The 72,089-nt window shown below is 34.0% G+C and overlaps 4 protein-coding genes across 5 annotated transcripts; 2 read left to right on the forward strand and 2 right to left on the reverse strand.

Moving 5' to 3' along the window:
• The first annotated feature begins 1,389 nt into the window (after positions 1-1,389).
• Positions 1,390-3,479, forward strand: LOC110665922 (uncharacterized). The gene is made up of 4 exons (XM_058141189.1): positions 1,390-2,391; positions 2,503-2,727; positions 2,832-3,068; positions 3,150-3,479. Exons 1-4 carry the CDS (start codon positions 1,390-1,392, stop codon positions 3,477-3,479), a joined length of 1,794 nt encoding a protein of 597 aa, XP_057997172.1.
• A 596-nt stretch (positions 3,480-4,075) lies between these two features.
• LOC110665923 (uncharacterized) lies at positions 4,076-38,476 on the reverse strand. Its single transcript, XM_058141223.1, has 10 exons — positions 38,255-38,476; positions 38,043-38,167; positions 36,877-36,935; positions 36,623-36,646; positions 32,504-32,586; positions 32,316-32,380; positions 32,158-32,207; positions 7,348-7,449; positions 6,489-6,548; positions 4,076-4,366 (listed from the first exon to the last, which is right to left on the reverse strand). Exons 1-10 carry the CDS (start codon positions 38,347-38,349, stop codon positions 4,229-4,231), a joined length of 801 nt encoding a protein of 266 aa, XP_057997206.1. The 5' UTR covers positions 38,350-38,476; the 3' UTR covers positions 4,076-4,228.
• LOC131176091 (uncharacterized) lies at positions 22,146-23,580 on the forward strand. Its single transcript, XM_058141224.1, has 3 exons — positions 22,146-22,257; positions 22,367-22,675; positions 23,259-23,580. Exons 1-3 carry the CDS (start codon positions 22,164-22,166, stop codon positions 23,444-23,446), a joined length of 591 nt encoding a protein of 196 aa, XP_057997207.1. The 5' UTR covers positions 22,146-22,163; the 3' UTR covers positions 23,447-23,580.
• Positions 38,477-41,774: 3,298 nt separating the features above from the next.
• On the reverse strand, positions 41,775-49,328 carry LOC110665924 (rop guanine nucleotide exchange factor 14). Of its 2 annotated transcripts, XM_021826229.2 has the most exons (8): positions 49,110-49,328; positions 47,420-47,631; positions 44,576-44,965; positions 43,972-44,126; positions 43,809-43,883; positions 43,451-43,720; positions 42,997-43,344; positions 41,775-42,313 (listed from the first exon to the last, which is right to left on the reverse strand). In XM_021826229.2, the coding sequence occupies exons 2-8, from the start codon at positions 47,496-47,498 to the stop codon at positions 41,927-41,929; spliced, it is 1,704 nt and encodes a 567-aa protein (XP_021681921.1). In that variant the 5' UTR covers positions 47,499-47,631; positions 49,110-49,328; the 3' UTR covers positions 41,775-41,926. The 2 variants fall into 2 exon arrangements, with proteins under 2 accessions (XP_021681921.1, XP_021681922.1); XM_021826230.2 differs by lacking the exons at positions 47,420-47,631; positions 49,110-49,328 and adding an exon at positions 45,091-45,267.
• Positions 49,329-72,089: the final 22,761 nt, after the last annotated feature.

The raw sequence follows: 72,089 nt of genomic DNA on the forward strand, positions 1-72,089 counted from the left end.
AAAACAAAATTACCATAGAATTTCCTAAAGAACAAATATATAACTTTGAGATTTGTTTCATTTCAATATATTCACTTTAAAATGTTTCAAAAAAATCCCTAAATTTAAATTTTATTGCAAGAAAAGCCCATCGCTTGTAATAACCTATTTACAGGTAAAAAAAAAAAAGGATAATTTTTATCCCTTGTTACTTTTACCTTTTTTTTTTCCCCTCAACTTTATTTTGTTCAATTCGCTCATCTCTCACTCCTCTTTCTCTCTGCTTCACATCCTTAATGGTAAAATTAATTAATATATTTTTGTAAAAATAAATAGCAATAAATATAAAAATATAACTTAATAAATAATTTTATTAATAAAATTTAATAAAAAAATGTTTATGAAAAATAAAATAATTTTATTAATAATTAATTATTAATTAATTTAACCTTTAATAACGCGAAAGATAGGAAAAGGTAGACACTAGAGAGAGTAAAATATAATAAAATAAAATAAAATTGAAAATAAAACAAAACTCAAAGTTAGGAGCCTCTTAGGTAGAAATTACTTTTTTTTCCCCTAGAAACGGGCTATTGCAATAAAAGGAACTTTTTAAGGATTTTAATGAAATTTTTAAAAGTTAAGGGATGAAAATAAAATAAATTTTAAATTTAAAAGAATGATGAATAAAAATTACTCCAAATATATAAAAACCTCCAAGTTCCAAGAATGTTAGGTAGACGTGGTCAAGGACTGGTTCAAAATTTTGAATCATTTTTTGTTATTCAACTCTATTAGATATCAAATCCGCATCAATATCTGTTTATACATCTGTTAGCATAATTACAGTAAGTAGTATGATTATAAGAGATTTGTATAGTATAATTATAGCAATTAGCATGATTATAGGAGATTTATGTAGCATAATTACAGCAATTATTATTATTGTCTAAATTAACTCATATTTTCATGTATAAATAGATGTAATATCTCTGTAAATCAGAGACACAGGCAAATACACAATCCTTTCCTTCATTACTTGTATTCTTTCTTCTAACAACATCAATTCCAAAAATTATTTTTTCCACTTTTTCTTTAGTGATTCATATACAAAGGTAAGCCAGTAGCATATGCAAGTACACGTGTTTTCAAGTGGAATGGCTGTTCCTCAGGAAATCTCTTCTTCAATATGGCTTTGCAGAGGAATGAGTGAACCTAGTAATGCAATGTATAACTAAAGCAAGCTTCTCAATAGTAGTTAATGGAGTTCCCAACCCCCCCACCTTTAATCCATCTAGAGGGCTTCGGCTAGGGGATCCATTATCCTCATACATGTTCTTATTTGTTTCTCAAGCTCTTTCATGCCTCATCTCAAAAGCAAAATCATTTCAGAGGATTCAAGGGCTTAAAATGTCGAGACATACTCCAACTATAACTAATGTGCTATTCGCAGATGATACTCTTTTGTTTGGAAGAGCTTCACGGCAAGAGGCTGCCCATGTTCAATCAATTATTCATGACTATGCAGCGGCAACAGGTCAACGAGTCAATTTTCATAAATCTCACATCTTATTCAGCAAGTACACGCCTCCACGTCTCAATGAGCATATCCTTAATCTTTTTGGGATGAACGAGATGACTCAATCAGATAAGTACCTTGGTCTTCCGGCAATGTGGGGCAGGTCGAAGTCTCAAGCTCTAAATTGTGTGAAGGAAAAGATCCTAGCCAGGACCCAAGCATGGAAGCAGAAGTTGTTATCCCAAGCGGTTCGGGAAGTCTTAATAACAGCCGTTCTCAGTGCCATTCCCACATATTCAATGGCAATTTTTCATTATCCTAAGTGTTTCTGTGAACAAATGAATAGTATTATATCCAGATTTTGGTGGGGTCAAAAAGATAATGAAAGGAAGTTGGCTTGGCTTAGTTGGAACAAGGCTTGCCGATCAAAATTCAGAGGTGGCATGGGATTCAAGGATTTGGAGAAATTCAATTTGTCTTGCTTGGCGGAACAAAGCTGGAGACTCATTACAGATCCTAATAGTTTGTGGAGCAGAATCATTAAAGGTTTATATTTCCCAAATTCTTCATTCCGGAATGCATCACATGGTCGTCGGAGCTCTTGGATTTGGCAGGGTCTGTTGGCTGGTCGAGAGGTTCTGAGGCATGGAGTGAGAGTGAATATTGGAGATGGTTCATCTACATTAATTTGGTCAGACCCATGGATTCCTTGTCATAATTTTAAAGTAACAAGACCTTCTCAGTGTCCCCCTCATATCAACATTGTCTCTGATTTGATGCACCAGGATAGTTTGGCTTGGAATGTCGGGCTAGTGTGCCAATTATTCAATCCCTCAACTGCAAAGACTATCTTGTCCATTCCCATTGCTCCCCGTGGCAATGAGGATTATCTGGTATGGCACTATGAGAATTCTGGGAGGTATACTGTTCGATCGGGTTACAAAGTACTAGTTAACTAAGAGATTCAATTGTCTAATTTTGTAGAACCATCTCATTCTCGCCAGATATCTCCAAACCTGCGGCACAAGACCTGGAAGTTACCAATTCAACCAAAGTTACAAAATTTCTTATGGAAAGCAATTCACAATATTTTGCCAGTTAAGGAGAACTTAGCCAGAAGGGGCATCAAAGTTAATGCCACCTGTTCAATATGTAATCAATGCTTTGGTGTGGACATGCTAGAGCGGTCTGGTTTGCAAGTCCTTGTTCTTACAAACCTAACCCAACAGGTTTTTGGTCTTTTGCTGCTTGGTGGGATTCCTTATGGTCTGAATTCGGGGAGGAACCAGGCTTTCAAGACTTAATGATCTCTATTGTTGTGGTATTATGGCAGGTGTGGAAGGAGAGGAACAGAGCTGTTTTTGAAGGAGTGGAGCCTAATCCACTGGCCACATCTCATCATCTTCATAGGAGTATAACGGAATCTTTACAGGTGCAATCAATTTCTTCTCAGTATCTCTCGCCTCACAGAGCTTTAGTTTCAAATAGATGGACTCCACCTCCTGTTGGAAAACTCAAAATTAACGGTGATGCAGCTTGGAAGGAAAATTCCTATTTGTCAGCAATTGCTGTAGTCGTTCGGGATTCTTGAGGTAAGTTGATAGATGGAATATCTGGGAAGTTTTGTTGTGCCTCTCCCCTGTCAAGTGAGGCTCAAGCATTGACGACTGCTATTCATTTTGCTTTGTCGAGAGGCTTTATTTCAATTATAGTTGAAACTGATTGCGCAAACCTCTATACTGCCATCCGAAATCCACAGAAGGTTGTGTTTTGGGAGATCCATGCAATTGTTAAAACTATTCAGACTCTCCTATCTTCCTTTGAGAATATTGACTTCTCTTTAGTGAGCAGAAGTGTAAATTCGGTGGCTCATACTGTATCTGGATTAAAGTTTCGAGATTCTCTCCCAAGTGACTGGTTATGTAACACGCCAAATGAGATCTCGAGTATGTTGTTATTTGATGCCGCTTTGGCCTTGTAATGCAATATTATTGCAGTTCATAAAAAAAACAAAGTACACGTGTTTCCATCATTAGTAGTTAATTTAATAAATCAAGATGCACAAGTGAAACATTTGCTGTTCTGCGTCATTCTCTTCATTCTTGTCAAGAAGACTACATATTATAGACTATGTTCTGAGAAATAATGGTAAAAAGTGACTTCCCATGATAAATTAGGCTGAATTTCTTCAAACTCACCTTAAAGTAATGCTATGATCAAAATCATACAAAAGAAACTTGTTATCTGAAGCAGTCGATGGTCTAGCCTATCACTAGCTTCTTGTGAGTTCATGTGGTTTAAACCAAACCAAAACCAATCAAACTTGTCCTTGACTCGAACCATAAATGAACCGAACGATTCTAGGCCGACCCACCTTTTTTTCATTTAAAAAATTAAAAAAAAATCTAAAAAAAGAATGACTGTTCAATTAGGATCTAAATCAAACTCGACCAAAACCAAGACCTAAACCAAAATTGTGAGGGCTTCATGGTACCAGTTCCGGGTCGGTTCTAACGGGAACTGGCTCGGTGGCCTGGTCTAACTTCATGTAGGTTCTCATCAATTTTGTCACAAGAATGAAGAAAATGTCAAGCCATATCAACAATCTCATTAGCTAAAAAAGTTGTGCACCAATTGCCAAACACAGTTTAAATTTATAAATATATCCATTTTTGGGTCTATTTTTTTTCCTTTTAGGAAAAATAGAGTTAAAAGCACTCCCACAGTCTACTATCGTTTTAGGCTCCAATCTTTGGACTGATAACCCTTTTGAATGAAGCCATTCTCATTCATGTATTCAACAAATTCATCTATAAGATGAGGCCAAGCTCCATCAACATCATAATTTGATAATGTGAAGTCCACTGTCTGCACAAGAGAGAAAAAAAAAAAAAAAAGAAGTTAACAGTTATGAAAGATGAGCACGCAGGACACATATACCTTTGAACACTCATGAGAACAATATTCCATGCTCCCTTTGCTGATTAAATCTAATTAGAAAACAATTCTATTAACACATTGTAATTGTATTAGACAATTAATTTTGTAAACCACTAAAAAAAATGAGTAATGATTATAATGGTCAAAGTGTGGTGATGGTGGTGGGAGGCGGCAATGTTATGGACCAATTCCAGAAATCAAGAAGACAGAGGAAGAATCACAGAAACATTAACTTAGAGAGAGAAGAAACACATTTAATTCATAGCATTCAAGAATGAGGGTTTTTGGTTACATTCGCAGCTCATATCACCTGCCTACTGAAACTAACATATTTATAATTCTCTTCCCTAAAACATGCTAAGCCTTACACGTGCCTCTCTCACATAACTTCCTAACAACTCAGCTGGAGATCACATTCCCACAAGCTCATCGTACCAATTCCTTAAATTGCTGCACACCTGGTTCATATCAGGCAATGAGGTGGCTGTCAAAATAAAGCTTGGGGGAGGTGCTGGTGGTAGTGATGAAATTGGATCCTCATAGGTGGATGTGGACTATATTAACGTGATAATGAAGCCAAAAATGATGGTAGTGATATAGGTGATCAAGTGATTGCAGTTGTGATAATGGTGGTTGGCGATCATTGTTGTAGTGGTGGCGTTATGTGGTACTGCCAAGTGAATCGTGAAGGAAGAGGCTGTGGTAAAAGTTGTTACAGAATAAGAAGTTGTTGCACAATAGGAATCAAATTGATAGAGATAGACGTTGTATATCTTCCTAATTAGTTAGCATGAATTTAGGAAGAACTGTGTAATATATCTGTAATCATTATTTATGAAAAACTTCAATTTTTCTGCTCCAATAACATGGTATCAGAGCAATAATTTCAAAGGGGCAAAAAAAAAAAAAACATATTTTGTTTCTCTGTTATGGTACCTAACACTGCTGCCTTTTCTAGGTCACCCATCTAGGGTACAGATCAGAGTGCTACTGTTGAATCAGAGTATAGAGCCATGGCACAATCTATGTGTGAAGTAATATGGATATCTCTTAGTAACTAGATGAGGTTGGTCTTAAGACCTCCTACCAGCTAAATTATAGTGTGATAATCAAGCTCCTCTTCATATTACTTCTAGTCGTGTTTCTCCAGCGAACTAAACATATTAAGATTGACTGTCACTTCATTCATGAAACAATTCAATAGAAAATTATCTAAACAAGACACACCAAGATTAGAGAACAGTTGAGAGATACCTTCACAAAAGCTCTGAGCAGAGCTCAGGTTGATTAAATTTGTAACAAACTAGGCGTAATTAATATCTATGCTCCAGCTTGAGGGGGAGCATTACAAAATAGGAAGTTGTTGTATGATAGGAATCAAATGGATAGAGATAAACTTTGTACATCTTCCTGATTAGTTAGCATAAATTTAGGAAGAATTGTGTCTATAATCATTATTTATGGAAAACATCAATTTTTCTGCTCTACTAACAAAAATAATAAATGTGCATATATTTTTCAATTGGGAAAGCAGTAGAAACTAGTCAAGTTTTATGCAGAAAAATAATAGAAAATATTTTCTCAACATCAGCATAAATTTGGAAACTAAAAAACATATTTTCTAAAAACTGTTTTCTGGAAATTAGGAAAACTATTCCATTAGATTAAAAAAAATAAACTGAAAAATTTTAGATAAAAATTTTCCACAAATAAACAAGTTGAAAGTTCCCAATTTTCATTTAGGATGTCATATTTAAAATTAAAACTTTGATTTCCACTATTCCCAGAAAAACTTTCAGGAAAACAGCTCAAATCCTTCACAATTGATGCCTCCTTCCTTCTCCCTGGAAAAGAATTTTTACATTCATACGGAAGAGTACTTTCACCTTGTATCCCTCTTAACATCTTTTGCAGAGGGAAGAACAAATGAGTTTTTGAAGATGAGGAAAGTTCTCTATGCACGATTGCAACCCCTTGGCACCCATTAATCATCTTTTTATATTATGAGAGAAAAAAGGAAAAAGTTCTAATTTGATGGTTTGCATCATACCTTGGTAAATTCCAATAATTGAGACCAAGTATCCCTAGAGATCGCTTTATTATGCCGAGCCTGAAATGAATGGCATTAAAAAAAAAAAAAAAAAAAGAAAAAGAATATAAATTCAAAAAGAAATGTAAAAAATATAAATAGACAATAGAAGCATGCTTATTGAGTTCACAGAATCAATCCAACCAGACTTGTTTAATATATGAAGTGCATATTCATTTGTGTTCTCCTCCTCGACAGAGTATATTACAAATCCTTAACTAATTAGTATCGTTATGTATTACTGCATCATTTCAAGTCAAAGAGCAAATGCAATCCCTTGCTTGGAATGGTCACATATAAAGTGGATTCCAAATTGTTGTCACACTTTTCCCTTTCTAAAGCCCCTTGCATGTTGGTAACACAATAAAATAAGATTTAAGAGCAAAGGCATAAAATTTACTATAAAAATGAGATTTTTTTTTCACTGGGAAATTCTCTCATCATTTTTTTGTGCCATTAGCCCCCTCTGATAGTCTTATTATTGTTGAGGCTAACACCAGATTATGTTAATGCCACCTAGTCCTCTTAAGGTGGAGCCCAAAAAATTATGGCATAATGGCAAATAAACTATTTAGTACAAGAATACATCTGGCTTGGACATGTTAAATGTGATGATATTTGCCAATTTGATATGCATATTCCAACAGGTAACATAATCAATGGGGATTATTCATAGAAAGGCATTTATGACAGTTCAGAGTATAAGAATTACATTTGCAGAATTCAAACAGAACTTAAGATCTATATAACCCAAATCATAATTCATAAAAATTTTGAATAACTCATTAACAATATATAAAATATGGATTCAAAAAATTACCTGCAAAAACTGGCACCAGTGATCAACTAATGGCCATTGTTTTTCAGCAAACAGCAGTTGCCACATTCCAATAGCTGTATCCAATGCCAGAGATTTTTGACCCTGCAATCAAACAGAAAACCTCAGTACCACAAGAACATGGGGATACCTGAAGCACTGACAAATCATTCAACAATACATTGCATGGTCTAACTGGACAAGCACACAGATGGCTATACTTTCGCCCTCTAAGCTTTGTGGATGTTTAGAAATACAATTACAAAGATAAAAGAATAGATATTTACCAATGATAAATATTGATAAAAAAACTCAAGTGTGAAAACAAGTGGCTGCATGGAAATGCAGACCACTAATAGATTTTATTGAATGTCTGCATTTATTGCATCCATTCATAAGTGGCAAAGAGTACTTAGCACTCTCTATCACTCAATACTTGTATGCGCACAGCATTCACCATTTGAAAGACGTTTCCCATAGATAGGGTAGAGAAGGACTGCAATAGGTTGATGGTCAATGTAAAACTAATTGCATGTTGTTAGAGAATCCTCACGGCTACAATGATGTTTCCTAGATTGCTCTGGCACGTGGAATGAAAACGGGAACATAGAATGTTAGCAATCCTTGAAATGAGTATGGTTGGGTAGGCTTCTTTGGAGTTTTCTTTTTCTTAACAAGGCTTCTTTGGTATGATCAGTACTTAATATGAATGAAATATGCTTATGCAGATGTAGAGGGATTTTTTGGATCAAAATAACATAATATACATATAAATGCAAATTACTAACAATAATAGAAAAATGCCAATCACTTTTTTAAGAAAAGAAAAAGGATGTTCAAAGCACACAGAGTATAGCTATTAACAGTGTGTTTGGATAGGTGGAAAAAGGAGAGGAAGGAAAATATCCAAGGGAAAATAAGGTTGACAAGACAGTTTCCTTTATTTGGATAAGAGAAGGAAAATAAGGATGGAAGGGAAAATAAGCCTTCTTTTCTCCTGAATATTTCTCTCCAAATTGGAGAGAAAATAAGGAATCAGAGGTGAAAAGTGGCATTCCACTTGTAAAATTACGTAATTACCCTGCTGATTTTGTTACCATTTTTTGCATCGGTGTTTAGGGAGTTTTTCCTTTCTCACAAACTCTAGGGTTCATGATAGAAGAGTGTCCAAATCTAATCATCTACCAAAAATTCCTTCCCATCTACCATTGCAAAAACGATTGAAGATCCTTCCTCAAGCATGGATTTGCCTTCCTTAGGTTGTTCCTTCACCAAAAAGGAAGACTTTGAAAGATCGGACAACAAAGAGTAGTTGCCAAAGCTTCCCACCTCTATTATGGGTGATTACCACGCCATTGCTTTCAAACCAATACTTTGCGTCCCTTGTGATCACTCAAGAAACCTCTAATACAGAAGAGCACTACATTCCCTGCAAAGTGTTATGGAAAGTCAATCACTATGTTATGGAAAGTCAACCACTATATTATTTCTCTGTATATTCTGTATTCTGTATTCCTATTTAGGATTTCTTCCTAATTAGTAGAACACAATTATAGGAATCAATTATATATATATACCCATGTACAGATTAATTGAAATCAATGAGAATTATTTCTTTCTACATGGTATCAGAGCAGGTCATCAATCTAGGGTGACTATTTGTTCTCACTACCCAGCTCAGGGCCGTTCCCTCATTCCACCACTGTGTGTTGTTGCCTGATCCAGTATACCATTAAAGGGCTTCTGAGCGCTTCGGTTAGTTTTCTTTGTCTCAACAAATGGCAGACAATAAGAATGTTATTTCTGATGTGATTCCGGTGATGACTAAGATCAAGGAACACAAACTTAATGGTTCGAATTACCTGGAGTGGAGTAAGACTGTTAGGGTCTATTTGCGTAGCATTGATAAGGATGATCACCTTACTAACGATCCACCCACTGATGATACACGATAAACTTGGCTAAGGGAGGATGCTCGGTTGTTTTTGCAGCTTCGGAACTCGATTCATAGTGAGGTAATTAGTTTAATTAATCACTGTGAATTTGTTAAGGAATTGATGGATTACTTAGATTTTCTGTATTCTGGTAAAGGGAATATCTCCCGTGTTTGTAAGGCATTCTACCGTGTTGAGAAAGAGGATAAGTCTCTCACGGCTTATTTTATGGATTTTAAACGGGTATATGAGGAACTTAATGTATTGTTGCCTTTTAGTCCTAATGTGAAAGTTCAGCAGGCCCAACGGGAGCAACTGGCTGTTATGAGTTTTCTTGCAGGCCTTCCTTCAGAGTATGAGACTGCTAAATCTCAGATTCTCTCCAGTTCTGAAATTTCCTCTTTGCATGAAACGTTCACACGGGTCCTTCGTAAAGAGAGTACTCAATCTTCACAGCCTGCCAGTAGTGCTCTTATTAGCCGTAATCCAAATGAACAACAAGGTAATAGAAGAGGAAGTAGAGGAGGAATTACAGGCAATAAAAGTAATCAGCGTAATGGAGAGGCTAGTTCTAATCAGGACTCAAGAGGAGTCATTTGTTATTATTGCCATGAGCCTGGCCATACAAAATATAATTGTCCGCAACTTCAGAGGAAAAATCAGCGTTCACAGATGGCAAATATGGCAGCAGAGAATTCTACAGTATCTTCCTCTGAGAAAACTATTTTGGTATCTGCAGAGGATTTTGCACAATTTTTCCAGTATCAGGCATCTCTAAAGCCTACCAGTTCCCCTGTCACTACGATCGCTGAGTCATGTAAATCCACTACATGCCTTGTGTCTTCTTCATCCAAATGGGTTATTGATTCTGGTGCGACAGATCACATGACAAGTAATTCTAGTCTTCTATCTGCTTTTCAGTCTAATCTCACTTCCTCTACTGTTACTTTAGCTGATGGTTCTACTTCTTGTGTCATGGGTTCTGGAACTGCGAACCCGACTTCGTCAATTTCTTTGTCTTCTGTTTTGTGTCTACCAAAATTCTCTTTTAATCTACTTTCTGTTAGTAAACTTACTCGTACCTTAAATTGTTCTGTTTCCTTTTTTTTTTACCAGTGTTTGTTTCAGGATCTTACGACGAAGCAGATTATTGGTAGAGGACGCGAGTCAGGTGGTCTTTACATTCTGGAAAATCATGTACCGTAGTCGCTTGTTTGCTCCAGTACCTTAACACCTCTTGAAACTCATTGTAGATTGGGTCATCCTTCTTTGTCTACCATGAAGAAGCTGTATCCTCAATTTCAGTCTTATCAGTACTAGAATGTGAGTCGTGTCAGTTTGCAAAACATCATTGTTTGCCTTCTGTGTCTAGAGTCAATAAACGGGCTTCATCCCCTTTTGAGTTAGTTCATTCTGATGTTTGGGGTCCTTTTTCTGTTACATCTAAAACTGGATTTCGTTATTTTGTTACTTTTGTTGATGATTACTCTCGTGTTACCTGGTTATATTTAATGAAGAATCGTTCTGAGTTGTTTTCTATCTTTTGTGCCTTTTGTAATGAAATCAAAACTCAATTTAATATTTCTGTGCGCATATTAAGAAGTGACAATGCCAAAGAATACTTTTCAGCACAATTTCAGCCTTATATGACACAAAATGGCATTCTTCATCAGTCTTCCTGTGTGGATACCCCATCCCAAAATGGCGTGGCCGAAAGAAAAAATCGTCATCTTCTTGAGATAACTCGTGCTCTTCTTTTTCAGATGAAAGTACCTAAACACTTTTGGGCGGATGCAGTTCCTACGGCATGTTTTTTAATCAATCGTATGCCGTCTTCTGTCCTTAATGGGGATATTCCTTATACTACTTTGTTTCCTACAAAATCTTTGTTCCCTATTGAACCCCGTATTTTTTGTTGTACCTGTTTTGTGCGTGATGTTCGTCTACAGGTTACTAAATTGGATCCAAAATCTCTCAAATGTGTCTTCCTTGGGTACTCCCGGCTCCAAAAAGGGTACCGTTGTTTCTCTCCTACTATTAATCGTTATCTTGTTTCTGCAGATGTCACATTTTTTGAGTCCACTCCATTTTTTCCTCCATCATCTGTGTATGAGAGTCAGGGGGAGGAGGATGATCTCTTAATATATACTGTTCAACCAATGTCTAATCCTCTCCCACAGCCTGTTCCTTCTGTCTCTAGATCTACTCGACCTCCCGTTGTTCATGTTTATTCCAGGAGATTGGAGATTCCTGACTCAGATCCTCCACCAGCTACTTCGTTGGGAGATCCTGTACCTCATGTTAATCATTATTCTGATCTAGACTTACCCATTGCTCTTCGTAAAGGTAAACGTTCATGTACTTACCCTATCTCTTCTTTTGTTTCTTATAATCAATTGTCTTCTTGTTCTCGGTGTTTTGTTACTTCGTTAGACTCTGTTCCTATCCCTAATACTATTAATGAGGCACTGTCTCATCCTGGCTGGTGTGATGCTATGAAAGAGGAAATGGAGGCTTTAGATGCTAATGGTACATGGGAACTATTGACTTTACCCACTGGTAAGAAAGTTATTGGTTGCAAATGGGTATTTACAGTAAAGGTAAATCCTGATGGTTCTGTGGCTAGGTTAAAAGCACGCCTTGTCGCAAAAGGATATGCTCAGACATATGGGGTTGATTACTCTGATACTTTTTCTCCTGTAGCTAAACTTACTTCTATTCGCTTGTTTATCTCTTTAGCAGCTACATATGATTGGCCCCTGCATCAATTGGATATCAAGAATGCTTTCCTTCATGGTGATCTTCAGGAGGAGGTGTATATGGAGCAACCACCTGGGTTTGTTGCTCAGGGGGAGTTGGGTAAAGTTTGTAGGCTTCGGAAGTCTCTTTATGGCTTAAAACAAAGTCCTAGGGCATGGTTTGGGAGATTCAGTAAAGCAGTACAGGAATTTGGTATGCAAAAGAGTAAGTGTGATCACTCAGTATTTTATAGGCAATCTGAGGCTGGTCTAATTTTCTTGGTAGTCTATGTGGATGACATTGTCATCACTGGGAGTGACTCTGCAGGTATTTCATCTCTTAAAACCTTCCTCCAAACTCAGTTTCAGACCAAAGACTTGGGATTGTTAAAGTATTTCTTGGGTATCGAAGTTATAAGAAGTAAGAAGGGTATTTTCTTGTCTCAAAGAAAATATGTCATCGATCTATTGACAGAGACAGGAAAATTAGGTGCTAAGCCTTGTAGCGCACCAATGACTCCAACTTTACAACTGTTAGCAGGGGATAGTGAGTTGTTTGAAGATCCAGATAGATACAGGAGATTGGTAGGAAAATTGAACTACCTTACAGTTACTCGTCCTGACATTGCTTATGCCGTTAGTGTGGTAAGTCAGTTTATGTCTTCCCCAACTGTTGCTCATTGGGAAACCTTGGAACAAATCTTGTGTTATCTGAAGGGCGCTCCAGGAAGAGGTTTGCTATATGGTAATCATGGGCATTTGAATGTTGAATGTTTTTCAGATGCCGACTGGGCTGGATCTAAGGTTGACAGGAGGTCAACTACTGGATATTGCGTTTTTATTGGAGGAAATTTGGTGTCTTGGAGAAGCAAGAAGCATAATGTAGTTTTTCGATCTAGTGCTGAATCCGAATACAGAGCCATGGCACAATCAGTATGTGAGGTAATGTGGATACTTCAATTACTAGATGAGACAGGTTTTAAGACCTCCCTGCCTGCAAAATTGTGGTGTGATAATCAAGCTGCTCTTCATATTGCTTCTAATCCGGTGTTTCATGAGCGGACCAAACATATTGAGATTGATTGTCACTTTATTCGTGAAAAAATTCAACAACAGATCATCTCAACAGGACACATCAAAACTAGAGAGCAGTTAGGAGATATTTTCACAAAAGCTCTGAATGGAACTAGGATTGACTACATTTGTAACAAGTTGGGCATGATTAACATCTATGCTCCAACTTGAGGGGGAGTGTTATGGAAAGTCAATCACTATGTTATGGAAAGTCAATCACTATATTATTTCTCTGTATATTCTGTATTCTGTATTCCTATTTAGGATTTCTTCCTAATTAGTAGAACACAATTATAGGAATCAATTGTATATATATACCCATGTACAGATTAATTGAAATCAATGAGAATTATTTCTTTCTACACAAAGAATCAAACTACGGCTAACACAAATTGGTGAGCAGATTAACATTACCTTTGCTTAACTTTGATTCTAAACTTGTCATTTGTTTTTTGTTTAGGTTCTGCACATTAGACATTGAATTAATTTGTTCATTCTCTTTAATTAAGCAGAAATTACTGATTTAATTTATTTGTTCACCGAATTGTGGGTGTAAACAATTAACACCATATCGTGAGCTCTTCCTATTGGAATATCCACCAGCCTTACCTTCTTTTTTTCACTATTTTCCTTTTGATTTTCACTATTCAAATATTGACAATTGAAATTATGGTGGTTGAGATATTGCATATTTTGTCCAGGAAAGATTTATTATTATATTACTTATTTTAGTCTTGGCTCTCTCATAAAAAAGGTTCTGATCAAGAGAAAGGGCTGGTATAGGTAGTAGCTAGTGTGGGATCAAGAGACAAAGTAGTTTTTGGTTTGCCAAAACTCAAACAAATTTGTATTTTCTTCTCTTTTTGTCAATAAATTATTCTTTTCTTGTTTGCTATATTAAAATGTTTACAGATTTCTAAGCTTCTAAAGAGGTGGAGAGTGGAAATATACAACTTACCATATCAATCAATCAGCTAATCTTGGTTGCAGTTTTTTTGTAACAAGCTTTATTACTAGACATGACATCAAGGACTAAAAAGCCATTGGAGCATTGCCTGAGGCTTACTGACATTTGATTCTTAATAATTTTAAAACCAAGGTGTTCATTTCTCAAGTACTGAATATTTATATATAAGTTGTAGTACTTGGATTCCCTGTGGACAATTAGCAGTCATTTGAATTTGTTTAACTTAAGCAGCAAGAGAACTATACAATAACGATTCTCGAAGTAAATTTACAATTTGATATTACTGATGGACAATTAGCAGTCATTCAAGGAGTTTATTATTTTCATTAAAGAAAAAAAGTTGATGCAAAAGCAATAAGTACATGCAATCTAAGGTTGCAGCATTATTGCAGATGGCATTTGCGCTTTATGTATTGATGACTTTGTAAATCTAAAAGTTTTGAGATTATTGGCATCAGCCAAACCTATTCATTAAGTGTTTTTCCTTTCATTGCTTTTTGCTTGTTTTAAAATTTGTGAAAACAGATCCACCTGTGTTTTGTGCTGCTTGAGATGGCCTTGTAGCTCAGTGTTGAGGCTTTAGTTCATGGCAATTCAGGTTGTGTTCAGTGTTAGCCGAATAGGGCAAATTTGTGGAGTTGGGGCTTAAAGTCACCTCATTAGCTTGGCAAAAGGCAAAAGAGAGAGCCGAGGCCAAGTTGAGGAATACAACTTCAAATCTGTATTTCTCAAGTTGATTTAGCATTAAGAATTTCTTGGTTCTTGAGATCTGTCATCTCTCTTACTATAAATTGAGGAACATTTAATCATACATGTGCTTTTCTCTAATACTTGTGATGCTTGCAATATACAGACATCATACCTATAAAAAGCATGGAGCTCCTCAGTGTACCGAGCTTTGAAATTCTGCTTTATCATATAAAGTTGAGAATAATGGATTAGAGTGAAACCCAGATTGAGTTGGTGAATTGACCATGCATGAAAACATCTTAGAAACAGAAGTTTGGGACTGATAGAAACAACCTCAAAACCTTTAACCTTTTATCTTTGTTTCTTTCTGTATTTTAGAAAATTGAGCCAACTATTATTTAAAATCTTGTTGCTCTTTAGTCCTTATTATCCTCCTTTTATGCAAATGTGTAACAAATGACTTGGTTTTTACTCTTTACGTCGATGCTGTAATATTTACTTGAAGAAACGTTGGTTCATGCTTTTGATGAAGACATGGTGCTTGGTTTTGGTATATATTCTTCCTTGTTTTGTTCCGTGCTTTTATTTGTGGAATGCCATTGTGGCGTTGGCTTGGCTTTTGAATTGTCAAGAGTAGTAGGGACACTACTTAAAGGGGTTTTGGATATATTAAATGTTGATAAAAAAAAAAGTTCTAATAATAAAATTTTATATAAAAAAAATATATTATAATGCAGTATGCTTATTAAAATATATTCTTTACTTATTTCACTGTCAAATAAACATTGGTTGATGATATGAGTGAATATTATAATTATTTAATAAGTTTGGTTTTATTATTATTTATAAATTTTTAGTCATATATTAAAAATAATATATTCTTAAAATAAGGGTAAAATGGTAATTTCAATTATTTATTTTCCACTTCTCCTCCCAAACAGGGGAAAATAAATTTATTTTCCTTTTATTATTTTTTATTTTCTATTCATCCAAACATAAGAAGGGAAAATAAAAAAAGGAAAATAATTTTTATTTTCTCTTCTTTATTTTCCTTCCCCTCTCTTAATTTATCCAAGCAGAGTGTAAAGGTACAATACACAATGAGGTGGAAAACGGTCTTGGAGACTAGGTGAGAGGTGCAAGCACATGCTTGATTGAGGTGAGGCCAACAAAAATAAAATTTAAGACCAAACATTCATTATAGAAGAAAACTATCTTTTATAAGACTACTCATGTTCATAACCTAAATAGAACCAATGCTTTTGAAATCCAAAATAAAAATAAAACTTTTGATGTTACAAAGACCAAAACCACAATCCTAATAAAACTTTTGATGTTACCAATACTTAAACCATAGTCTTAAATTCCTAAGTAATAGTCTTCATCAAGCACAATATAGTATGCTTTAACATCATGCAATTCATATGGAATTGCCCCATGAAATTGGCAACCAAGGACAATTAAATCCAAATTTGTAAAGTTGGGTCAATGAAACCCAAAACTTAGCAAACTACGGCAATTAAGCTCAAATTTGCCCTAACTGTAAAGAACGCGCTAAGAAGCCAATGAGACAACTAAATTATAAATAAAAAGATGAATTGTGCGAGAGAAATTAATGTTTTAATCCCTACAGAGAGAAAATATCATTTTACTTATTCCACCCATTCATCCTCCTCCCTTCCTTTGTCTCACCACCTACAGATCTCCCTAGCCATCCTCCCTTTCTCCATTTTCATGAAAAATTTCTTGTGCTAAGAAGAATTGGATTGATTAGATTACAAATCTAGAAGGGTCGAATCTGGTCTGTGGAGGAGCAAAGCAATAGGGTTATTGAACGGTGGATGAGAGATTAAGGCAGAAAAGGCTCATACAAAAACCAACTATGAAATAAGTATTATTGCTTAAGGACATAAAAGAGAAGGTCGAGCTAACGCAATCTCTACCACTAGTTCTTCTGTCATCACTGCCTCTTCTTCTTCCTCTGCTCTTTTATCCAATTGCAATACTAATGCTTCTCGTACCACTCTTCTTGACTTCACTACATCTTTTTCCTTTGCTCTTTTGTCAAAATCTCTACTTCAGGTTAAAAAAAAAAAAGGTTCTTTCTACAAATCCCATTTTCATTTCTTTCTATAACAATTTTTTTTTCCCCATTTACATTGAGTAATCGAAAGGATGTTTGTCTTAATTTATAAGATTGTCAAACCAACTTATATAAGCTCTAAAATAAGCTCATCTTTTTGTTTATAATATTTTTTGGGCCTATAAGTTGAGCTTCTACATATATATATATATATATATATATATATATATATATATATATATATATATATATATATATATATATATATGTATATAGAAAGCGCTAAGTGGGACTAGCTTTTCATTTTGATGCTTATAAACACTCTACTATAAACTATTTTGACAAAATATTTTACTATATTACTCTCATTTAATTTTTAAAATTTCACCATATATCTCGTTTAATATCCTTTTTAATAATTTTACAATAAATATGCTTATAAATTATTTTTTACCAAACATGATAGCTTCGTATTAATCATTTATAAGCACCTTAAACAAATACATAATTGTTTAAAATTTTAAATGCTTATAAACTTAAATTAGCTTATAAACTAATTTTCATAAGCTAAACCAAACATCCTTTAAGTTGAATGTATATGCTACAATATTTGTCTAGCTATTTGATTGTGTTTATGCCAGTTGTGCTCAATTTAGAAATGATAATTGTTTTAAGCTTCTCCTTTTGGTGTAGAGAGGTAATGATGCTAAAAATGTAGTGTTGTTGGGTTATTTGTGAAATTTTTTGGTGTTTAATGGGTTTTGGAAACTTTGATTTTAAGGATTTGTTTGGTGATATTTCAGAGTTTTTAATTTTGAAACTAATATGATTTTTTGATTTTGGATTTTTTGATTTAAGGTTGGTTAATTTTGAAATTATCATGCTTTATTAATTTTGATATGAGATTAGAATTTATTGATTTTTGTGGTGGTGGCAGTGATGGATTCATTTGAGCATTATGCCATTGTTGTAGTTCTTTAAGAGGGAGAGAGGGATAGAATAAGAGCAGAGAGAAAGGGAACCGCCTGTTTTTGACAAACTTAGAAATCAAATTGTAAAATATCCAACATTTCCTATTCTTTTATTTAATTTTTATTCCTTTAAGGGCACATGTTTTACACTACCACAAATTTTGGTTCAATTGATATGATTTGTCAATTTGAGGGGGGAAATTAACTCAAATTTACAAATTTGGATTCAATTGTCCCTTACCCCAGTTTCAAGGGACCATAGTTATCAAAGGCTCAAGGCACCAAGGGGTCCTGGAGGCTAGGCACAAGGCACAGGCGCGCGCTTGAATGAGGTGAGGTGAAAAAAAAATTAAATAAACGAAAATTCAAGACCTTATATGGAATTAACCACATCATATTAATATAAATATTTAGTTTCACTAAATATAAATGCATAAACTTGCATCTGTTATCAGTATACTTACATAAAATTACTACATGAAAGATATATTTTACATAAAATTATATTATAATTTGATGAAATTATTACATTTGCTTAAACTTATTTATATTTCTATTATAATATGTTAAAGGTATGTGAAATCATTACATGTTCATTTGATGAAAATGAGATGCTTAAAAAATTGTATTGGAAATTATCTGAACAAAAAATAAAAAAATTATATCAACAGAAAATTAATAAATATTTTGCATAATTAATTATTAATTTTTCCTTCTAATTTATTATTCAAACACTTAGTCTCAAATATGAACCATCCACTTGTTGAATTTAGCAATTAATTTTTCCTTCTAATTTATTACTCAAACACTTAGTCTCAAATATGAACCATCCACCTGTTGAATTTAGCACAATAAGCAAAAACGTGAGACTCAAAATGGGAAACATAATAGCAAAAATGAGTCATAGTGGGTTGGAGAAAAAAAAAACACAGCTGAAAAGAGAGAAGCGAGAAGAGTAGAAAAAAAAATCTAACACCAAGCCATTGACAATTTTAAAGAACGAGAGCTAGAGCAACAGAGTAGAATGAAGGAACGAAAAAGCATGAACAGGGTTAGAGAGAGATGAGGCATGAAGGAAGAGATGAGGCATGAAGGAAGAGGAGGAAAAAAAGCATAAATGGGGCTATAGAGAGATGAGGCGTGACAGAAGAGAAGAGGGAAAGAAAGAAGCTTAAACAAGGCTGGAGAAAGATGAGGCGAGAAGGAAGAGAAAAGGAAAAGAAAAAAAAAAAAGACAAATCTAGAGAGCAGATCTTTGAAATGGAGAGGCATGCAGCAACAAGTAAGGATCCTCCTCTTCTTTCCTCTTCTTCTTCTTCTTCTTCTTCTTCTATCAAAGGTTTTGGGTTGGCTTAGCTCTATGTTGGACAACTCAAAAAAAAAAAAAGGATGTGGGCCGATTTTTAAAAGCCTTGGCCTGACGTCTCTCGAGGATACCTAGGTGCATTTGGTTCCTCCCTACGCTTGGGTGAGGTCGCTCGCCTTTCCCTGGATGAGGCGCTACACCTGGAGGCCCGTGTGCCTTGTGCTTGAGGCGCACCTGATAACAAAGCAAGAGGCAAATTGACCTTTATTCCTAATTCATATTAATTATTTAAATTGGTGCATTCTTCTTAATCTTCTCTACATTTTTCTTAAAAAGATCTAGAAAACAAAAGCATCCAAAAGAAGATGCCAGAAATGGCATACAGAAATGGTAGGAAAAAATAATTGGAAAAAGGGGAAAAAAGGGACCAAAAGACAGGTAGAGACTACCTTTGCACGATAAAGAGAAGAGGGCCTTGGCCATTATTTTTAGATTGAGTAAATATATGAGAAAAATAGATGAGGAAAAAAAAAACGAAAGGTGCTTGAACAAGAAGAAAGGAAAATTGAAACAGTAAAGATGAATAGAGAACTAGCAGGTTTTTTATAGAGAAACACCAACCTTCAACAACTTGTTTTCTTCCCCTTATGTATAATAGCTTTGATTTCTCATCTAATGATGGCTTATGTTAAAACTCACTCACATGGCAAATCGGCACTAGAAATCTCTAGATTAAACAACATTTTTTAAATAGTGGTGCAATACACATACACTTAATGAACTGTTGGAATCTCAATCCCTACATTAAAGAAAATATTATTTCTTTCTCCTTATATATATCTTATTTCCTATTTGTATTAGTTTCTATTAAATTAGGTTTCCTTGTAAAGTTAGGAATCTTATATATAAATAGGCATATGCACTGTTATCAAAGGCGCGCCTCAGGCGCAAGGCGCAGCCCCAGGGGCCTCGGGGCAGCTGAGGCGCAAGACCTCACCGAGGCGCGAGGCGCACCGAGGCGCGCCCCAATGAGGCAAGGCGCATTATAAAAGGATGGGCTGCTAGGGTTTTTTTTTTAAACTTGTCCAGCAGCCAGCAGCCAGCAAAAAGAAAAAAAGAAAAAGAAGAAGAAAAAGAAGAACAAGAAGAAAAAGAGGAAGAAGAAGAAGAAGAAGAAGAAGAAGAAGAAGAGGAGTGAAGGGAGAGATCAAACAAACCTGGTACGTATTTTTTCTTATTCTTTTCTTATTCTTCTTCTTCTTCTCTCTCTCTCTCTCTCTCCCTTTCCTGTGCTGGGTATTCTTTTTCTGCTTCTCCTTTTTTTTTTTTTTTGACTGCCATGCTCTCTCTCTCTCCCCCTGTAGTGTTTCTGCACTGCACTTTCTGTTTCTGCTTCCTTTTTTTTTTTTTTTGGACTGCCATGCTCCCTCTTCTGCACTGCACTTTCTGTTTCTGCTTCCTTTTTTTTTTTTTTTGGACTGCCATGCTCTCTCTTCTGCACTGCACTTTCTGTTTCTGCTTCCTTTTTTTTTTTTTTTAGACTGCCATGCTCTCTCTCTCTCTCCCTCCTGTAGTGTCTGCACTGCACTTTCTGTTTCTGCTTCTCTTTTTTTTTTTTTTGGACTGCTATGCTCTCTCTCTCTCTCTCTCTCTCCTGCAGTGTTTCTGCACTGCACTTTGTTTTCTGCAATTTTTTTTTTTTTGCTGCCATGCTCTCTCTCTCTCTCTTTCCTGCACTGATTCTGCACTACATTCTTCTTCTGCATCTTTTTTTTTTTTTTTGGCTGCCAATGCCATGCTCTCTCCTTAGTCCTTACCCTGCAATGTTTTTCTTTTCCTTTTCTTTTTAGTATAAATTTGTGATTTTGACATATTATTTATTGTGAATATATGAAAATATGTTGAGAGTTGAGACTTGACAACTTGAGATGCTAATAATATGCTAATTCAATTACTCTTATTAGCTTTTAGTTTTATTATTGCATTAAAAATGTTTTATGACTATTTTTTTTTTGCTAATTGTTATTAGGTCTTCTTAGAAATTATTAGAAATATTGTAATTGAGCTTGTGTTATCATAAATTGTTAATTTCTATTATTATAATTGAATTATGGTTCTATAAATTGGTATGCATATTATTGTTGGCTTGTTGTTACTTGTTAAATTATTAATTTTGTTATCTTTTTATTTTATTTTTGCAAAGATGGAATCGGAAGCATCTACCGCTGCTAAAACTGACAATAGCAACAAAGATCCCGCATGGAAATATGTCCACTTGGTGAATCCAAACAATAGAAATGATGTTGCTTGTAACTTTTGTAGCAAAGTTACAAAAGGAGGGATATTTCGAGCTAAACAGCATTTGGTTGGAGGATTTCGAAATGCTACAATGTGTAAGAAGTGTCCAACACATGTGCGTGAAGAGCTACAAGAGTATATGCAGCAAAAGGCTTCAGCAAAGACCTTAGATAAATTGCCTGATTATGAGGATGTTGAAATTCTTGGAGATGACGAAGATGAAGATGATGTTGGGACAATTCTTAGAGGCTCAAAAGGAAATAGTAAGGTTCAAAAGAAGGCAAGGACAAAGGGTCCAATAGATTTATTTTTTGCCAAAAGTGCTGCAAAGGCGGTACAGGATAGAAAAAATTCAAAGCTGAAGCAAACCACTATTAATGAGGCATGTAAAAAGGAATTGAGAAAAAAAGCATGTAAGGATATAGCTCGATGGATGTATAATGCGGCAATTCCTTTTAATGCTGTCAATTATCCAAGTTTTCAAGTTATGGTGGAGTCTATTGGACAATTTGGGATTGGTATGAAAGCACCTAGTTTTCATGAGGTGCGGGTTCTCGTATGGAATGAAGAAGTTCTTTGAGGTGAAGAATTCATTAAAGTCCTATGAAGAAGAATGGGCAAAGTATGGTTGTTCTATAATGGCGGATGGTTGGGTGATAAGAAACAAAGGACTTTGATTAATTTCTTGGTGAATTCTCCAAAGGAACTGTTTTCATGGAATCTGTTGATGCTTCGAGTACTCAAAATCTGGTGATAAGATGTATGACCTGCTTAATAGATTTGTAGAGCGTGTTGGAGAGGCTAATGTGGTTCAAGTTGTGACAGATAATGCTAGCAATTGTGTGCTTGCAGGTAATTAAGAGTTTTTATTCTTACTATTATTAGATAGTTTAATTTAATTGCAAGTAAATAATGTATTTAATATTTATGCTACTTGCTACCATGTTTGTTTTGTTTTTAGGGAAGTTGTTAGAAACAAAGTGCCCTCATTTGTATTGGACTCCTTGTGCTGCTCATTGCCTAGATTTGATGCTAGAAGATATTGGAAAAATTCCCAAAATTCATAACACAATTAAAAGGGCAGTGACATTGAATGGATATATTTACATTCGTCCGGGTGTGGTGAACATGTTGCGGCACTTTACTGGTGAAAGAGAGCTAATTAGGCCAGTTGTCACAAGATTTGCAACTGCTTTTCTCACCCTTCAACGTATACGTAAGCACAAGGCGAATTTGAGAAAGATGTTTACCTCAGAGGAATGGACCAAAAGTAAGTGGGCAAAAGAAGCATGCAGTAAAAAATATCTGATATTGTCATGATGCCTACTTTTTGGACTAATATTGTTTATATCTTAAAGATATTTGGTCCATTAGTTCGTGTGCTTAGATTAGTTGATGGTGAGAAAATGCCTGCAATGGGATATATTTATGAGGCGATGGATAGGGCTAAAGAAGCAATTGCAAAGTCATTTGATGAAAATGAAGAAAAATACAGGACAATTTTTGAGATTATTGATAAACGATGGGAAAGCCAACTCCATCGACCTTTGCACGCAGCTGGATAATATTTGAATCCTAAATTTTTTTATTCAAATGAGAAAATTAATGAAGATGTTGAGGTTGTTACCGGTTTATTCCAAGTTGTAGCAAGGTTGATTCCAAGCAAAGAAGAGCAAGACAAAATAATGGCACAATTGCCTTTTTATCAAAATGCTGAAGGTATCTTTGGGATGGATATGGCAATTAGGAATCGAAAGAAAGTATCTCCAGGTAATATAATTTTATCCATAAGCATGTAATCTCATATTGCAATATTTTTTAATAATAATTAATATGCATTATTTTTTCATTAGCTACATGGTGGCAAACTTATGGAGCAACAACTCCAAATTTGAGAAATTTTGCTGTTAAAGTGCTTAGCCTCACTTGTAGTGCATCTGGTTGTGAGCGTAATTGGAGCATCTTTGAGCATGTAAGTGACAAAACATCTCCCTTTAGAATTATACCTTTCATTTGTTCTTTCAAAAATTATACTTATTAAAATTGTTATATTTTGCAGATTCACAGTAAAAAAAGAAATAGACTAGCTCAAAATCGCTTGAATGATTTGGTGTTTGTCAAGTACAATCGGTCATTAAAGCGTAGATATGATGCACGTGACTGCATTGACCCCATCTCATTGAAAGACATTGATGATAGTAATGAATGGTTGATGGGTCAAATGGAGGAAGAGATTGATAGAGATGAACTTGTTTTTGAAGATGATGATTTGACATGGAATGTGGTTGCTGCAGCTACTGGAGTTGAAGAGAATACATACAACACTAGATTAAGCAAAGGGAAAAATGTTGCATCTACATCACAGCAAAAAAGAAAAGTATCATCCACTCGTACTTCTTCACTTCTTGAAGACGAGGAAGAAAATGATGACGAAGAAGATGTTAATTTGGAAGATGAGTATGAGGAGGATAATGAAGATGATGAAGAAGATGAAGAAGATGAAGAGGATTTTGATATTTCTATTGATGGGGATTGAACATTTAGTAGTTTACTAGTTTATTAAACTTTAATTTTTAGTAGTTTATTTTTATCTCTTTTGGATTATAAACTAATTATTACTTGCATATTTGTTAGTTATTATTATATAGTTTTATGTTACTTGAGGTGTGATAGCATAATTATAATTTTTTTTATTTTTAATATATATTTTTTATTTTTGCGCCTCGGCTCTCTCGGGCGCGCGCCTGCGCCTTGCGCCTTGCTCCTAGGCTCCAAGACACCTTGGCGCCTCAGTGCGCCTTGAGCCTTTGATAACTATGGGCATATGTACAAAGTCATTGATACATATAAAAAATACAGAAATTTCTCTCAAATACATTAGTTTCATCATGGCATCAGAGCTTTCGATTCATTAGGGTAGGCTTTTTAATACTGTTGATCAGTACTATTTATGGATACTGTTCACGCGCACTATTCACAGTACTGTTAACGCGCAGTTCACAAGTATTGTTCACATGCACTATTCATGGGTATTGTTTATCGACAGTGTTCACAACACATGGACATCCGACTTTTCAACTGTTCCTCATGTGTTGCGCTTCTACCCAGCCATTGTCCTTGATCTGACTATAAGGAAATATATCTGAAACAGTGGATTACTCTGAAAGAATAAATGATATTGGCATTTTTCCAGTGAAGAAGTTCAATCCCTAAGGCGTTTATTGTCTCGGCTTGAATCTCAATCTTCCACAGTTAGCTTTTCCAATTTTGTCAAATCAAGTAATGTTTTTCTTGCCAATCTTGACAATTCTTGTTGGGTTATAGATTCTGGAGCAAACAAACATATGACAGACTCTTCAAACAAACATATGACAGACTCTTCAAACAAACATATGACAGACTCTTCAAATAAATTTTCTACTTATTCTCCATGCTCAGAAAAAGCAAAAATCTGTATAACGGACGGTTCCTTAACAATAATTTCTAGTATAGGTTCTGTTACATGCACTCTCACTTCAATTCTTCATGTTTTCAGCTTTCCTATTAATCTTTTATCTGTCAGTTCTGCAACTCAATCTCTTAATTGCAAAATTGAATTTTTTCCTACTCATTGCATATTTCAGGATTTAGAAATAAGGAAAATGATTGGCAGTAATAGATTGCGAGATAGTCTTTATTTTCTAGATGACGGTTGTAGTTCCTCAAATCTAGAAGCAAACCAAACTTTGTTAGGACAAACTGAGTGCTAATGAGGAGATTATCCAGTGACATAGGAGATTAGGATATCTATTTTTTCCTGCTTTAAAAAAGTTATATCCTAATTTGTTTAGAAATTACAACTCAAAATTACTAGTTTGTGATATTTGTGAATTTGCTAAACACACAAGACCATCTTATCCTTCAACAGATAATAGAAGTTTGGTCAATTTACCCAAATTACTTCTTTGTCTGGATACAGATGGTTTGTTACTTTTATTGATTGTTGTACTAGATTGACATAGGTTTATTTGATGAGAGAAAAAAATAAAGTGTTTTCTTGCTTTCAACAGTTTCACAAAATGATTTGCACACAGTTTAATACTAAGGTTAAAATCTTAAGAACTGATAATAGCACAAAATATGTTAATGGTGTTTTTTGTGCTTATTTGGATTCAAATGGTATAGCGCATCAAACTAGTTATGTCAAGACTAGTGAACAAAATGGAGTGTTTGAAAGAAAAAAGAGACATTTATTGGAGGTGACTCAATCTCTTATGTTTACTATGAATCTACTTGCACCTTATTGGAGGATGCAGTTTTTGTTGCAACATATTTTATCAATAGAATGCCTCTACGAAACTTTAAGAGCTCTTTAGAGGTCTTACAAGGCCATAATTCTTATACTGTTCCTCCAAAAAATTTTGGATGTCTATTTTGTGCACAAAACAAATATTGGGAAGGTAGAACCTAGAGCTCTTAAATGTGTGTTTATAGATTATTCTGGTACTCAAAAGGGCTATAAATGTTATCATCCTCCTACTAGGAAATATTTTATTAGTAAGGATGTTACCTTTAGAGAATCTAAGCCTTATTTCCCTGTCAAGTCACGCCTTTAGGGGGAGTAGAAGGAGGAAAAGGAAGAAGTATTTTTCCCTAACTAGATTATCAGACTTGGGTCACATCTTGGTAATGAGCCATCTAACCAAGACCAACCACCTCAGGGGGAGACTATTAGACCTGGGTCACACCTTACTAATGAGTCATCTAATCAGGACCAACCAACTCCTCAAACCTCAAAGGGATTGAATAGATTGGATTTGAGAATCTACATGCGTCAGAATAAGACAGATATAACCATTGAGCTAGATACACCTGATCAACTAGCATCCCTAGAATCAATTCCTAAAGAATGTGGTAAGTCTCATTTACTTCCTGATGATCCTAATTCTATTTCTGAGTTGAATTCTACTATTGATGATTTTAATGTTCCTATTGCTTTTAGAAAAGGAGTCAGGACTTGTACTAGGCATCTTATTTCTAATTTTATTTCCTATGACTCCTTGTCTCCTTTCTATAAAGCCTTTGTCTTGTCTATTTCTTCTGTTTCTATGCCACAGAGTTAGAAGAAAGCATGTCTTGATCTAAAATGGAAGATTGCTATGGTTGAGGAGATGAAGGCTTCGGCAAAGAATGGGATATGTGATTTTGTTACTCTCTCCGATGGAAAAAACCAGTTGGATGCAAGTAGGTGTTTACTGTGAAGCACAAAGCGGGTGGCTCAATTAAGAGATATAAAGCCAAATTGTTAGCAAAGGGATTCACACAGACATATGGGATAGATTATCAGGAGACTTTTGCCCCTGTTGCAAATATGAACACTATCAAGATTTTATTGTCTTATGCAACAAATCTTGATTGGAATTTACAGTAGTTTAATATCAAGAATGCCTTTTTACATGGAGACTTAGAGGAAGAAGTGTAATGGAAATACCTTCAGGATTTGATGATGAAAAGACCAAAGGGAAGGTTTACATATTGAAAAAGGCTTTTATGGCCTAAAGCAGTCTCCTAGGGCATGGTTTGACAAATTCAGCAAGGTTGTGATCTCTTTTGGCTTCTGTTAGAGTAATGCTTATCACACTTTAATTGTAAAACATTATAGAGGTAATATCACATTACTTATTGTTTATGTGGATGATACAGTAGTGATAGGAGATGATGAGAAAGAAATTGCAAATATGAAGCAACATCTAGCACAGGAGTTTAAGATTAAGGACTTGGAAAAGTTGAGGTGCTTTCTTGGAATAGAGATTGCCAGATCAATCAAAAAAATCTTTATTTCTCAAAGGAAGTATATATTAGATTTTTTGGAAGAAATAGATATGCTAGGCTGTAAACCAACAGAGTCTCCCATTGAAGCAAATCATATATTGCAAGCTGGAGTTGGGGAGTTAATGGATTTAGGGAGATATCAGAGATTAGTTTGCAGATTGATCTATCTTTCACACACTAGACTAGATATAACCTTTGCAGTAAGTCTGATGAGTCAATATATGCATGATCCTCATGAATCTCATTTAGAAACTGTTTTTCGAATTCTAAGATATTTGAAATCTACCCCTGGGAGAGGACTTCTTTTCTCAAAGCATAGACATCTTCAAATAAAGGCCTTAACAGATGCAGATTGAGCTGGATTTCTTGATGATAGAAAGTCAACAATGGGTTATTGTACTTTTATTGGTGGTAACTTGGTTACTTGGATAAGTAAGAAACAAAGTGTGACTACTAGATCCAGTGCAGAGAATGAATATAGAGCCATGGCTCAACGTGTCTATGAATTGTGGTGGTTACGAAAGTTAATGGAAGAACTGAAACTATCAGAAATAAATAGTTCATACTTGTTTTGTGATAACAAAGCTGTTATCAGCATTGTCCAAAATCCAGTACAACATAATCGAACCAGACATATAGAAATTGACCAACACTTTACAATGGAGAAAACTGTAGATGGATCGTTGAGTGTCTCTCATGTGACTTCTAAAGATCAGTTAGCCGATGTGTTCACCAAGAGCAACAAAATGTTTCATCCTCTAATTTGCAAGTTGAGCATGTGTAGTATACATGAACCAACTTAAGGGGGAGTATTAGAATCTCAATCCCTACATTAAAGGGATTATTATTTCTTTCTCCTTATGTATATCTTGCTTCTTATTTGTATTAGTTTCCATTAAATTAGGTTTCCTTGTAAAATTAGGAATCTTGTATATAAATATGCATACTTACAAAGTCATTGATACTTATGAAAAATACAGAAATTTTTCTCAAATACATTAGTTTCCACATTAGTGAATTAATTACTTACAAATGGTTGTACGCTAGGGTTTGAAGTAAGCAAGTCAATTTTCCAACAATCTTTAATTTCAACAATTTGTAATAATCATCAATCTAAGAGAGATTTCCGAATGAAAGAGGCGGAGAGAAGAGATTATTAGGAAGATGAAAGAGGCAAAGAAGGATATTTGGGAAGAGAAGTAAGAATTGGTAGTTGTTTATATCGTCATGAAATAAAGAACTTAGCCAGCTCAAAGTCTTGAAAAGTGGAACTCTATGGCACTTATCTAGAACATCTTCAAACAAGCCAACCAAGTTTCCCATGCAAATATCTGTGATATAAACAGAAGATGTGATTATTGGCCAGCAAGGTCCCAATTATGGTTTTAAATCGTAGTCGCAACCACGTTCGCGATCGTGATCGCAAGTAACAATAATGACCTATCGCTACGCAAATTTTTTTGAAAAATTTGTAAAGTTCATTAAATGCATACATATTCAAAGACATAATTAAAATTAAGTTATACAACTACATAATAAACATAAATATATCAAACAAAGACATTAAATTCATTATTTTTATACATCACTGATATTAATCAATTTTTTTTTTTTTTAAAATAACCAAGTAGATTGTCAATAACTATTTTTATTACCACCAAAATGAGTGTCTAGGAGATTCTTGATTATCTCGACCTTGATATTGAGACTAGGAGCTTTGATCATTAGCTTGTTGATATTGATAATATTGTGATGGATGCAATTATGCATTACTAAAAATGATTTATGCAGTATGTACTAATTTATACATAAATATATCCATTAAATTCTTTGATATTGTTTTCTAATTATCTATGTATTTACCTAAAAATAATTAAAAAAAGTTCTAAGAAATGGAAAAAATAAACAATAACTCACCTTTTGATGCTCTTGAACTCAAAACTTTGTAGAGGATTGAAGTTTAGGGCCTTAACTTCAGTAGATTTGATTATTGGTGTGAAGAAAAAAAAAATGAGAGAATGTAGTGTGTGAGAATTGAGAGAAAATGGCTTAAACTTGAGACTTGAGAGAGCTGTGAATTTGAGAGCAAATGGCTACTGAATGTGTTAGTAAAAAACTAAAAAAATAAGAGAGAGAAAAAGAGAATATATGTCTTTAACACAATAATTGAATAAGCCAAAGAAGAAAGAATATATCCTTGTAGTAGAATATATCCTTGTAGTAGCTCAGTCCCTTTTCACATGAATAGAACCAACAATTGAGGTGTAAGAGATGTGAAAAAGAAAGTTAGAAATGCAGATTGGTTAGTAACGGCGTTATTTAACGGCCAGTAACGGTTACGTAACAGTCATAACGGCCGTGCCAACTAAAAATTTTAAAACCCGTTATTTAACGGGTATAACGATCATAGTTGCCCAAAAAACCTGAGAATAACAACCGTTACATAACGCAATGGCCGTTTTTTGAAACCATGGTCCCAATAAACACTTTTTGTGCTTAAAACTTTATATCATAGGTATTCACATGAGAACCTTGGCTGACTTGTTAGAAAGTGTTCTGAATAAGTTCCACATAGTCCCCTTTATCTAGGCATAGAGCTAGGTCTGTGACATTTGATATTAGAGATTGCCTCATGTCCAAATTTGAGAACCTTGGCTAACTTGTTAGAAAGTGTTTTGAATAAGTTTCACATAGTCTCATTTATCTAGGCATGAAGCTAGGCCTGTGACATTTGGCATCAAAGATTGCCCCATGTCCAAATTTGACTTTTTTTTATGCACATGATTTCCAAAAACGGCTGTTACGTAATGTAACGGCCTTTATTTACAGGTTTTTTGGGTAACTATGACCGTTATACCCGTTAAATAACATGTATTAAAATTTGTAGATGCCACAGCTGTCACGGTCGTTACATAACCGTTACCGGCTGTTACATAACACCATTACTAATGAATCTATATTTCCAACTTTTTTCCCACATCTCCTACACTTCCATGGCTGGCTCTATTCACGTGAAAGGAGACTCAGCTGCTGCAAGGATATATTCTTTCTTCTTTGGCTTATTCAATTATTGTGTTAAAGGCATATATTCTCTTTCTCTCTCTCTCTCTCTCTCTCTCTCTCTCTCTCTCTCTCTCTTTTTAGTTTTATACTAATATATTCAGTAGTCATTTGCTCTCAAATTCTCAGCTCTCTCAGGTCTCAAGTTTTAGCTATTTTCTCTCAATTCTCACACTCCACTCTCTATCATTTTTTTTCTCCACACCCACGATCAAATCCACTTAAGTTAAGGCCCTAAACTTCAATCATTTACAAAGTTTTGAGTTCAAGAGCATCAAGTCGGAATCATTGTTTATTTTTTCTAATTCTTAGAACTTTTTTTAATCATTTTTAGATAAATACATAGATAATTAGAAAATAATATCAAAGAATTTAATGGATATATTTATGCATAAATTAGTACATACTATCTAAATCATTTTTAGTTAATGCATAATTACATCGATCACAATATTATCAACATCAATAAGCTAAAGATCAAAGCTCTCAGGCTCAAGATCAAGGTTAAGATAATAAAAAATCTCCTAAACACTCATTTTGGTGGTAATAAGGTTAGTATTTATTATCTACTTAGTTATTTTAAAAAAAATGATTATTATTAGTGATGTATAAAATTAAAAATAATGAATTTAATGTCTTTATTTAATATATTTATGCTTATTATGTAGTTGTATACCTTAGTTTTAATTATATCTTTGAGTATGCATGCATTTCATGAACTTTGCAAATTTTTCAAAAAAATTTATTTAGCGACAAGCCATTACTGTTACGTTACGTCCGTTACAGGCCTATTTTCGTTACTCACGATCACGAACTCGCGGTCGTGGATTTAAAACCATGCTTATGCACCCTCTTTTGATTGCTTAAGTAATGTGTAGGCACCTGTTTTACACCCTTGAGGAATGAAGACCCATTGATGATAGCAAATAATGACTGCTAATATGGTTGTTTTGGCTCAATTCTGAAAAAACAATGACTATGGAAGAGTTGGAAACTGAGAGAGACCTTAGGCACTATGTGAGCCTAAGAGAGTGGGCAACACCAGGTTGAATGAGAGAGAAAATGGGCTGAGAGGCCTATATCTTTGTAGGAGCCTGACAGACCTGCACAGTTGTGCCTGTGCAAAATTTGTTCCTTTGGAAGCTCATCCTGACTTTTAGGAAGGTTTTCCAGAATATTCTTTTGGCTCTACAAAAGAATCTCTAACTCATCCTAGCGGTGGATTCAGACCTAGCAACATACCATTTTCAAAGAAGGAAAGTAGTTTAGGGTGAAAGACCTGTAACAAGGATTTCAGAGGTTCTTGTATGTTGTTAAAGCAAGTACCAACTCTATCAGCATCTATTAATAAATCAAAATTGAATCAGGGCATCATTTTGAGTAGAAAACCAACATAAAGGCCTTGAGGTCTGACGAACTACCTCTTCTGTTGTTTCTTGTATATTTCTATTCAAGGCATGATGTAGACCTAGTTCTGAAGTAATTTGGTAAGAGGACAGCATGAGAAACATGTAATCTAGATAAACAAACAAACATAGATCATAAGATATAAAACAATTAAAGCATAGCATAGAAAATGGGTATAAAGTTGGAAATGGCACAGTGAAAAGCAAAGAAGGGTTGCAATCACTTCATAAAAGAATGGTCAATTAAGATAATACTTTCAAATGGCTCAATCTTCGTTAAAATATATTGATTTTAGATTTACTGACTCTTCCTCTTGAAACCAGACTTTTGAAAAAAAAAAAAAGCTAAAAAAAAAACACAAATTCAATATTATAGCAATCTCAAGGTATATCACTTTGCCTTTTACAAGCTAGATAAGCAAACTGAAAATTATCAGCAAGAAAATATAGCAGTCCTAATGCGTAAAATGTGTACCTTTTCTTTTGCCCAACCAAAAGCAAAGTTGTAGATCTCACAAAACTTTTCTGGACAATTAAAGAAGGAAAGATTATATCAACAACAAAAGCACAAAAATCTCTTTAAAAAGGTTTTTTTTTTTCAAAATATGCATGTAAGTGTCAATATTTACATACGTTCATCTTTAAGCTCAGATCGCATGAATGGCATCGTCTCATTAAACTTCTCCAAAGAATCTATCCTGCAATCAAAATATAGAGCTTAAACCTGGTTTGGATTAACATGGTATCTGATCTGATGATCACCGACCATTAATTAGGGACCAACAACAAAAATAAACAAAAAAAAAAACACAAGCACTAACCCTAATGCTCTTAATCCACCGATGAATTCCTGCTTGGAGAATTCACACATGGTGGCAGCCTTCATGTGCCATGAAACAACTAGCTGCAACAAGTAACTGCATCTGTAAGCAAGATGTCCAACTAGGCCACCAGTATACATACTTACAATATGTTGAACTGATAATTGCAAACTAGACAATTTGCTTGTGAATGCATACTTTTGATAATCACAAAATAAACAATATGTTTTGCTGTATGAGGTACACCAAAATTTGTACAAAACAAGACAATTTGAAAATATAAGGGGCAGTAAGTCCATCAAGATGTACAAAGCAACTCCAACTTATGTGAGAATCAAGAGATACTAAAGGCTAGATTTCATTTTCTTCCTTATCTTGCGGATGTTCTCAGACCAACAGCTTACTATATGTTTACTGCTTCCAAGCAAGAACCAGCCATCTGCTAGTGGTCCCACCATCATCCAGGTACATTTTTGTCCTCTCTCTATCTAGCCAATCCTTTTTCTTTCTTTATTTCTACACTTTCTTTCTGTTTTTTTTTTTTTTTTTGGTTTTTTCCTATGTCTCATTTCTCTTTCTCTCAACACAAATCTCCCACTTTGAGATGAGCTCATTCAGAAAAGACCAACTTTAAACTCCAGAAATTTGAACATTATTAGTCATGAAGTTGTAACAGATATAATTTTTCACATCCTGCTATATTATCAAAATGTAAAACATTCGAATTTAGTGTTTCCTTCACTCAAGAAAGATCTTTATATGCACTTTGCACCTTAGGTGATAAAATAACCCATCGCCTTGAGTGCTCCATTTGCTTTTGACTATCTTGATCATTTAATGCTGGATATAAACTAGAAAAGCAAATTTGAAGAGCCAAGGCCAACTATGGTTTTATGGTTAAATAAACTCTTTCCGTAGTATTACACCACTCAAAAGGCTGTTTACTGGAGATACCACACCAGTCCAATTGCCTATTCAGTATCCAACAACAACAAGAATCTCTGCAAGTGTGCTTTCCTTCCTCGTATTCCACTCATATCACTAGCTCAAGTAATTGATATAATCCATGATACACTTCCCAGAGCAAGTTCCTCAGTAAAGCCAGAATAAACTTATTAGCATTGAGACTGCCAAACCTCCAATATGAATGGGAGTGTGGTGTTATGACTAATAAATAGAATAGTGGATAGGAGAATGTATAAGATAATATTTGATATAAATAGGAAATAACATTGTAATTGATAATCAGCCAAGAATTGAATAATACAAAGCATTTCTCTCTCTACTTCCTCTATCCTTCCTCTTCCCTTCTTTCTCGATATCCTTCCTCTGTTGTTCTTCCCTTCTCTTTATCCTTATTCTGCAGGTTTGAGTCTTGGAAAATCTGCCACGTAACAAATTGGTATCAGAGCTATGATCGAGGATGGGCTTTGCTTCCAAATAAAACTGTTGGAGTCGCATAAAAGTTTAGATCAAAGGCTACCTTCCCAAATTCCAGGTTTCTTCTTCAGTTCTTCTTCTTCTTCTTCTTCTTCTTCTTCTTCTTCTTCTGTCCTTCTTGAAACTCTCTCTTCCATTCATTCTTCTTTTTTTTGTTTCCTTCTTCTTCCTTTCCTCTCTCTCATTCTTTCTTCTTCTTCTCATTCTCCCTCTTTCTTGAAATTTTTTTCTTCTTCCTTTCTTTCTTTCTTTCTTAAATCCATATTACTGTCTCTCTAAATTTCTTTCTTCCTTCTTTAATACTCTGCAATATCTTCTTCATCTTTTCCTTAATTTCTCTCTTTTCCCAAGAACCCTGAAATTAGGGTTCTTTTTCTTGAATCTTTACTCTGTTTCAGGTTTGTTTTAGGTCTATTTCAGATCTGATTCTGAGGTTTTGATCCTTTCCTTTTTCAACCCTTTTACCTAATTTTCTTGGAAATAAAATTTTCCCTTTTATCTCTATCGTACCCCATACCATAGCCCTTCTGCCATTAGATCATGGAAATACAACCTTCGCAACAAGTGATTCTTCTGGATATATTTGAATGTTTGAAGAAAAATCAAGACGAGTTGCTGGAAGGGATTCAGAAAATGAAAAGCTCTAGCAGCTTGGTTCTAGAGCAAACGGGTAAAATGCTAGAGTCGATTCAAACTTTAAAAACCAGCATCCATATATATATATAAAGATTCGTGGAGTAATATTGGTGAATTGGGATTATCAATACAAGATGTAGAAACTGAAATTCATCGAACTGAGATTTCTTGGAGTAATGGCGGGGAATTGAGAAAGACTGAGGATAATGAAGCTAGGAAGGAGATTGTCTCTCTTGATGATAAGGTTCATGGAGGTGGAGATAAATGTATGAAAGAACATCAGAATTTTGAGAATGATCTAATAATAGTTTAAGAATTGGAGCAAGATTTGGAGCTTAGGAACAATTCAAAAGCTGATCATGTAAATTCAAGCAATATGGTTCTGTGTGACCCTTCAAGCAATTTGGTATCTTTGATTGGGTCTAGGATTCAAGACAAGATGGGTATCAATAGTACTATTCAGAATCTTGAAGTCTTTAGCAATAAAGGTAATGTTGAAGTCTTTAGCAATAAAGGTATTTTTCTTGGCCACAGATTTATCAAAATTTTTGGAAGCAAAAATGTTCTCATTGTTGAGAATGTTTTGATGAAAGTAGAAGACTTGAAATTTTATAAGAAAGAAAAGTGTGAAGAAGATTATTGGGATTTTGGTAGTAGTATATTTAGGTTGAGTTCGTTTAGTCTTTCTAAAGAGGATTCTTTCATTGTTATCCATGATTGTGAGTTCTATTTTTTGTGATCCCATAATTCTCATGAAAGATGAGAAGGAAATATCAAGAAGACAAAGAAAGAAATTAATTCCCTATTTTGCAAAAAGTTGTAGTCATATACTTAAGGAGAATAAATTTGAAATTTGGAGGAGACAAAGGAAGAGAGCTCAATTTCTGTTCCATTCTTGCAATTTTGTGGCTGTTGGTGTAACTATGATGGATTTGTATGCTGGACTTAATAGGGCAGCAAATGTGGTTATCTTTGACTTGAAAACAAGAGCAATGAAGATGTTCACAAATGGAATAAGTGTTGTGGAAATGATATTAGATGACAAGGAGCATTGTAGTACACTTTTGGAAAGCCTCTCGAGGACTTAGCATGTACAATATTATTTGCAGTTTCATTGCCCCTCCTTCTTGCAATTTTGATAAGGTACAAGGTAGCTAAGGAGTTGTGTGACTAGGAAATTGGTGCTTGAGTTACTGGCAAGTTCAACTCTTGAGCTCAATGATTTATTGGCATTTGTAAGATTTTCATTGCTGTCATATCATTTGCTGAAGAAGTTGGGGCAAAGCAATCTTAGCAAGCATATTCACATTAGAGCTGTGTTAGAATTTTTTTTTTTTTTTTTTTTTAGTAGACAGAATGTTGTTTTGTTAGTTTCTGTTCTCATTCTTGAGGATAAGAATGATCTCAAGAAGTGGGAAATGTTATGACTAATAAGTAGAATAATAGATATGAGAATGTATAGGAGAATTTTTGGTATAAATAGGAAATAACATTTTAATTGATAATCAGCCAAGAATTGAATAATACAAAGGACTTCTCTGTCTATTTTTCTTTCTTTCTCTACTTCCTTCTCTCTCCCTCTTCCCTTCTTTCAGGATATCCTTCCTCTGTTGTTCTTCCCTTCTCTTTATTCTTATTCTGCACGTTTGGGTCATGGAAACTCTGCTATGTAACATGTGGACACTTCCAATTCAATGAACACATTTGCTTTTGTCCCCTTTAAATATCCCTAGAAAAATCCCATTATAATTTTCATAAGCTACAGGCTCACAAAAATGCAGGAAGGCCAAATCAATGGCCTTTCCTCAAATCTTCCACTCACAAAATTCCATATCAGTTAAGCTTTTAAGGCAAGGCCAGGAGGAAACCAGTAAAGACATGGGATAAAGGAAGTATAACCTTGTTGATCTTCCTATAAATTTCTAGGGTTTATGGGGAATACTCAATTGCAGTTTTTAAAGGTTATGTCTCCAAGGAAAGAAAATTAAACAGTTGCAAACATGTGCATCTTGTGAAGTACAGGGGCATTTAATGTATACATACCATAACTATATCTTGAGGATCCACCTGTCAAAAAGAAAAAAAAAAGGTTCAAATGTTATTTAAAGCATTTAAAAAAAAAAGGTTATAAGCTACCTTTGAATGATATAAACATATACCAAATAATGCACATATTTGAACACAATATATGAGATGCAAATATCGGGATAGGCTAACTCAAAAAATATCCATGAAATTCTAATACTAAAACAATGAAAATCAGCATGTGTTAATTAACCAGCAATCAAAACAGCTACCTGGAGGTCATTGCAAAGTAGAGTGATCCCATCAACCAGTATCATATCAACATAAGGATCTGCAAAATAAATTAGAGATTCTTAGTGGACAAGAGCTATTCGCATACACCAATATATCCAATCCATGTTTCGTATCATGACAAAAAAGTGAATTTGTTCAAAATTTATAGCCCAGAAACTTGCCGAATTGCGGACCACTATGTGGAAACCAAGAAAATTTTGCTTATGATGACATTTTCCACTTATTAGTGGCTCAGAAAAAAATTCCAAATTTACATTTTGGTTGCATGTTTTTCTAGCATGAAAAGACATAATATGCTGTAAAGAATCACACTGGGTATTGCCATTTAGCAAACAATTTGAAGATGTTAAAATACAACCATTTTGGAAACATTAAAATCAAATGAGCATTGTCATTGATTATGAACAAGACCGACAGATTCATACATACACATGGCCCAATATTTAAAATGCAATAGCATAGGGCTGACAGTAACCTGATATAATAAGCACATAGCAATTGAGACATGAATTTAACAACAGAATACACTTTCCTACTTCAGCGATTTTTGGTGCTTAAATTCATCTTAGCTGCCAAAATAAAATATAAAACAACCAATAAAACAAAAATGTGTGATGCTAAAATGAACGAAATCAAGCAGGCATCTCAAAACATGTCGTGTCAACTTATATCTTCAGTCATTCAAGGTATTGAAAATCAATAGAAATGGCAAATGGCGAGAGAGAGAGAGAGAGAGAGAGAGAGAGAGAGAGAGAGAGAGAGAGAGAGAGAGACAGAGACAGAGAGAGATAGAATTGTATGAAATGGACAAAGTTTGATGTCATTTGCAAAATCTCGCTCCTTAAATAGCAAATTGCTATTGAACTAAGCTTCCGCCATCTTTACCTAGTACCCACCATGTAGAACAAAGTGAAAGAACAAGGGGAAGGAGCTAGCATACCTAAGGAGTGAAAGCATATATAGTGAAATATGTACAAAACTATCATACAATAGATTGAAAAAAGAATAACCACAGATTTCCTAATATCTTAACAACTAGAATAACACTGTCATAGAATAAATTAATTTAATCATAAAACCCATTACTGTGAAAAACCAAGCGATTCACAAGTCTACGAAAAGATCAACTGTAAAGGAAGCTTGCCTTTATATCTGCTGTAAAGCTTCTCCAAATTTCTGGAATCAGTGAATGTTTTAATATGGGCTTGGTTATAGAAGACATCAAATGCTCCATCAAGATGCCAATCTCTGCCCCTTAAAGCTTGAACACTGCATTGAAAAATATATACACATATATTAGAATTTCCAATTCCCAATCCAAATCAAGGTTATCTGAAGCAGTAAAGAGATTCTAACTTGGCACTTGGCATAGACATAGTAGCTCCGTCTTCTTCCTCCTCATGAAATTTCTTCTTGGACCTCTTGGAAAACTTGAGATTTGAAGGATTCATCGTCTAATCTTCTCCCTAATCTTCAAGATTTCATGATATTTTTGAGTTACCCAGTTGACGGCCTTCCTTTCTATTCTATTCTCTGCCCTTATTTCACAACCATAGGCAAAAAGGCAAGGCAGTTAAATTTCCTTTAAAAAAAATTAATCCAATGGTTCCTTTTTTTTTTTCCCTTCACTATTTATAGAATAATAAAGATTTTTAAATAATTTATATTTTCATAATTGTAAATATATATACAATAGTTTTTGAGAAAAGCATAATGTACTTCGTATATGTTTATAGTATTTAATTTTATGTTTATTTATAATAAAAAATAATAAATTTATCTGCAATAAACCTTATTTTAATGAATAAATCAATTTCCATATAAGTTCCCGATAGTTCATTCGTCTAATCATAGATTAGAGCCATTTTTTATAACTCTCTAGTATGACGATCATAACCTCTTAAATTCAAAGATTTTCCGATTAATGTTCTCAATTTAACTCAGGAATAACCTATCAAAGAAAATGTTTACTCATTATATTAGTGTAGAGAGTCGAACCAATGTGAAACAAGCTATTTTATCAAATTAATCGACGATTATCTTAAAAAAAAAAACTATGTCATAAAAGCTACCTTTTGAAAGCATACTTTTTTATACTTTCAAAAAATTTACCTTTGAAGAAGTAATATATAAATGTTTAAAGTAATTTATTTTTAAATTATAAAAAAATAAATAATATTCATAATATAATTTAAAATGTAATAAATTAAAGGATAAATTGATAAACTACATATAATTTACTTCAATCACACAAAGAAAATAGAATGATCTATTCCCTAGAAAGTTAATTTGATAATGCCAATGAAACAAAAAAAAAATTTTCATATTTTTGAATTCATTTAAAACCAATCATTTGTAAGAAAAGAATTTAAAATAAGCCTTACACAATTATTCAAGAATTTTATTTTTTAAAAGTAAAATTTTTTAAATTAAAAAAATTAAATTCTCTTTTTTAATGTATAAATAAATTATAAAAAATTAATTAAATTAATTTTTTATAAAACTCTGCATTCCAAACAAAACATCTAATAAGTTTTACTTCTACCAACCTGCAATAGCCCAAGAGAGGGTTAGAGGTAGGGTAGAGGGGCACCACGGTAACTTGGGAAATTTGAGGCTTTTGCTCGGCTATTGGGCTTGGGTGGTTGGGATAGGGGTTTAGAACTTAAAGCAAATACTTTTGGGCTTAAAAAGGGCTTAAAGAGTTTAAGAGTTAAAATTAGAAATGATAACGGATCGAGTTTTTGCGAGTACCTATTGAATCTTAATAAAATGGATTTAAATATTATATAATCGAGTTTGAAATGGATTCAAATTTGAACTTAATACCCGTGACAAGTTAAGGTAAGATTCGGATTTTACATATTAAGTATTCATTTTCTAAATTCGTTTATATAAATATTTAATTAAATATAAAATATATATTTTTTATAATAATATTTATAAATTTTTATATTTTTTTATATAAAATAAATTTAAAATATTTTATGAAATTATTAAATTTTTTAAATTAAAAATTATTAATAAAAATAATTTTTAATATAGATTATTAATTAAAATATATAAAATTAAATAAATTCAGGTATTTATCAGATAATAATAATCAAATTTATGATAAATTTGGATAATTTTTAATATCGGATAATAATAGATTCGAGTAAAGTGATTTTATCTATTAGCATCCCTTGTTAAAATAATTCAAATACAATGATGGAGGGAGGAGGTTAGTATGTATATATTATTTTAAAAATTTTATTTTTATTTTAATTATTGCTCCTTTAAATAATTTTTATCGGTATATTATGATATAAATATTATGAAATATTTAAAATTTTATTTTTATTATATATTCAATAAATTTTATAACATTGGTGTACTCAATTTTTTTTAGTTTAACCATACTTTATTATAATATTTTTTAAATACATAACATTGATTTTTTTTTTAAATATATAAACAATGAATGTAATTAATTTTTTAAATTAATTTTATATTTAACATTAACTCAATGATAGAGTTAAAAAATTTATTTAATAAAGTCATTTATTTAATTAATTAATTTTAAGTATATATATAATTAAAATGATTATTACAAATTAAGAGCATTTTTCATCTTATTTATGCTACCTAATATAATTTAAATATAAAATATTTTTTTATATCTCAAACTTTTATATATAATTTAAAATATTAAAATTAAAATTTTATAAATAAATTATATATTTTTTAAAAAATAATAAATTGCATAGTTACTTGAATTTTTTTTATATATATTAATTTAAAATATAAAATTGACAATTTTATTTTCATTAATTTTTATGACTTTTTTTTGAAAATTATTTAAAATAATTTATATAATTTAAAAAATTTTTATAAAGTTTAGTGCATGAATTTATCACATTCAAAATAGAATGTAACCTCATTATTATATTGACCCCTTTAAGAAAAATTTTCCGATTCTATTATGTTTATATTCAAAATTCAATTAATTCAATTAATTTAATTTTTTTTAATTGAATTAATCGAATCAAATTGAAAAATGAAAACTCCGCAAAAATACTTATTCAACGAAAAATTAAAAATTCAAATTAAAAGATCAGATTAATTCAATTCAGTTTTAATTTTCGAGTTATAACAGAAAACTGCCATCATGTTCTCATTCTTAGATAATTTTCTCATTGAATTATTGTCGTCTACATGTGCTTCCTCACCCCTTACACAAAAATAAGAGTACAGTAAATATAATGAATAATTATACAGCTTATAAAAGCTGCTTGACATTTGACAAAATTCATACCAAGTTCTCAATTTCTTAGAAACTAAATGGTTCTCAACTTTTTAATTCCATAACGCTTTCATATTTTTATTCAAATATTATATAATTTTGCCTCTAAAACTTTATTTTGAATAATATTTTAGCTTCTAAGTCTTGAAATGAAATTACTTCTCACCTTGAAGATATTAGAAAGTGAGAAATTAAAATACTTTTTATAAAAGTGGGGACTTATTGTTTCACATAAAACGATTAAATTTTCTAAAATTAAAAAAAAATGTATTTTCACTTTTGAAAAATAGAATACAAATGTAAAAGTTGCTAAATGTGAGGAGATTTTTGTGATTTTTGCTAGTAAATTTAGCGTGGTTTAGGCAGCAAGATAACCAAGAATAAGGTTTATGACAAAATATCAAATATAACTTTAAATTAATTTTTAATACCTCCCAACAAATATATTTAAAAAGTTATTTTTTTTTTCAACAGGAACTTTAACAAAAATGCGAAACAAATTCTTATTTGCTATAATCTATTGATGTCTATATAATTTATTTAGAGAGAAAACACGCCTAAGTTATAGATATAATGGTTGTTACAATAATGTACATAGAAGGCAAAATTAACCTCTTCATATTTCATTACGCATATGGTAATATCATCTACATAAGCTTGCAATATAAAAACCTCTTCTTCTTTAAGAGTAAGAAAAAGATGGTTTCACTCATAAAAAGCCATAGAGCTCTCCTTTTGTTTTATCATGGTGAATTACTGGGAGACACACTTATGCAAGCTTCTCTACCAATGCACCATACTCTGCTTCTGCTTGGTGTTGCATTTACGGAGCTTGCTTTGGCTTCACTGTAAGAGAATCCTATATCAGAATTATAACTAGCATTAGATTCACGGTACTTTCCATCCACCTTATTCATCTGATCAACCAACAAGCGTCGCGAGTGAAGAGCATGAACTGGAGTTTCTGGAATTCCTGATACATTTATTCCAGGGAAGTAACTGATTGTTGCATGAGAATTGGGATTGCTTGAAGCATCTTCCTGCAAAATGTCCCCTATCCTACACAAAATGCTGAAAGCCAAATTCCCAAGAACCCGGGAGTACGCCTCCAGAATTGAATGGCCAACATCCTATGGAAATTAACAATCACAGTTATTCCAAATATTCAGCTAAAAGTGCACTATGTTACTGTAACAGTGAAATAAATTGTAGCGGAACTAACAAAATCAAATACCATTTATTCTTAAGAAAAGTTCTTCCTTCAATACAAGCACTGTAGCTAATGTGAAGATTTGAATTTTAGTTTGGAAGACCATTGCCACGGTACTTCTTTTTATATTTCCCAGTCTAGAAAAGAGTGAAAAGACTCTAATTGTGATTAAAACAAGAAACTTCCCAGATCAATTATTTGTGAAGAGGGATGGAACATAAGAAATAAACAAAATTGGAGTTGTGTTGATTAATGCACAAGTTTCTTGAGCTATGTGTAGTACACTGTTTTTATGTATAAAGTGATTCAACTCCTAGTCACTGAGATTGATCGCATGTTCAGTAATGATGATTGATTTACTTATGAGTACGATCTAAATTGTTACTTGCATTTGTGTTATTGTTATTGACATCTAACAGTGGTACGAGAGTTTGCAGGCTGATTTCCATGAATTTTAAGATTTTACCATGATGTGTATGCCCACCTTGCTCATTGTTTTTGCATGCTCACATAATTTATTGCTATGAATTAATCAAATGGAACAATAATAATATGAAAAAAAAATCCTGAAGCTTATAATAAATGCCTATTTATCAAACTCACCCTGCCATATTGGATTTTTGTAGCTTCAAGAAATGTTTGAGGAAGATTTGGATATCTGGCCTTGACTTGCTGCAGAAGGATTTCTGCTCTGTCCAACAGTGACTCTGTCTTGTCAAATTCTGAAATAGGGTCCTTAACAAAGGACCAAGATGTTCGAACAGGGGATTTACTACTAACTTGTGCTGTAATCTTCTCTTTCCATGCAAACATGGCAGCTTCCAATTTGTTAATGGCCTCAAGTGCACTGTGTTCAGATTTTAAATTAAGAGAGCTAAGCATTTCCTCAGCTGTTTTTGAATCTGCAGTCAGGATCTTATACAGTTCCTCGCCAAGGTTTGTTTTTCCAGACTGTAAACATGGATTAAATTGGTTATGCCAAACTCTTTGTTGGAAAGCTATTATTTTAAAAGGTTGCTAGTTACTGCTTATGTTTCAGTGGTGAGAACAAGCTTACTTTAGGTAGTGCATCCCTGATAATGGTTGGTACGGGCATTTCAAGCAATACATTTTCGTTGATAGATTTGGCAGCCTTGAAGACTTGATAGACCACTTTACTCTGATAGAGCAGTTTTTTCCTTTCTGAGTCAGAAAACCCAGTTGTGGGTACCTGTGGCAATGGGAGCCACCACCTCTTGCTCTGCTTTGTGCTTTTGGTCCTACCTTCTGCCCGGCTGCCTACTTCTGTGTACCAAAACTCAGTATTCACCATTGAATCCAGTGTCTCCTGTAAATATTTGAGAAATTCAATGCAGTGAATATAAATAATGCGTCAACGAATAAATTGGAAACATTGGAATGAAGAGATCACCTACAATAAGCATGGAGTCCAACTTCTGAAGTGCTGGAAGATTCATATGGATGTCTGCGCGAGCTTTTGGAGTCATTATCTGCTTCAATATCAACATCAACTATAAATATCACAAAATCAAACCAAAAATATGGTTTTATTCTTCTTAGTCCAACACAATAAAATACCTCCAAGGCCTTGCCATTGGCGCCGTTTTGCTTTGTAGGAACTAACTCAACCATATAGTTTGTAGGAGAGAGCAACCAATCCATTTCTTTTCGCCATTTGTTCTTGTTTTCTTCAGGCAATGGCTCTAGTTTCCACAGTTCCCCAAAAACTGAAGCTGCAAATCCATTTTAAACAAGCTTAAGAGCTAATGGGAAAAAGAAAAGTGAACTTGCAACATATCAAAGCAGAGAAAACTAGGAGTGTATTCAAAAGGTTGTTACTTGTATGCATACATTTAATCATCTGAATTCATTCTAGCACATTAATTTAGTTGCTTGCAAAATGAATAACAATCAGCAGGAGTTCAGTTTTCATTTTCCCATATTTTATGCAGCAGTTTTTCTGGTCAATCTCCCACTTGCAAGCACAACTCCAAGAAAACTAGATGAAATGCTTAAACATTCGATCAACACTAATTACACTTCAGCAAACTACTAATTAAGACATAAAAGCCACAGCAAATCGAAAAATGAAAAATCACATGAACACGTACATACGCTGTAAAATAATAATAACAATATAACAACTTAAGTTGAAATTTTAAAGTATCAATAGAAACTTTACCTGCAAGATTTGTTATGGCATTGGATAATGCTAATGCTGTAGTGAGGCCCTTACAACCTCCTGTTATATCTTCACCCAATAACAGCTTTGCAAATTTTTCCTTCATTGTCTCCACATCCGAAAATTGGGTAGTATAAACTGGTTTTGCCTTGACATAAAAATGTTGGGGGCTTTCTGAGAGCTCCCAATCATCCAAACTGTGCTCATCCCTCTTCATTGTCAAACATTTAGAAGAAAATGATCCAAAAGCATCTTTGGTAGAAGAACAGCTCAAGTCATCATCTTCGAAGGAGTCACTCATACACCCATCTCCTTGGCTTGTGCCACTTTCATTTTCATAAGATTGGTTGTTTTGAATGCAACTCTCAAGGCCATTGTATGTCACAATCCCTGAAATATATAATTATATATATCTATAGATCAAGAAGACAAAAAGAATATTCCCACAGATAATTCAAGAAAGATAAACACAGTTCTTCTTGCCACGAATTACAATAATGTAAATTTTCCCCTACACATTTGGTATTTCTCAATACATAAACACAAACAAGTATGGACAGAGAGCCTCAGCTAAAACATTTCTTATGATGTCCAAATTCATAATAAAGAACTTGTTAAGCTATGCAATCAGCAGAAGCAAAATATGTTAAGCTATGCTGTCCAAAAATTTCTTGAAGAAAACTTTTGTTCTGAGGATGTAGGTTCTCTTCTTCTTCATATATATATATATATATATATTTGGTTGAATTGGAGGCCTCCTGGCCGTGGGCTACATGATTTCCAACCCCAACACTACTTTTAAACCCATCAATATTCAATGGATTAGGATTTGGGAGACTTGAACTGAGAAAGGACATCCTCATTACTAAGTATTTCTTCTTGGTGGAAAATGATCATAAGATCTCAAATTCACTTGTGCAAACGTGCCAGGTAATCTGTCAAATTTGTCCCCATTGCAGAAAAATTAGGTAACACATGCAAATGCAAGTATTATTATTAAACGTTTACTTGCTAGTTGCTACCCTTTGTTTTGGTCTCCCAAATCTTCAAGTCAAGGATTTCAGCTCTAGCCTCCGTTCACATCATGGAACACATTAGTCAATATGAAACAAGAACCGATCTTGATGGATTTTATGTCAGTGTTAGATCAAATGTAATTTGTCTTCAACTTTCCAAAATTTACTGAGAAGCATACAAATAGAAAGCAGAAACTTCCTATGGATATTATATTGAATGGAAGACAACAAGGGAGAAATTTCTTAGAAACTCATTTGAAAAAGACGCAATGGGTCCCTAAACCCAATATCTACTGCTGTGCCTCACCAACAAAAAAATGCCAAAACTCGTGATATTGATCTGTCATACAGTATACCTCATATAGCACTCCTCGATGGGATGGGTATTATATTGTACAGAGAGATTCTTGTATATGATATATTTGTCACAGATCTGGAATTAGTGTTGTGCTAAAAAACTAATCAATGATATCATTTCACTACAGCTTACAAAAAAAAAAATCATATAACTTGTGGGGATGGTACCCGCACTATACATGTAACACATATGGACACATCGCTATCGCCTTTTCCTATTTTGAAAGGAAGATTCTGCAACATAATTTGCCATCCTAGAAAGGTTAAGCACAAAACATACAAGTTCAAATTATTGGATATACCACACTAATTATTGGATATACCACACTAAATATGTGGGTGGGCGTGGGTCATCTGTCCCATTCCCTCCCTTACCATTGAGCGTTGATGGACATTGACCTCCATGTGAGTCCCATGTAGCTCACATGTAAGTTTCATATTAATCTAAATTCAATAATCACACATTCCAAGAATTTAAGCATTTTCAAACCCTAAATCTACCTACCCACCTGCCCCAAATTTTAATAAGGGACAATAAATTTTAGGGCTGCAACCTAAATTTTAAGGCTTGTTTCTACGAAGAGGTTATTAAAGAAAATCATTGTATGCAGCGTTCTAATTTACCAAAAAAATTTATTAAAAAAATTGTTGTTAAAAAATTTTTTTAAAAAAAAGCATAATCCATTAATTTAAGATCTCAAACTTAAGAAAAAATAAAATAAAAACACATGGTCAAAAGTAATAAATATTTGAAAGCTTATGCAGGGTGAGGATCAGATAGTCTAACTAAGAGACAGATGGACATTGCTCTTCTTCCCAGGCATCATAAATGTCTACTGCCCACAAACAAATACATAAATAAGATCATCCATTGGAAATTGGTGGGGTCCATTACACGGCTTTCTTGGTCTGCCATATTTTCCAAAGATTTAGATGTGACGTTTGGGATCTTGGATAAGAGCTACAAAATCGATTTGAAATTGTTTTTGAAAAAAAATATATTTTTTAATATAATTTCAAAAAAATTATTTTTTTTTAAATTTTTATCATTAACATATTTTAAACTTTCATTAAATATTTTAAAATAATAATCTTTATTAGTAATTCAAATAATATTATCAAATAAATAAATAATTTCACTAAACAATTTTTGTGAAGAAAAATATCCACAAATTTTTTTGATCTAATGTCTAATTTACTAATAATAAGTCTTACAATATAATTTTTTTTTTTTAAATTGCTTCTCTCCATGTGGTGGGTGTGTGACGTGACAAACAATGCCCCAGACTAAAAATCAGTATTAAAATTGAAATTAATTTTTATATTAAAATAAAAAACGGATAATTCAATTATTAATTTAATAATAATTAATTAATATAATAAATTTCACATTCAACATAATAATAATAATAATAATAATAATAATAGTAAAATACTAATAATAATGAATGAATGTGATAGTAATTCTTACTCTCTTGTTCATCGAAGTCGAGGCTAATTTCTCTATCCCAGGTGCAGCAAGCCAGCCTTCTTCTCATCATCATCATCATATTTTTCTTGATATAATCTTTTTCTTTAAAATATATATGTTTTCCTTCTTGTTTTTGTCTATGGATGGATATGCATAAAATTACTCAATCAGATGATTGAATATTCATCATTTCAAAAGCTGCGAACCACACCCTACATAAAATAATTAACACCCAATATTATTATTCTAATATACTCATGATCCTTTTTCTTAATTATCATTATTATTATTATTATTATTATTATTATTATTATTATTTTAGCTAATGAAGTCATATGCGCTTCACCCATTAATATAGAAAGTCAGTAATTAAATATATTAAAACAAATTATTTAAAAACAGCTAAAAAAGAAATTTTATAAAAAAAAGAAAAATAATAAATTTTTATACTGTATATTATGTATAATTAAATCCAGTAATTAAGATTGCAATCTGACTAAAATATAACTGAATAAAATTTAAAATTGAAATTGATAACAGCTTAAAAGTCTAATGTTCTGTTTGACATCGAGATTCTAAATTAAAAAGAAAAACACTTTAAAAAAAATATTATTTTAAATATTATCAAAAAAATCAATTTAAGAAATGCGGTGTTCTTAAGATAAGAACATGAAAATATTTTTCTCGATGGTAATTTTAATAACAATACTAAACAAGTTCTAAATTAATTGAAATTCAAACTATCGACAGCCATTCAATCATCAAATTGGATTAAATTCAAATTAAAGGTTCAATTCCGCGATTCAATGCAATTTCATTGAATTGCATTAAATTTAAAATTGAATCAGAATCAAAATTATCTTTAAATAGAATTTGAAATTATTTTGAAATTAAAACAAAAATCACCAGATTTCAAATATAATCCAACTTATTAAATCCAATTTAAGACATTTTTAGTCATAAATTCGATTTAAAATTAAATTGAAATCAACAAAACTGACCTGTGAATATAATATTTTTTTCTACAATAGATACAAATAAACAAAAATAATATTATTTAAAAGGCAATGGAAAAGTAATTTTGGGGAATACAGGAAGAATTGCTATCTTTGTAAAAAAAAATTTAAATTAAAAAAGAATGTACTCCCATAAAAGTTGGGTGATATAAATCAATGCGTCATAAATGAGCTGAAAGAGCCTACTCATACTTCCCACCGTACGTTCTTATTCACAGAAGCAAGTAAGCCAATGAACCGCCACGTGGTAGAGATGATAAAATAAAACCAATAAAGAAAAAAAAAATTTTTTAAATTTTATATAATAAAAAAGGCAAATGTTAGTATTGACAAATGAGTTTCTTAAGCTTTGTGATTAAATCACAAACAAGAGAATTAATCTACAATAGTATCATAAAATTAGAGTTTTTTTATATTATTTAATTAAAAAAAAAGCTTTTAAATTGAATTAGTAAAACTGGTAAAATAGGTTACAACTTCTAAAGGAGCAATGATTATGAAAAAAGCTTTGTGGATTTGCAGTCAAAAGTTGCAGAGAAATCGCTTGTCTTACATGAGCATTGAAATTAAAAAAAAAAAAATCTATTATTCAAAATTTTCAGAATAAAAACTAAAAATAATAACGAGAATGGGGTATGTGAGAGATGCAAGGAAGAACAGGAGAAGAAATGTACCTGTTTGAGGTGAAGAGCGAAGATCGTTGAAAGAACCATATGTCTACACCAAATCTAAGGAGTAAGCAACAACATCATACCAGCAGCAAGTGTATTTGGCGATTTCAGTCTCTGTCTCTTCTTCTTCTTCTTCGTGTTCTTGAGATGTACAGAGACAAAGGGCAGTGGAGAAGCAATTAATATATAGTGCGAAGTGAGATTTTTGCTTTAAAGAAAAAATATTTCTTTTTCTCTTCTTTTAATGAGAGAGAGATGGGAAAAGGCTTTGTCAGGCTCCTGTACAGTATCCGGAGCCCAGATGGGTCCAAAATGGGAAGCGCATGTGGGACCCTATCAGTCGGTTAATTTTCCTCGTCACTAAGTCACTCTGTAAAAATCCTTCTCAGTCCTCACCTCAACTTTCCTTAATTGCTGTAAAGAAGTGGCCGCCGATCAGTTTGAATTTGGAATAGAACGCAAATCCATTGAATTAGGGCCGAGTTTTTTCGACTTTTTTTTACTTAATTTAGATAAAAATAAAATGACTCAAAATATTTTTTAAGTATTTTTTATGTAAATTCTCATAATTTTTTTATTTTTTTTTTTTCTTCTTATAAAATAAATAAATTAACCTTTTCATTTTTCTTTACATCAAAATAAAGGAAATTACCTTTTTCACTTTTTCATTATTTTTCTCTCTTTTTTAACTACAAAATAAGCCTTTTAAAAACATTTACATTCCATTTGAATAAATTATGAGAAAAGAAAGAAAATAAAAAAAAAATTTTATCATTTATTTTCTCTCTTTGCTTTTAGATAACTAGAAAATAAAAAATTAAAAAATTAAAAATGACAAATAAAAAAAAATTTTTTTCTTTGAATTCTTATTTTATTTTTAAATTAGAGAGAAAATAATTAAAAAAAATATGACAAATTTTTCTCTCCCTCATTATTTTTCTTCTTCTATCCAAATAAAAAAATATATCTTTTTAAATTTATTTTTTTCTTAATTTTTTTTCTTCCTTTCTACCTATTCAAACGAGGTGTTAATTATTTTAATTATAATGCTAGAGTAAGATTAGTGTTTATGTGGCTGATAAGGATAAATTGTATTTTTCATCTTTCCTCTTGAATGAATTACTTTTTCTTATAAAAAAATAAAATAAAATAAAATTTTAAATTACTTTTTAATAATATTTAAAGTAATATTTTTTGAAGATATGTTTAAACCACAAAACATCATTAACGGTATGAGCATGTGCAGTTCAAAAACGGTATGAGCATGAGAGGCCAATTCATGTGCCACCTCATTACTGCTTCTCCTAATATGAACAAGAGAACATGAATTGAAAGACAAAGCCAATTGCCGAATATCATTCATGAAATAAAAGTGTTACTTATTAAATGGATTGAAACCCACCTGAAACGTCTCTTAGCAGACCCATAATCAGCTCTATTGACATTTAAGTGTCTATTTGGCATTGAATTTAGAGGGTTTAAATTGTTTTTCTAAACAAAAATACTATTTTGAATGTTATTGAAAAAAATAATTTAAAAAAGAATAGATCCGAATAAATATATCTAAAATATGTTCCAAATCAATACATATTAAAGAATTATCGAAACAAAAAATTAAAAAAAAGATGATTTAGAATGATAATTTTTCTGAACAACATTTTTTAAGTTTTTAAAATTTAATGTCAAATGGATTTTAATTAGTAAGTACACCTAAATCGACTTTCAACTCATATTTTCTTTTTTATTTGAAAATTTTTAAAGACAATAAAGATGGTCAAAATTTAAATTCTAACTCTTTGCATTATAAAACAAACACTTCATCACTAAATTGCTAACTCAATAGTTATTTAAATATCTCTACCGGCTAAATTAAGTTCAAAATATGAAATTTTAAGTTGTAAAATGATAACATACATTCTGTTAACAAATTGATCCTTCTGTCAAAATGCGGCCTATTTTACTATTAATTATTTATGAAATGCCAATATTGCCCCATTCCTCTGGACACCACACCTGCCCGAGGCCCCATTACGAGGCGCCCCATGTCGATGACCTTCGAATTCTTAAAACCAGATAAGGCCAAGTGCTTAAGCAGCTTGCAGCAAGATCCACCAGCTCCCACCACCAACATTTGAACGTATCTTGAAGATCATCTCTCAACTGCCATCCAAGAAAATGTATGGTAAATATGACCATAAAGTTTTATGTCAGTATGTTGTGTGAGGGAATTGAACAAAGCAAAGGAGATTCAGCAGCTGCAGCTCTATGTCGGTGAGAATGGGGCAGAGAGGGCAACTCTTTTATTTGTTTTTTAATTTTCTTTATCACAAAAGGCACTTTTGACATTCTATGAATGATTAATAGCTAATTGGACCTCATTTTAATAGAATGATCAATTTGTTAACATAAGTAAAATTTGAGGACTAAATTATTACCCAAACTTAAAATAGAGACTAATTTATGAGTTTTATTATACTTTAAGGACTTGATTATAAATTACCTTGCTTTTTCACTAGGATGATAATGGATAAGATATTTTTAGATAAAATCGGGATAAAATATAATTAGGTATAAAATAAATTTAGATTTAGAAAATAACATCCGTTTTAAGTTTGGATCAAGTTTAAGTTTTCTGTATTGAATGTCCATTATTTAAATTTATTTACATAAACAATAAAATATATTTTATAATAATCATTATAAATTTAATATTATATTTTAGTAAAATATTATTAAAATATTTTTACTTATTTGTTATTCAAATATTTTAACTTATTTGTTATTCAAATATCTGAGTGATCAAATGTCATAAGCTTGTTATTTGTCACTTTTGAGAAGTGGAATAGTTGATTCGACCACCTTAGTGTAATCAATTAGCATATATTCATGAGAAAAGCTATGAATCAAATAATAATACATATTTTCTGAGATATGGAATTTAGTAAGGATAAAAAGTTAATTTACCAATCATCTTGATAACAATGTTCAGTTAACTGTAAACCTAAAAATTAGATTAATTAAACTGTAAAATTTGTAAGTTGAGCCAATTTATCTTAAATTCATGCATGTGTAATTTATACACTGTAGAAAGATTAAGCCAATGAATTTCATAAAAAATTTATGAATTCATTTGTAAATTCAAAATTTGAATTTTTTAAAAATGAAAATTATTTTGTAATTCTTACTAATAATTCCATGAAATTTATTATAACTAAACCAAATTCTATCAAAATTAATAGAATTTACAAAAGAATTTCAAACTTAAAATCCTATATAATCTAAATGACAAAATCACTCTGGCCATTTTCTTTTGCCCTCTTTTATTATATCTCATTTTGTGTCATTTGCTCTTGCCATTCAGACTCTCATTTTATCTATGTGATAGACAAGCACACACATGTAGACACATAAATAGATACAGACAAACACATACAAGGACATGGATACATACAGATACTAACATAAAAATAATAGACAAATATAGATACGGACATAAACATAGACATAGACATAGATACAGACATACACACATGCAAGTAGACATAAACACAAAATTATAAATTAATAGTGTAACTTTCAAATTCAGGACTGTTACTGGCTCTAAGGGGAATGGGTAGGCAAGAAGCTACTAGAAACCATACCAAGCCTAAACATCTTTTTCTTAAACATTCACAGGGCCCATATAAGTCATAAAACATTTTAAATAATGAAATTTAAAGAAAATAGTTTATTTAAATCATAAGATGTGTGATAGCTAGCACAACAAACCTTTGCATACTTACATATAAAAGAGAGTTGCATAAAATTTGCATACACCTTTTAAAAAAATTGAGGCAATAATCTCTGGAACTCATAACTTAATTATGTTGACTACATCTTCAAATCTAGTTCCTAAAAGGGTTGATAGAGAAGGGAAGTGAGCTAGTGGCTTAGCAAGTAAAAGCCTACTTAGGAAATAAAACATATAATTAATTAAAATAGTTTAAGCACATGAGAATGGAATAGTCACATGGGTTTTCATAGCATAAACAAATCATATTAAGGTAGATATATCACCATGGTTTCTCCATTCCTTCTCATTTCATTTATCCAATGTACCTAGCCCACTGTAAGAGCATCCTAGGACTTACTCTTAATATTCATTTCATACAAACGGATGTCAGACACACATAATTGCCTTACTCAGACACCTTACATTCATTTGGGCTCATGTTGCATGCTTTCATTTCCATTTCATTGATAATCCATAGCTACCACACAACACAAAATATAATGCAATGCTTTCGTGATTTACATCCATATATAAATATACATATGTTGCCCTAAAATGCAATATTATTGCTAAACAAAATAATTAAATGATGCATGAATGCATATGTGGAATAAAAGCAGGATTTAAAGAAAGCAATTTGTAATTTATACTCATATTGGATTGCTGGACTCTAATATCTCACCTACTGCTAGACAGTCCTTAGACTTCTTGACCTTACTTCTTTGATGTCCTATTTCCTTTTCTATAGGAAGAGAATTTGAAGGTCTTTAGCTTTGGGCTTAAACAATTTTAATTAAAATTTCATTTTATAGGCATAGCATGTTAAGGGTTGAAGATTGGGTTTTTGGCTGTTGAAGTTGCCATGCATTGCTTACATGACTATTTACATGTTTTAGCTGTCGAAAATCCTTGTTTCAGTTGCCAAACTTGGAGTTTTCTAGAATTCTTCCATAGTCTAAAACCTAGTGTTCAAACTCTCAAATCCTAACATTTAGTCCTAAGGTTCCCATTCTAGGTCCATTGTACCATTTTATGCTTTAAATAATAAAAATCATTCTTAAATAACCTAAACCCTTAAATTAAACTTATATTTTATAATTTTATACTAAACCTTAAAAGAATCATAAACAAATACATTTACAAAATACTATCCCTGTAACACCCTCCTACCCGATTTACAGTGTAGCCAAGCAAGGCGTGCTACATTCGGTGCCTGAGCACCCTTTCTTATCTTACTTTATCCCTTTAAAAATTTTGAAATCATTATATTTTAAAATAAATTAAATTCACAGGAGAAACTGACGGAGTTTCCTCTAATTTATTACTGTTTGGCGTGTCTCGCTATTTACCGGTTTAAAAATCTCATATAAATTTTCAATAAAATTTTTCAATAAAAATCTCATCTATATGTATCACAACCAACTCATTATTTCAAATATCATTATGTGTTTCAATTCCCTATTCATTTCCATACAAATACATCCATGCTCAATTTATATGCAAAAATTCTCAATCTTCATTAATTTACATGATTTACAAACTAATTACATAAATTCATAATTTATATGATATACAAATTAAATTACATATGAAAGAGCTAATTTATTAATTTACATCACATACATATTAAATACATTTTCATACTTACATTACATTACAACAAAATAACTATTTATAAAATACAAAATATATTAGAATGACCTATATGGGCCATATCTACATGCATTGCTGAAGAGGTGATAACCTTGAATACTTTGCAGATCTGGACTCCAATTTCCAGTCTAATATTCACTGGCCTTTGTCTTCAATACTTACGCGAGGAAACAATCCATTGCGCTAAACATTTTTGCTTAGTGGTGCAATAATATAATAAGAAAATACCATACAAATAAAGATAAAATGAAACATAACTTGGATAATTAAGAATTAATTTCATTTGGTATGAAATTTCTAATATTAACTATATTTTATCCTAATTTGTTCTTCTTTGGAAGTACTTAGTTCATAATTTACAGTAATAATATACAATATATAAAATTAATAAAATATTAAATTTATATTTATATTATTATGGAAGATGCATTTGTACTATTTATTTAAGTTATATTTATTTTGCTAATCCTTTTTATCACTTCACTCAATACTTTCTAGGTGTTTTGGATCATTTTATAATAATTAAAATTTTATAGCTAATCTAGTTCATTTCAGGTATCTCTTACTCATTTATTTAATTTTTAATATTATTAATTCCTAATATTCTTAACTTATTTTGCTGTCCAAGTAACCTATGATAGGCTGACTAAACTGGATAAGCAGGTCATTGGCACTGGATACCGTGATGTCTCGGGCCGTCATACCATGGGATGCAAAATGTCAACCACGTATGCAACCAATATGGCTAAAAAGCCATGATAATAAATAGTTGGACATACAAGCCATAAATACAGGGATAAAACCTTACACAGTACTGCTCAAATAATCTCCTATTGGCATGCCAATCTATCCAATTTGACACACGTGTCTAGGCAATACATGGGCACATTAATACTATTAAATGTTCATATGTTTTATTATTTCATTATATTTTGTATTTATATTTTATAGCATTTTAATTCTAGTTATAATGGAAACATAATTTCCAAATTACATTTCTACGTAATTTATACATTCATTATATGATCCATATTGATCACGATTTACATCAATTATTTTCACATACCATTATACTCAAAACATTCTTCCTTTCTCTCATGATGAGAACTAATGTCTCATTCACATATTCATGTGATTCATTTATTTATTACAATATTTATATGAATTCATAATTCAAGAAGCATTTTACTTACTAAGTATTTATGATTCACTTTAATTCCTCTCATGTACCATTTATTATACAAGGTGTTATTATTTTATTTGTAATAAAAACATAAGTCCCAATGTTAACTTCATCTCATTTATACTTAACAATTCATTTAGGTTAATTTCATTTCATATTTTAAGTTGTATCACTTATGTCTTATGAGGTATACTAGTGATGGGAATACAAATCCTAACTACCTATTTACATAACTTAAATGTTCATTAAGTCATTTAGGTGAATTACCATTCCTATTCCAAGTAATCCATGAACATTTCATGGATTCTAAATTTCATACTTTAATTTCCTCTAGTAATTTAGTTCTTGCATTTTGTGTCATTTTATTTACTATTCACATTACTATTTATGCAAATTTTTAACTATTTAATAAATAATAGAATTGCAAATTCTAAACTCATAATAATACCACATTTTGGGTTATAGACTTATTGGCATTAGTTACCAATTACAATTCAAAGTTCCCTAGATGTATTTCCAAAATTTTAGTTTTGGTCACCTAAGTTTACTATTTCATTGGACCTAACTAAAGTGGAAATTTGGCTAAACTTCCTTCATCAAAGTTGTTCTTTAATTTGTCTACTTTAATTTCCCTTTTTGAATCACTCCATTTGGAGTTTTGTAGCTCAAGTTATGATATTTTTACCATAACTAGCCGGATTAGTCATTGTCCAGTATTTATGGCTAATTTCTGGTTCTAGTAGTTTTGGTAAGTTAAATTTGATTAGCAATTCGACTAGGTTATAGTCAGAATTTGAGTTTCTGTTCTACATAAAAGTTGTTCTACTATATCTAAGCTTTCCATGAGTTCAAAAATCAGGTCATTTAGACCTTTCTACACAAAGTTATGGTCATTTGAACAATCACTGTTCATATGGTCATTTTTTCAGGTCCAGATTTTGGTTACTTGAATTTAGGCAATTTTTAGGTCACTTTAGGTTGGTTTTCTGGGTAGGGTCTCTTCATGTAAAATGTGTCATTATGTCCTAGGTTTCATCTTCAATTAGCTTCACACCAATTAGAGTAACACAATTCTACTTATGGCTGTCTAACCTTGCTAGACTCATAAGTCCAAAAATCCTGCAATGAAACAACTCTCCCAATACCACTTTTCCACACTACTATTAACCTCAAATCACATTCCATGCACTTCAAATAGTCCATAATTAATCTCATCTGCATCAATTCATCAGCAATTTAACAAAACCCCAATTTTCTCCTCAATACCCTAGCTCCATAATCACAATTCATACAGCACATACCAATTGAACATACTAACCATACTTATCATCATACTCAAGCAAATTATCAAGTTTATTTGCAATAAAATACTTCAAATCCTACTCCTACACAAGTTGGCCAAAATTTACTTCTCAAATTCATACATACTTTCTTTCAATTTCTTAATTATTTGCTCATATTCAAGCTAAATTCTAAGGAATAAACAAGATTAAAAGATTTATTATGCACTAACCTTATTTGATGAAATTCCCAACTTGCCAACTTCACTTTCCTTTCTTCTTTTTGCCCTCAAATCCTTTACCAAGGTGAGTAATCAAGATTTTATGTTGAGACTTAGGGGTTTTATGGTGAGGAATGAGTGGAAATCAAGATTGGAAGGAGGATGAAAATAGAGGATGGCCAAGCAAGTGGTTCGGCCAAGGTTTTGGGAAGAAGAAGATGACCCAAATTTGTTTTATTTAATCTCTTTTATGTCTTATAAATGGGTTTGTCAAATTTTAATTGGTTAAACTTTTTAATTACATCATCTTCATATAATGCACATGTCATAAGGCTAATTTAATTTCATTTTCTTTTTTTTTCTTTCTTCTTCCTTTTATTATTTTTAATTAAATTTTTAGCAATATTTATTTATATTTTAGGACATAGATCTCACTTACTTAAATGGACAAGTTGATAAAAAATTATCTCTGAAGGTGAAATGACCAAAATGCCTCTCGTTTTGCTTACCGAGTTAAAATTGTCTGTACCGATATTAAAAATTTCCTTAGCATTTTCTTGGCATTCTATTGTCATCTAAGCCTCAATAATTCTTCAGTGGAGTCCCAAAAATTATTTCACAGAGTTTTCCCTCCGGTCTTGGGTCGCTTACTATCTTCACAGTTGCTTCCCATTAGGGTTACCTATCACTAGAGCTTCGGCTCATTTAATCTTAGTGCATTTCATTGCTTAAATTTTTCCTTAATTTTTCTTGTCATTATTTAAACTATTTATGACTCCTCACTCTTGTTTAAATATAGTTCCAGACATTCTGACTATCCGAACAAACATTGGCCTCCGGAACAGTAGAATGTACGGACTACCTAAAGTAAGGATGTCACAATCCTTAAACCTTAAACCAACAAGGATGAGGAAGAATGAGGCTTACCTCATTTAGCTAGGGTTTCCAAGAGGAGGAATTTCTCCCATTCCTTCTCTAAACCACTTGAGAGGAGAGAGAAAATGATGTCTTTACCCTTTTTAGAGGCTTGAAGGTGATTCTCTTTGATTTGGAGTTAGGGTGAGAAGTTTTAGCATAAAAAGGATGAGAAACTAGAGAGAGAAGGGAGAAAAGAGAATAAAAGTTGTGAAGAGGAGGAGAAGGTTGGTGGGAGCTCCTAATTTTCAAGTTTTATACCTAGGTATGAGCAACTTTGGCATTAGAAGTTATAGCCTTTGGCTATTGAAGTATTTAGGTAGGCTTTATTTAATTAAACCTCATTTTATTATTCTCTTTCTCAATGCCCCCACTTCTTCGGACCTTTACTCCATTCAAGACTTCAAAGAACATTCTATCCTTGAGTAAGGATTTCAGCTACCTTAGATGAGGGGTATTACAAATATAGACATACATAGGCAAATAAACACAAAATAAGCAGACAAACACAAACATAGGGATAGAAACAGATAGGTAGATGCATACAAACACAAATACATACAAATATAGATAGATAGACATAGGCACAGAGACAATCAAATACAGGCATACGTGAACATAGACGTAAAAAAACACAAACACATATAAATTGATAAACATAGAGATTAATGTAGACACATATACAAATATAATTATATAGATACAGACACATACAAACGCAGACATATGGGCACATATAGGCACAAACACAAACATAGAAATAAACATAGACAAATAGACACATACACAAACATATATACGAACATAGACATAAATAGACAAACACAAGCATGAGCATAGATAGACATATATAGATACAAACACATAGAAACTAGACAAACATAAACATAAGTAGATACAAACACAGATAAATAGAGCTACAATGTCACGACCCAACCTATAGGCAGAACCGGCACTAGGACTTGGGCCAGCCTAAAGCCCCCGAGGCCCGTAGTAAGCCTAACTATTCCTTAACCCAACTCTAAGGCCCATTTGGGCCCAATTTCAAGAATTCAATCGGACAGAGTCCGGCCATAAAATGGACCTTTCAACGGGGAGTTTTTGACTCACCCGACCTGTAAACATATTATATAATCAGTTGGGGAGCTCAGCTCACCCTCCACATACTCATACAACATGAAAATAAATGGGAGCTCAGCTCCCTCATCCAGTCCATCAACATGCATAAAATAATAAGTTTACAGGTCCAAAATAACAATATATATTACAGACCCAATTCAAATAAATATTTCTAACACATGCAGAAATTCTAGAAGTTAACAGAATTATACAAACATTAATAAATAATTTGCGAGGGAGAAAAGCAGGTTAACCTCAAAAATATCCTCCTGTGGCCTGGAAAAATATTGAACAGGAGTGAGCGTTCGACTCAGAGATTAAAATATCAATTTTAACCATAATCTCTATAACTATCTAAAACTAATGCACCCTGTAGAGTGAAATGCAACATCAGCAATATTTTCACATCATAACAGTAAAAAGGTAATTTGGAGTACTCACACACCCAGTAATATCAATCATAATATATGGGAGCTGATCCCCTATACAGCTCTCTTAAATCCAACCTGTGCCAGCGAAGAACTCAAGTCGGACTTTCTCTTAATAAACCAAATCGGGGCCTCAGCGAAGAACTCAAGCTGTGACTACCCCGAAGAATCGGGTCCCAACGAAGATCTCAAGCCGTGACTACCCGTCCTATCCATAGCTAACACCACATTACACGCACGCCAACGCACGCACATTGCTCCAAATTACCACAACAACATCCATGGCACTTTAACAATTGTGAATGCAACATAAAACGTGCCTAGAGTTTAACTACATAGATATGTACATATAAGTGATGCATGGGCATGCTTGAACATATAATAATTGTGAAATTACAATTAAAATTAATATTTTACTCACAGACTTGACAGCAGTCACTGCTGCGGCTGGGCGGAGGAAGAAGGCTGTCCCGACTCACCTGACAATTTTTATTACAATCATTTAATAAATTTGACTCAATACAATTAAGAAAAAGACCAAATACGTCCTAAGTCGTGCCAAAAATCCGGCAGAGTCTCCCCTATACCTAGGACCTACCCAACCTGTAAAAGGGCTCAAAACACACTTCTATATTCACAATCCATATATCCACAACTCAATCACATCACACAGCCCCTCCTGGGCCCATCCAAACAGTCATCCATCACAATATGTAAAATTTTAATTTAGTCCTTATAATTGACTCTTTTTGCAAAAACTACCCAAACAAGCTCTAAAAATTCTAAAACTTTGCCCTGCGGTCCTTAGCAATATTACTAAGCTAATGCAAAAAGAATCATAATTTTCTGAGCGACCATGAATATTTTATGGATTTTTAATCCCATTTAAGCATTAGAAAATTACGAAAAAGTAAGGTTCGGGTTTACCTATTCCAATTCCGACTTCGGGGACGTGCTCGGGACGTTTGAAAATAGTGGGGTAGCCAAAATCTCGATCCAATTCGGAGACTTTTTTGGTAGCAGGTCTGTCTGGCCAGAAATTCACAGATTCGGACAACTGTCGAATTTCCGCAAATCGAAGATATCTACATGAAGCCCACAACACGAAGATTAGTACATAAATTTTACGAAATTTTCTAAGCTCATTTAATCTCGGAAAAACACTACGAAGTTCCGTGGGACCCACCGAAAAATGGTGTCGAAAAAATTTGAAATTTATATCGCCGCGAAGCTCTTGACGAGTGGAGCACTCTGGTACTCTCGGTTTTCTCGTGAGGTTCACGGTTTGTGAGAAATCTAGCCCAAAAATCAAAATGGGCTAAAACTTCCAGGCAAAAATTGGACAAACCGCTTGATAGATTTCGGTGTTCTTGGTGTCTATGGAAAGCTCTCGACGAGTAGATGGGTTTAGACACAAGACCTGGCCCAATCGGTGGCCGGATCGACCGAATTTTGGCCGGGAAGACGAAGCGTCGGCGCGGCGCGTCGAGTCGTTTCGCGCGACGTTTACCGGCATTTCAGGCGGCGGCCGGTGAGGGGAGGTGGCTGGGGAGGCGCGCCGGCGGGCTGGGGTGGCTGGGGAGGCAGCTGGCCAGCGAGGGGAGATGGGAGGAGAGAGAAAACGGGAGAGAGAGAGAGAGGAAGGAGAAAGCGCGCGGGAGAGGAGAAGAAGAAGAAAAGGAGCCGGCCCGATTCGGCCGGTCCGATCCGGTCCAGTTCAATTCGGTTGGTTCGATTCAAGATACAAAATTTTGAATTTTTACTCTGCCTTGGGACGAAAAACGAGGCCCAAAAATTCCGAAAAAAAATTCTAGAAAACTCAGAAAAATTTTTAGACTCTGAATATATTTTTAGTTTTGCCACGTGGTCTTTAAATAAATTTTTAAAAATCATCAAAGTTTTATATTTTCGAAAAATCAAACCTGATTTCGAAAATTCGAAAATATTTCAAATAATTTCCTAACATTTAAATAAAATAAAAATATTAATATTACTCATAAAATAATAAATTTAAAAATTGGAGGTGTTACATTCTTCCCCCCTTACAGAAAATTCATCCTCGAATTTTACACAAGGCAGAATAAGGTACTGAATTAGACATTGAATAGATAAGGGTACTTGCTACGCATGTCCCGCTCTGACTCCCAGGTGCACTCTTCCACTGACTGGCTCCTCCACAAAACCTTAACCATAGGGATCTGTTTTGATCTTAGCTGCCTCACTTGGTAGTCTACTATGGCTACTGGTTGCTCCTCAAACGTCAAGTTTTCTTTCAGCTCTATTACATCCGGCTCTAGCACATGAGAAAGATCAGGAATGTATTTCTTGAGCATAGAGATGTGAAACACAGGATGAACGTGAGAAAGGTTGAGTGGTAGCTCCAACCGGTAGGCAACTGCTCCAACTCTATCAGTAACCTCAAAAGGTCCAATATACCGAGGTGCCAACTTGCCCTTCTTTCCAAATCTCATGACTCCCTTCATCGGAGAAACCTTCAGGAATACATAGTCGTTTACTGCAAACTCCACATCCCTCCGTCTGGGGTCTGCATAACTCTTCTACCTACTGAAAGCTGTTTTCAATCGTTCCCTGATTAAAGAAACTATCTCTGAAGTGTACTGCACTAGGTCTACATCATGCACCTTTGCTTCTCCCATTTCTGTCCAACACAGAGGAGACCTACACTTTCTTCCATATAGTGCCTCATAGGGTGCCATCCCTATGCGGGAATGGTAACTGTTGTTGTAGGTAAACTCTACCAAAGCTAGCTGATCATCCCATTGACCTCCAAAATCCAAAACACTCTTGCGAAGCATGTCTTCCAGTGTTTGGATTGTCCTTTCGGACTGTCCGTCTGCCTGAGGGTGGAAGCAGTACTAAAGTTCAACTGTGTGCCAAGTGCCTCCTGCAACTTCCTCCAAAATCGAGAAGTGAACTGGGCCCTCTATCAGATATTATGGAAGCAGGAACTCCATGTAATCTGACTATTTCTCGAATGTAGAGTCGGGCATACTGAGCTACAGAATATGTAGTCTTCACAGGCAAGAAGTGAGCTGATTTAGTTAGGCGGTCTACAATTACCCATATCGAATCATATCCTCGCATGGTACGAGGCAACCCAGTCACAAAATCCATAGTGATCATTTCCCACTTCCATTCTGGGATAGGGAGCTCTTGCAGCTTCCCTGATAGTCTCTGGTGTTCAAACTTCACCTTTTGACAAGTCAAGCATTTGGACACAAAATCTGCTATGTCTCTCTTCATGCCATGTCGACACCATATTTTGGCTGATTCCTGAAATCAATAAACTTTGAAGCCAATCCCGAACACATAGTCTCCCTTTGCCAGCCAATCACATTTCCGATCTCTCCTCAGAAGGAATCGAATCAATACTAAGTCCCCATATCATTTAAAGCCTCACCGATCTCTCAAACCAATTGTCAAGTTTCCTGATCAGTCAATTATATTTCCGATCTTACTTGTCAAACGAGATTGAACCAACATTAGGCCTTCGTGCCACTAGTCTTATTGCCGATCTCTCATTTAAAAGTTTGGGAATAATAAAGTTAAGGTTTCGATCCGGTTTAGTGATGATCCCGATCTTAAGTGTTCAAGTCAAATTTCCAATTTTAATCAAGTCCCGTTTAGCGTTGGTTCCCTGCCGATCTCATGCTTATGGTGTTTTCTGACCTCTTACACTTAGATCAATAATCACTTTTAGTTGTTGTTTTAATATGCTCAGACAATCAAGTGCTTATGCAATTTAGAGATTTTCCGATCACATCCATTCATTAAACAAAAGGGGAACCTTCATTCATTTAAAATTTGTACAAGTCATTCGGCTGGAGGATCACCCCCAGCCTGATCTACATTTTGCTCGCTTCCTCTCTCACCCTCAGCCTCCTCCTCACTATCCTCACCTTCGTCCTGGGGAGCCAGATCTACCATCCAAGAGAAGTCCTCCTCGGGATATCGCTTCCTGAGCTCGGCTAAGAGATCCCTATGAGCGTTCACATAAGCACCGGCCTCCCTTGTCACCGCCTCTTCTTCTTTTGCTCTGAGCTCCTCAGTGAGGTGAGCAACTTCACCGGCTCGGAGCGCCCGAACTTCTTCAAGAACATGATCTCGCTCGGTCAGAACTTGAGCTTGCTCGGCCAGCTTATCCTCATAGAACTTCATTCGCCCCTCAATTTCAGATATGTAGTTCTGAGCGGATGAAAGTTGGGATTGGAGGGAAGCCACTTCATGACCCATCTTCTCGACCTCCTTACCCAGGCGGTGAGCCTTCTCCCGGACAATGTGCTGGTTCACCAAGCACTCCACGTTCAGGCTCATAGATCGGGTCAGGATGTCATCAAGATTGTCCAGGGACAGCCTATCCTGATCCTCCCGAAGGCAGATGGAGGACCCCAAGACCTTAGCAAAACCCGGGTTCTCTCGAACTGTGCTGTTCTTCTCCAGCGAGTGGATCAAGATTTGGGCATCGCGGGAAAGGGTCCTTACAGGAGGTTGGGAAGGACCCCTTTCCGCACTCGAAGCGACTGGAGGAGGTGGAGGCGGTTCTTCTTGGCGAGGAGGAGATCGGACCACTTCTATGACCGGCAGTCCCGAGGGTTGAGACGAGCCTCCTTGCATCTCCCTGGGATCATGACAGGGCGTTTTAAGCAACTCGGAACGCTTCATCTCCTGCACTTTCTGGGAGACCTCCCTCTTCTTCTTTCGGCTCTCCTTGGAAGCTTCGCCGCTTGCCATACCTACACAAAGAAGAGGTCAGTGAGATCGCTAAGGTCCAAAGATCTGAGATATAGAAAATACCGATCTTTGAGTCGAGAGTCAAGCCCGCAATCTTCGCCGATGATCAACTCCATTGTCGGTGATGCGATTCGCGATCACGCATCCAAACAAGAGAACTTCTCTCTGGCCGCCTGACCTTTCAGCTCCATCACCATCAGGCCTTCTTCCCTATTTAGGGTGATGCTCTTCGGAAGTAAGGGGCCCTGGTGCAGCCAGCTGCGAGGGAAGCCCTCAAAGCCGTTCGGAATTTTGCTCCTTAGAATGAATAAGCAATTCTTCCAATTCTTCAGGGAGGAGGGCAGATCGGTAAAAAGCCCGCAATGTGGCTTCGCCTGGAAGAACCAATACTCGTCATCCTTTTGACGAGTTAATCTATGTAGTTCGGCGAATACCTTAGCTGTAGGACGGAGTCCCTTAGCTCGGCAGAGGCCTCTGAAGGCCACTAGGATCCGCCACGAGTTCGGGTGAACTTGGGCGATGCACAATTGGTGAAATTTAAAACTTCCTTGAAGAAGTCATCAAAGGGGAACCGCAGCCCGGCCTTTAATTGTTCTTCATATACCATGATCATATCGTTCTCCTCGAAGAAATGATCGGCACGAAAATTGCCGTGACACTTAATCAGCTCGTATGAATTAGGTCGGATGTTGTACTCCTGGCTGAACGACTGCAGGTTGGTTTCTTGCAGGATGGATGGCAGCTCGTCCATGGGAAGATTTTCTCTCCCTGAAGAATGTACATGCCTTGATGGTGCTGCTTGCCCCCGAGCTGGAACGGAGACCCTAGGAGGTTCAGGTCACACGCTTGGTCCGACCACCTCCACTTCATCAGACGACCACGAGATCTGAACGGAAGGGGGGCTTGCCGCTCTCTGACCTTCGGCGCCACTCATTTTCAAAGGAAATAGAGAATTTAAACTAAAAGAAGGATCAAAACCCTTACCGGAGCTTGATCAGTGTCGGAAGAACTTGAAAAATTGAGAGAATTTTGGAATCGCTCGCGAGATGCTGAAAATGACATAAGAGAGCAACTGGCTGACCCATCCCCTATTTATACCCGTCTGAGCATTTAATGCTCACAGTGTTTCAGGTGGTGCATCGGTTAGCGGGACTCGCCAGCTTTTCTGACACGTCTCACGAATATTTCAGAAATTCCATAATAAAAGAGATCGGCTAGTTACAGATCGGTGAATTAAGGCGGATCGGTTAAGGGTTGTTCAGTTAGGAACCGGATCAGATAAATACATCAGAGATTGGAAAATAATCAATGCAATAGTAATAAAAATGATAATTGACGAAATAAATTTTATTTACAAAAAGGTCAAATTACATCATTTGGGCGATCTCTAGGGATCGGATTACATTAAAGGTCGGATTACATCATTTGGGCGATCTCTAGAGATCGGATTACATTGAAAGTCAAATTACATCATTTGGGCGATCTCTAGAGATCGGCAGTACATCCCATCTAATAAAGACCTATGTCAAAGCCTAGTCTCATGGCTGAATCAAAAGATGTGTTAGGCCAGCCATTGACATCAGACAGATGTACAGCTCAGATGGGGGGATTATGACTCTCATGAAGATGAGAGAGGTCGTCATCAATGTTATTGCTCGGAACCGAGCCGCTGTCAGGACACCCAATGTGGCGAGATGCCAAATGAACTTCAAGGCGCAGTCACCAATGTTAAGGGGAATATTAGCAGTCTTCTCGCCAGAAGTTAGTTCGCCGATCATATCGATCGAACGATTCGAGATCGACACGATCGAAGTCCTCGATCCAGGTCAGCAAATTAGTCCGGTTCTCCCACTATCATCAAATGAGGTTATCATAATTTCCCGATCACCGGGATCGTAAATTTTCAGTCGGGGAATAAAAAGGACAATCGGAAAAAGATCAAAGGCCACTATCATGGCCGGGACTATTGCCGGAGCAGTTAGAACAGGAAATGAGAGAAGAAAGAGGAGAAAATCAAATACGGAGGGCTTTCCCATTGAAGGTATATATATAGGGAAAATCTGAGCATTTATTGCTAGCAGAAAATGAAGCAGATGCCTCGGAAATCGAAGGAATAAATACTTTGACTGAACCGGACCGGATGAAGGAGAAGATCGGAGTTGGAGAGGTCGGAAGAGGGGAGCCCAGCATGAGAGAGCGGAAAAGGATCGTGTTAGAAAGATCGGAAAGGAGGGGAGGTCGGAAAACAAAGGGAATGTAACACCCCTATTTGTATAGCCTGGTAGATTTCACTGTTCCGGTGACCGGCGTCGGTCCAGACAATTAAGGGGATTAGAACCATACTTAAGACAACTAGAGAAACCATAAAAACAAATAATTAGTAATGTTTAATTAGTTAAGTATAAATAAGAAAAACAGAACATAAGAAGTTAAACGAGCCGAGAGTCACAGCGATGGGTGACCTCCTCGGGAACGATTGCGAAGTCATTTTAAACTCAAATTTCGAACCGTAAAATGTGACGCTACGGTCCTTAGGACCTTCATGAACACAGTGGAAAAGAGAAAATCACAAAAAAGAACTGTTAAGCCAGTCAAATAATTAGGTCAGGAAGCCGGAAGAAATATTGGATTATTTGCAAACCGGGATGAACCGGCGAGGGGCAATTTGGTCAATTGACCCCGAGAGCTGACTCCTGACCTAACTGTCAAATAAAATCAGAGAAAAAAAAAATTCGGAATCGAGAATTAAACTAGAGAACTAATAGAAAAATAAATAGAGAGAAAAAAAAAAAAAAAGAAGAAGATGGAAAAGTCAAAGGTGATGACATCATGCATGACCTCATGCATGATGCCATAAAGAAATTAATTAATTTATTTATTAATTTGGATTTTTGGTCTTCTAAAAGGGATAAAGATTAAAGAAAAGAAAAGAAAAAAAAAAGAAGTAATTAGTCATCTTCACCTCTCTCTTTGCCGCCCCATTTTCTCCCAAAATCCTCCATGAATGGTTCTCCATTTAAGCTTACATTTAAGCTTAATTTTCTTCACTTAACCTTCATAACTTCCCTAAATACCTTACTAGAGCTTATTCTTGCAACTTGAGAAGAAGATTACAAGGAGAAAGAAGAGTTAAAGATAGAGATTTGAAGTTTTGAGAGAGGTTAGTATGTTAACTTGTTATTTTCCATTTTAAATGCATAATTAATGGTTGAAATGAGCTTAGAATTAATGAAATGAAATAAAAATATGGGGGAAGGACCATTGTTGAATTTCGGCCAACTTGAAGAAGGAACATAAATTGTATGGTTTGATGCATTAGAATGAATTTAAAAGTCTTAATTAGTTGAATGATTATAGATTGGAACTTTGAAATTGCTAATGGTAATTAATTAGTGAGATTAGGGTTTGGAGGCCTAGGGTTTTGAGGCAAATTTTGGAGAAATGCATAAATGATGACTCTGACCTATTGTGAAGAGAAAAATGGTCAATAATGACCAAAGGAAATGTGTGGGAATTGTTGGAATGGAAGTCAAATTCGTAGGGTAAATGGTCATGCTGCTGGCAGCATGACCAAACCAACTTTGAAGGACCAAAACGGAAATTTTACAAGCCCAATTGATATGCCACCAATTGGGGATGAAAATAGACATAAAATGACACAATTTTCATTAAGGAACCATGCCCAAAAACTGACCAAAATTTAGTGAACCAATTGACCAAAGTGAAATGAGAGCAGGCTGCCACTGCACAAACTGACTAAATGAATAGTAATTGTTCATTTGGTCATAACTCGAGCTAAACAGGTCAAATTGACCTGAAATTTTACCAGCAATTAGATAAGATATAGATATAAAACTTTCATGAAGAACACCACCCCAAATTATGCCATTAACCTATTCAAATTATTGAGCAAAGTTGAGTTACTGAACCTGCAAAACTGCAGAATTGCCATTTGAGCAGTAATGTTTGAATGGCTATAACTCTCTCTAGAAAACTCCGATTTAGGTGATTCTTGAACCGATGGAAACCTAAGACATAGTAGAACATTTCATATGAAGAAAGTTAGACCAAATTATGGACTTAACGTGATCAAATTACTGAGCAAATTTGGATCAAAAATCTGCCAGAACCAAAATTGCAGCATGAACAGTGCACGTGAACAGTAATTTTATTTTGGATATAACTTGAGCTACAAAACTCCGATTAAGGTGATCCAAAAATGAGAATAAACTTAAAACAATAAGGAACATTTTCTATGAAGGAAGGTTTGCCAAATTCTAACAGTAGATTGACCAATGGAATAGTGCAACTAAGAGCACCAAAACTAAAATTTGACAATTTGGCCAAAATGACTTAAGCTTTGAGAAAATGACCAAAACCAACAAGTTTAGTGACCAAAATGTGGTATGTGGGTGAAGTTGGAGTTCCCATATCTATTAAGCCTTAGAAAGTCAACTATTTGACTTGAATAGTATAGTGAATAGTAACCCGAAACACAAAAACTCCGAGAACGTCGAAATTAGCACATTAAAGCTAGGTAAAAATGAAGTGAAATTTATTTTTGGATTTATGCTAAGTTATGGTACTGAAACACTGTGAAATTGTGTGTTTCAGCTGAAAAAGACTTGGAAGCTCTGAGAGACTGAGTCAAGGCCTAGAGGCGACTCACGTCAGGCTTGTGCACAATAAACCTTATTTGAGCCTTTTGTCATTGAAAAATTGATTTTGTATGATTTATTAAAATTTGAAGTAAATTATGAATTGTGTTGCCATCTTGTGAATGAAATTATGACTTTGTAAATTTATTGGATTTCTCATGAATTATTTGAATAAATTGTTTTGAATTGATTTTATGTTCACACTTAGCATGACAGTATCACATTATTCCTCCTCCATTTATGGGGTTGAGATCAGTTATTTTCCTCCCTCTCTGGCTTGCCAGTTGAGGTTGAGATCGGATGAGTCCTCATTAGCTAGCTAGCCACCTCCCTCATTGATTTCGGTTAATGGGGTTGAGATTGCTTTGTCGTGGTGTACAACACGGCATTGATCAGAAATTTTGTGTCATGGCTTAAGTTGTGTATGATTTTGGCAACACTGTGTTTAATAAATTATTTGACTAAATGGAGTTGTTATGAGCTTTGATATTTGTGAAATGTGATTGAGAAGTATTCAAATTGTGTTTCATCAATGAATGATTTATGTATTGCATTTTAAATTTTTATTGTGCACCACTGAGTATGTTTATATTCAGCGATAGCTTATTTTGCTATCGCAGATAAGAGCAAGGAGAAAGCAGCAGAGTGAGCTGCTATTAAATCGAGGACTACTCTGGTCTGTTTGTACGGATATTATTTTATACCCTTGTAGTTAGTTTTGATGTAAATATAATAATGTTGAAAGTTGAGCAGTTGTAAATAAATTGTAATGATATTATTTTTGGATTTTCTTCTGTAAATTAATATTTGTACATGTGAATTTCATATTTTATGCCTTGTGAATGGAGTTGTTAAATATTTTGAGATGATAAATTTTGATTTGGATTGTGAAATTACTTTGAAGTGATTGGAATTGAGTTGATTTGAGATTTATTGGAGGTTGGGAGTTGGAAAAATTTTGGAAGTGTTTTTTGCAGGTATTTGAAGAACTGTTTTCTCTAATTACAAACGGAACTCTGTCAAAATTTTTATAAAATTTGCGGCAAAATTAAAATGGACAAAAATTTTTACTAGTATTTAAGCTTTGAATAAATGGTTTTTAATTCTTACCAAAATGCTCACCACTTCCAAAATGTAAGAAAATTGTTTTAAAATCCCTTGTAGTGTACTTAGTGAATTATCGGTAGATGAAGTTCGGTAGTTCATTAAGTATTCTACGGGAACATGTTACACCTTACAGAGGGGTAAGGTGTGACAGGGAATAAGACAACTTCCGCTAACTGTTGTCATAATCAGAGCCGAGGTAGTTAAAGCGTTGCAGACGAAATCTCCATCGCACGCCCCAGAATCGCCCGCATTACTGACATGCGCCAGAGTATGTCATGACAGTGCTGTACATCCCAATCTCCACCGTTGATCTTACTTGTAAGGACAAGCCCGGAGCCCTTGGATCAAAGAAGAAGACGACAAGACCAGCGCCTTTCACTCCCAGCCCTCGGATCGCCCTTGACAAGGAAATTTTGGGTCGTCAGATTAAAAGAGAGAAAGGACAAATATTCTGAAAAGGATCTCAGCCGTTCGTTCTGATTCTCTTTAATTCCCGAGCCTCAGATCATGTCCTTTAAAATCCTAACCTTCCATCTTCTTCAAAATAAATCCTGACCCTTCATGGAGAGCACCCGGTTCCTATAAATACCTGCATGAAAACTGTTCAAGGGGGACGAAAAAAATAGTGAATATAGCTGAAGGACTCTAAAACTTAATTCAGTTCGTTACTCTGCTATTTTTGAGCTTTCATAAGAAAAACTTTTGAAACTAGTTTTCTGAAGTATTTTCTTGCAAAGGGATTTTTGAATACTGAAAGTCTTCATTTTCAGTTCGTTCATTATCCTGTGACACTCTCACTTTCTGTCTTTGTTATCTTTATTTCCACTTCCGTTGTCCAAGCTCAACTTCATTCAAACTCGGTTATTTTGACCTGACTGCACTTTAGCAAAGTATCCTTCATTTCAAGGCGAACCCTAGTCCTCCGGCTATCAACCCGCAGTCCTATTACGTTTTGTGATTCCGTAGTTAGTTTAGTAGATTCGGCTCCCTACAAGTGAGTGCTTATATCGCTGCTTTATCAAGTACTCGTTTTATTTTACGTATTTCCTTTATTTTTATGTTTGTAATTTTCACCAAGTTTATACTGTATTAAAAAACGCGAAGAAGGTCATTCTCGAGTTTACTTCTTTGTTAATCAGTCCATTCTTTTGTTAATCTTTGTTACTTCTAAATGCAAGAGTTCTAGTCCCGAGTAGCATATAAGTAGTTGGATAAAATGTAGGTAACTGTATCTTAAGCATTTCTTTAAAATAATAGAAGGTCTGAATAACAAGTATAGAAAATAGTAAAGTTGAATAACTGGACTAACACAGAAGATAATTGGGTAAAACGTCATAAGACGGAATAAAACCAAATCTAAGATAAATAAATGGAATAGATCGAGTATCAAAAGGTACTGGTAAGGCGACCACATAGGAGGTCGAAAAATTCAGTCTAGTGTCCCCTGTCTAGTCATAAGGTACCAATGAGTTAAAAGAAGCCTTATTCCGATCCCCGGCATCTTTGAATGCCAGAACCCTTAGTTTTAGGCTCTTGTGATATGTAGCTGTAATCAAATTTTGAGAGGTCAGAAAAGTCCTTATCCGACTCCTATTAAAGCAAAAGAGATCGGCGGAGAGTTCTTACCCGATCCTCAATCCATAAATTTAATAAATATTTAAAAGAGATCGGAAGAGAGTTCTTATCCGATTCTCAATCCAAAAATTCTAATTTTAACCTAAAAGCGATCGGAGGAGAGTTCTTATCCGATTTTCAATCCAAAAACTCTAATTTTAACCTAAAAGAGATCGGAGGAGAGTTCTTACCCGATCTCCAATCGAAATTTTAATTTAAAAGAAATCGGAGGAGAGTTCTTATCCGATTCTCAAATCGAATTCTAATAAATATGCAAAATG

The sequence above is a fragment of the Hevea brasiliensis genome, chromosome 18 (genome assembly GCF_030052815.1).
Source record: "Hevea brasiliensis isolate MT/VB/25A 57/8 chromosome 18, ASM3005281v1, whole genome shotgun sequence".
NCBI lineage: Eukaryota > Viridiplantae > Streptophyta > Magnoliopsida > Malpighiales > Euphorbiaceae > Hevea > Hevea brasiliensis.

What these genes read in the sequence shown, in the direction of transcription:
- LOC110665922 (XM_058141189.1), top strand. Translation starts at nt 1,390, where the DNA reads ATGTCGAGACATACTCCAACTATAACTAATGTGCTATTCGCAGATGAT. An exon ending in GTGGCAATGAGGATTATCTG is followed by an intron (nt 2,392 to 2,502) that starts GTATGGCACTAT and finishes CATTCTCGCCAG; the next exon opens with ATATCTCCAAACCTGCGGCA. An exon ending in TTACAAACCTAACCCAACAG is followed by an intron (nt 2,728 to 2,831) that starts GTTTTTGGTCTT and finishes GTATTATGGCAG; the next exon opens with GTGTGGAAGGAGAGGAACAG.
- LOC131176091 (XM_058141224.1), top strand. Translation starts at nt 22,164, where the DNA reads ATGTATGACCTGCTTAATAGATTTGTAGAGCGTGTTGGAGAGGCTAAT. An exon ending in TAGCAATTGTGTGCTTGCAG is followed by an intron (nt 22,258 to 22,366) that starts GTAATTAAGAGT and finishes TTTTGTTTTTAG; the next exon opens with GGAAGTTGTTAGAAACAAAG. An exon ending in CTCAGAGGAATGGACCAAAA is followed by an intron (nt 22,676 to 23,258) that starts GTAAGTGGGCAA and finishes TTTTTTCATTAG; the next exon opens with CTACATGGTGGCAAACTTAT.
- LOC110665923 (XM_058141223.1), bottom strand. Translation starts at nt 38,349, where the DNA reads ATGAATCCTTCAAATCTCAAGTTTTCCAAGAGGTCCAAGAAGAAATTT. An exon ending in ATCCTCAAGATATAGTTATG is followed by an intron (nt 32,587 to 36,622) that starts GTATGTATACAT and finishes TACTTGTTGCAG; the next exon opens with CTAGTTGTTTCATGGCACAT. An exon ending in ATCTGAGCTTAAAGATGAAC is followed by an intron (nt 32,208 to 32,315) that starts GTATGTAAATAT and finishes TTAATTGTCCAG; the next exon opens with AAAAGTTTTGTGAGATCTAC.
- LOC110665924 (XM_021826229.2), bottom strand. Translation starts at nt 47,498, where the DNA reads ATGATGATGATGATGAGAAGAAGGCTGGCTTGCTGCACCTGGGATAGA. An exon ending in AGTTGGACTCCATGCTTATT is followed by an intron (nt 43,721 to 43,808) that starts GTAGGTGATCTC and finishes AAATATTTACAG; the next exon opens with GAGACACTGGATTCAATGGT. An exon ending in TCAGGGATGCACTACCTAAA is followed by an intron (nt 43,345 to 43,450) that starts GTAAGCTTGTTC and finishes CCATGTTTACAG; the next exon opens with TCTGGAAAAACAAACCTTGG.